Source organism: Stigmatopora nigra, chromosome 5, assembly GCF_051989575.1.
Source record: "Stigmatopora nigra isolate UIUO_SnigA chromosome 5, RoL_Snig_1.1, whole genome shotgun sequence".
Lineage (NCBI taxonomy): Eukaryota > Metazoa > Chordata > Actinopteri > Syngnathiformes > Syngnathidae > Stigmatopora > Stigmatopora nigra.
In genome coordinates, this window is record NC_135512.1 from 9,661,536 (window position 1) to 9,719,513 (window position 57,978).

The window sequence follows — 57,978 nt, forward strand, 5'->3', positions numbered from 1 at the left end:
TCAATGCATGCAATAATTGACATGATACCTCTCAGACCTTTTTATCGTTAGAGCAGTCATTGTTACTTGGGAGTGAAAAGATAACTCATTTACATGAGAAAAACATGAAGAAACTTAAGGAAAAATCAACACTTTTAGTTCATGTACATTCATTTTTTTATGGAAGCTCAATGCCATATGTTGTTATCATAAATATCCAAAGTATACCATTTAATTACATTAAAATATATTAATTGTTCACATACACATTTCAAGTAGATGAGAAATGGTATCTGTTGCTATTTCAGTTTGTGTTAGACCCTTAAATGCATAACCTGCTCAACATAAGAAAATGGCAATGATAAACAATACAATATTTGAAGTTGTCCTAATTGTTTATTACTTAATGGATTGCTAACTGGTGAATTCACACTTCACACTTACACTTGCCTGATTAATGCCATTGTCTCATTAGAACCTCTGATGGTGCCAAAGAGATTCAAGCAGCACTTTTCGATAGCGGCCATGTGTAAAGAAAGATCCAGATTAATGGATCATAGAATTGTTTATTAGTACTTCAGCTGTCTGAGTGGTACTTCGAAAATGCTAATTGCTTGTTGTTGTTCCCCCACACGACCATCACCTTTTGAGTGCTATTTGAAGAGCAGCGCTGCTCTTACAGGACTAACATTTGGATACGAGTAACTGCATTTGCGGTGGAGATGTAGCTCAGATCCACTTCTACAGAAAGGTCCTTGTTCCAATAAAAACAGACTCCCCACTCAGCCTCTGACCAGTCACTTTAACAGATGTTTAAACCAAAGGAATGTGTTTTGATGTCTTTCAGATGAAGCCAATAGAGTTACTATATGCCTGTCCTTGCCCAACATATCTGATTCAGTATTGGAGGCATGACTAAATAAGCTTTATATTCAGACAAATGTATTATTTATTGTTGCACTACATCCACACCCTCTCTTGTCCACATCCGCATTTGAAAGAAAAGGTTATGGGTCAAGGACGCACTTTTGAACCCATACTAAGTTATGAACAGGAAACTGCTCAACAACCACAATTAGAGAGCATAGTGAAAACATCGTTTTGTGAATGGGTTGTCACAGCTGCAACAACATTATATCATGTATTTAAAAGTCTGTCTTGAAGCACACATGTATTCTACATTGCAGGGCACAAGTAATCTATGACAAAAAAATATTAATTTAGTTTAGATGCGGGCTGATATATATATATATATATATATATATATATATATATATATATATATATATATATATATATATATATATATATATATATATATATATATATATATATATATATATATATATATATATATATATATATATATATATATATATATATATATATATATATATATGAAGAAGGTGGATATATTACTGCCAAATTATGTAAATATTGAGATTTCTTCATGAATTAAGTTTTGAGGGACAAATACAAAAAGATTAGACTTTGCCAGACAACATCAGGAACGATTCTTAAAGACACACTTTGAAGTGCAAAGTAAGCTCAACTTGTATTGGATTGCAGGCTGTAAATCAACCAGTCAAGTGCATCTGTGTGCAGCCTTCAATCTGTTACTCTGCTGGGGCACACGTGCTTATTTCCACTCCCTTGAATATTGGGGCTGTAATAATAATAATAATTATTATAATAGCAATAATAATTATTATTATTATAATAATAATAAAAGTCATCACAATAATTATAACAATAATACCCATAATAATAATTCCAATAATAATAATGATACCAATAATTATAATTATAATAATAAAAATAATAATAAACACCTATTTATGTATTTTTCCAAACTATTGAATTTCATGTATGTCTGAAAGTGAAGGTTCTTATTAATTCTATTCATTCTACTGCTGCTTCTTGGAATCAGTGCTAAACTACACGATCTTTTTCAGTTGCACTGCTGCTGAGAGGAAACTGCTCCAGAGGGTCATAAAATTGCCCAGACACTTACTGGCTGCCCTCCTCCATTTCTGGGGGACATCTAAAGAACCCGTAAACTCTTTGAATCTTTTTCAGCCATTGTTTCTCTCAAGCTTGGGCAGAAAAAAAATCTATATTACTCTTAAAGCCTGAAGCAGGATAATGTATTTTTTTTTACTTATTAACTCATTTATCTTCTCTCCCATAAACAGTTCCATCATTGACAGAGTAAAAGTGATAGTACATGGATGCATGTATGTCCCTTTTGACCAAAAAAGTTGGGTTGCTTCTCTTAAAACAATTACCAATTTTACAAATGAAGATTATTATGTTTCTTACCATCCCCATAAATGAGGCTAACCTCAATAGCGTTGAACTTTAAACAATGACTTTTGCGCAGGGGAACAAACAAGATGGAAGTTCTTTATGTACCAGGCCATTTAATCACTCCTGAGAGGCACACTCTGGGAGAGCTAACAGAGGTCAGTGCAATTGTAGTGCCCTTGGTCAATACTCATTTGCCTCAGTTGCAGACAGCCGCCACTGAACCACTAAGTCGTGCATCATTCATATGGAGTCTAAAGAGAATCTCAGCAATTCCGAAGCCGTCTAATCTCCAGGCCAAGGTTCCACCCTCTGAGCGCTGCTGGTTATGATTGATGTGCTGCGCTGTTTGCTTGCTTTCAAACTTGACAAAGTGTTTACTTGCCACTGACGTCATCATGGTTAGTATGAACTTACTGTCAACACACAAGTATGAAGTATGTCAGGTCGGACTGGAATTAAAATGAAATGTATTTTCATTTAGCCATATATCTAGTGGCCCATATGACATTTAGGCTTTCATACCAGCATTATGTTGACTTTGCATTTTACGGGATGAAAAGGCACAGACATATTTGCAACCCAAAATTTTGTATACTGCTGAGAACATAGAATGGCATGCAAAAGTATGGGCACCCGCCATATACCATTTGCATGTTGTTGTCAAGTCACTTTTTTAAGGTTTTATTGAAAATCTCCTTTGTCTGAGTAATAGCTTCTATAAATAAACCAATTTTGCATATTTATAACATCATCTAGGCGTGCTGCAATGTTGACCTAGAAGTGAAAACAGTGCTTATGAAATAATGAATGTTAATTACCCATTTGCTTCCTCATAGCCACCCATGTGCACTTAATGGGAGTTTCCCACTCTCATAATAATCAAATTTTAGTGCTATAGTATTCAGTATAACAAAACAAAAACATCAAAAATAAGAAACAGTAAATGAGGTGGCTGAACCAAATAGTTGTAAGTAAAACAAGTTAAGAGTAACAGAAATATTAACAGTTTTGTTTATTTTCATAATAATTGTGTTCACCAATCCATAAAAGTCACATCAACATGATATAAAAACATTGCAATAATAATATGAGTAATAGTCAGCTGGCATGTAATTTCAAGTAAGCATTTTATAATTCAAAGTGAAATGAAATGATCAGAAGGCCATTTAAAGTTAAAAACGACAGAAAGACAATCATTGGGATTTAAAAAGCCAGATAAATTGGCCGATAAAATCATTTTGTAAAAGTAAAGGTATACATTTTGAAATGTATACCTTTACAGTAAAACCAGACAGGAAAAATCAAAACTATGGAAACTATAATAGGTCTTTTTAAAGTTTTGGACTTTGAATTTTGCAGGTTGCATGAAAAGCACACCTGGATACTCTTATACTGTTCTAGTCAGGTGACTAATTTCAATGTGTACAAAAAAAGCAGAGAATGATCTGTCCTTGTGACAAATCCTTGAATAATAACAGTATGGTAATACAGGAGGCTGACAAGTGGAATAGGAAATCCCTGATCTTTGCATCCCAAGGCCACTGATGCCAAATGGACAGATTGTTATCTCATAAGCCATCACATGTAACACATGAAATCAAAACCCTGCCCCCCTTTTCTTTCTTTTATTCCTTCCTCCCCACTTTACCCAAAAGACTAGTATGTCAACATAGAGGCGGGCAGGGAGACGGGTAATCACTGAAGCATTATGCAAATCACTTCCTCTGCCGCGGTATGGGAATCGTGTGTATTTAAACCTTCCTGCTGTTCCCTTGTTTTGGCCTCTACGTGTGTTTGCTCATTAGTCGGGGGAAACTCTCTAAATTAGGTCGCACAGGAAGAAGCAACATTTGTTGATATGATGACATGTATTATATATATATATATATATATATATATATATATATATATATATATATATATATATATATATATATATATATATATATATATATATATATATATATATATATATATATATATATATATATATATATATATATATATATATATATATATATATATATATATATATATATATATATATATATATATATATATATATATATATATATATATATATATATATATATATATATATATATATATATATATATATTTTTGATAAATCACATGCGCTCTGGATTTCCTGTGTTGCATACATTTCCTGCTTAAATTGTGAAGATGACTTTCACGAGGGCAAACAGGGAATGTAGCCTAAACACAAACTTAAATAGAAGAAACCTTCATGTCTAGGTCAAATACAATTCCTTTAAAAAACATCATGCACTTGTGAACATAATTTTGTTCTTGATTTTTTTTCCTGACGAGTTTACAAGAAAAGATTAATTCCGTCTACTGGGATAAGAAACATAATAATCTTCATTTGTAAATATATATATATATATATATATATATATATATATATATATATATATATATATATATATATATATATATATATATATATATATATATATATATATATATATATATATATATATATATATATATATATATATATATATATATATATATATATATATATATATATATATATATATACATAAAGTTATCAATACATAGGGGGCACTTATTACAGTACAACTAGCAGAGGATAAACGCACATGAAAACAAACCTTTCCCATAGGTCTTACACCGGATCAAAATTAGTATGTACACACAGGTCTCATAGCTCACACACTTCCTCGTTTCTCCCTGTTCACCTTCACCATTGCCTCATCTTGCTTTTGATCACCACCCTTTCTATTCACACTCTAGTCACCTCTGTGAATTCAGCCCCCCCGAACATCCACACACAAAAACACCCGTACAGAAACACTGTCAGTGCATTTTCTACTCCTTTTGCTTTCCTTACTCTCTGGGTATCAGACTTTGATCTTCATCACAGACCAAGACATCTTCCCCTCCGGTTTTTGTTGCCTCTATGTACATTCTGTTTCATCCGTTTTTGATAAATCACATGCGCTCTGGATTTCCTGTGTTGCATACATTTCCTGCTTAAATTGTGAAGATGACTTTCACGAGGGCAAACAGGGAATGTAGCCTAAACGCAAACTTGAATAGAAGAAACCTTCATGACTAGGTCAAATACAATTCCTTTAAAAAACATCATGCACTTGTGAACATAATTTTGTTCTTGATTTTTTTTTTCCTGACGAGTTTACAAGAAAAGATTAATTCCGTCTACTGGGATATCAAGTATGCATATTGGAACATTTAGTATTTGATGAGAAGCTACTCAAGTCTTTTGAAAGCCAGAAAGAACACTGGCTTTGTATTAACATCATATCCTAGCTAGTCATCTCAGTGGAGATTTAAATAATTAGATTGTGAATTGTTGCAGCCTGTGTGGACATGCACAGCTCCTTGCTTAATTGGAAGGCATTTTTAATTTGGGTAGCTGAGCGATGGATATAGGTATCTTACACACACTGTTGTGTAACAAGTTGAGAAGAAATCTGGATCAGAGGCAAGGTGGCAAAAGCCCTTTGAGATGTGATAAAGAAATTTGAAGTGATAATTTATTTTGACTCGAATTACCCCCAAATGTTGTAGTGGTTCACTTCGGTGTGGGCAGGTACGGTCTTGATTCCCGTTTGTGGCGGTATGATTTTGTCTCTGTGTGCTCTATGGCTGACTAGCGACCACTCTAGGGTGTAGAGTGCCTTTCGCTCAAAGTCAGCTGGGATAGGCTTCGCCAACCCTTATTAGGATGCACGGTACGGAAGATGAATGAATAAATGAATGTATTATCCATTATTTGTATGTGTATCAGATAAACAATTGGCTTGCAAACATCGTAGGAGCTGTGTACTAAAATTTGTGTCTTCCTTTCAATGTTCTAACATTTAGTCGATGCAAATTTAGATGTTATACTCTTAACATTGGCCAAGAAAATGTATGCGGTTGGCCTTTTAGAATACAGTTGCTAAAAAAAATACAAACAAGTAAAGGAAAAGGGACTGAAGACAACAAAATCACACCATGGCTTTGTTGAATTTTTCTCTTCTCAACTTGAAAGGAGCCTGTCTCTGAATTAACTCTGCCAAATGCCTGTGTTGATTGATAGGAAAACAATCAATGGACAAATGGAGTATTTCTCACACAGGCTCAGATTACTTGTTTTCTAGGGACTGTTAAATGAATTCTTAAAAGATAAAAAGAATTAAGAGGTGTGAACAAATTGAATATCTTCTAGATGTTTGGACAAAAAACATGATGACAATAACAAGACAGATGTGAGCAAGAGAGGAAAAATAAGATGATGGCAAATACAGACAAAGGCCAAGTCAGTCAAAACATTTTGAGTGGAATGAGCACAAGAAAGCCTGTCAAAAATAGGCAGGCGTGAACAAGCAAAGGTATGACACAGACAAGGAATCTGCTCAAAGGCCTGACCCAGAGCTAACACCAGGTTTTTCCTGCTGCGGGGAAATATGAGACCTATGAGGACAATAGAATGTGTCAATTCAGACAGAAAGCCGTTTCAGAAAGAACCCTGAGCAGCTGCCAGGTCCTCCTTTTAACAAATTTGACCCACTTGTATCAGGAACGTTTGAGGCCATTTGTGAATTTTTTTCTTTTTTTTCCCACCAAAACAGATCGGAAACTTACCCCCTTAAGGGCCGATAGCCTCAATTCAGTTTATTTTTTGCAAACAAGTTCTTTAGATGTATATTTTGCTCTGATAAATGAAAGGGCCAGCTTTAATATATCAGTCCATTTTGGAGCAATCTATAAATAAGCAATTGCCTCTGAAACACCAATTCAAATCGCTCTCTACTTCAAGGGTGTGTACTTTTCAGAATCTAGGGAGCCTTGATGAGATAATGAATATTATTTCACCCTTCACGTTAATAAATTCTACAATTGTTTTTGTGAAAACATTATTAATGATTGTATTATTGGGTGAAGCATTTGTGTAGCTGAATTCACAGTAAAATGGGGGACAAAATCAGCAAAGTATCTCAATATTGACTTAGCTTAAATAACATGTCTTTAAATAGTCAGATTGTTCAGCAAACTGAGGAATGGGGAAACATATTTTGGATGATTTGACTCTACTTACCTAGGGCAGATGGCTACACCTTAACTTGGAAGTTGACTTGTGATAACATAATGTAGTCTTACCTGCAGCCCCTCAAGCAGAATGTGAAAATATCTGAAGGATTTGAGTTGGAGGTTGGGATTTGTTAAAAAACATATCCAAAATATTAAGCAAACATTTGCAATTTCTGATTACAGGATTTTACCATTGCCAAAGCTATTGCTTTAAAGCATATAGTAATCCTCCTAAATGTATTGTGCAACAGCACCAGGATATGATAAATCTCACTTGCTAAAACGGCACTCAAAAATGGTATAGGATTGAATTGCAAATTGCTGTTACTGACACTTATGATGAACAACATAGATAACTGTAGGCATTAGTGTACCCGTGTGTGCGTGCATACATTTGTGTGGTTTGTAGAGGGTGATAAAAAAAAAGAAAAAAGCAGGCCACCAAATTTGTGTATAAGTCAGTTTTTGATTTTTCTTTTGGTCAAATCCAAATAAACTGTAGCTACAACTACTGTATTTTTTTTTCTGAGAACATCATATTCATCAACTCTTTTTACATGCAGTCCTTTATTATTCAGAAAGAAAAATATCAAGAAGTGTAGCCTATCCAAATTGGGATTATTCTTTTTTGAGGGGCTCAAGCCAAATGAAAATAAACATTTACTGTATACATATGCCACATATTTAGATAATTTTAAAAACATCTATTAATTAATGCTTTCAATGCCGAACAGGCATTTTTTTTGACAAGAGGCAGTGTATGGGTGACATTTAGCTGCCACTTTCCTTGAAGCTGGATAAATGAATGCAATGGAGAAAACTGAAGCAGATTAGCAGAAGTGTATTTTATGGAGTGCACCTCAAGCATTCTCTCTCTCTCTCTCTCTCTCTCTCTCTCTCTCTCTCTCTCTCTCTCTCTCTCTCTCTCTCTCTCTCTCTCTCTCTCTCTCTCTCTCTCTCTCTCTCTCTCTCTCTCTCTCTCTCTCTCTCTCTCTCTCTCTCTCTCTCCTCTCTCTCTCTCTCTCTCTCTCTCTCTCTCTCTCTCTCTCACTCTGTCACTGCCCCTCTCCCTCAAACAATCCCTCTTTCTTTCTCTCTCTCTTGGAATTTGTGAATGCTCAGAGGGCTGTCAAATACTTACTTGCCAGTTTGTTGCTAACTTCCCTCTCCACAGCTCTTAATCCTCTCCAATCCTCCTCATTCTCCTCATCTGGCAGGATTTTGGGATCCCGCAGTAATGTGTCTGCAAAGTATGTGCTTGCACATAAACGGTTGTGTTAGTTAGTACATCAATTCATTAATTTAGTCAGATTTTGGGTCAACATATATGTCTTCATACTTTTTTTGTTAAAATGCTGGACCATTTTTTTTACTTTGGTGATTGGAAAATGGAAGCACATTCTCCTTTCACCATTTGGATGATGTGTTTGGATTACAACACAGTTGTCTATTAGGTTCCCAACTCATTGAATATAAGAGATATCTCATTGGTAGAGCTGATCATCCTTAAGCACTTGGCTTGTTGGAAAATATAACCATGTTTGAATAAGGTTATATAACATTTTTTAATTAATCTTGTTTATATATTTGAATTCTATTACAAATCACTAATATGAATTTACTAATCCTATAATTATGTGTTCAACGGATTGCCATATATATAAGTACATAAGAATGGGAACTCCAGTATTGTTCATTCGACTACTGTGACAGGTCTTTGAACTACATAACCATTCAACAACCTGATTGACAGGAACAGTCTGTCAGTTAGTCTAGGACTCTGGGTGCTTTTGTCACATCATTCACTCAGAATCACAGGATCATACCCTTTACTCACCCTTTGGAAAAATCACTCAGCCAGTCATAGTCCATTTTCATGAGAAGAAAGACTAAACAGAAAAAGCCAGGCTGAGGACTAGTGAGGTTCGATACCACAGCCCAAGATGGAACATTGAAAACACTCAAACACGTCAAGAAAATGGCCACAAAAGATAACATGCTAGTGAATTTCCCAGGCAACAGAGCTCCCATGAGAGTCCAGAAAAGGAAAAGGAGAGCAGACAGCATATAGGGACAAGCCATGACACGAGTGAAGGCATGGAATTTACCACTGGCAAGTTGAAGAACTGGCTGACATCAAGAAATCCCACCAGTGGCTGGACCACACTGGTTTTACAGGCAATACAGAGCCAGTAATCATGGCATCATGACCAGACCCTAAATACAAGCACTGTAGAATCCTCGTGGCTAGATAGAAGCTGTGCAAATATGCTACGGACAAAGCCTGGCACATTATAGTAGCAGATTGTAAAATTCTAGCTGGATCAGTGTCAAGGGGAGAGGCACAACCAAGGGGGCTAAAAAAGCATAGCAGACATTGGCACACCGTAAGGGACCAACTAGCCCCAATATATTTCTCAGGCTTAATCTTTATCACTGGCTCATTTCAAAAGATCTGGAAGTCTTTTTGCACGTTTCTTTGTTTACTCTGTCAAAGAAAAAAAACACAAAAATTGAAACAGAAACAACAGTTTGGTGCATGGTTTGATTGGTATATTATTAATTCAAGTGCTTCTCAAGATTTAATGATGTGTTAATGGTGACTGTGCTTTTGATATCACAAAATGGCAGGGCAAAACGATTATTATCAGAATGCTTAAATAAAGTTGGATTATCCTACAAGGGGCGCTCTGTATGCAGCTGATGTTAGTCATTTCATTTCAAGTGAAGGCGACTGCGTGAGTGACATGGGAGAAGTCTATGCTCATCTCCATACCTCTCGTGCCTGTAGCAGGTGATTACCTTTCTCACTCTCCCTCCATGTTCAGCCTCTTTCGATGTCAAGTTGTCAGTGGGAACCTCTCAAGAGAGATGTATCGCTCAAGGCAGTACAAGGAAAGACGTATAATACTCACTGTCTCATTCTGACTCCTCTCATTTTTACCTGTTCGGTTGTTGTCACTTTTCCTCTTGATGGGAACAATGAGCACTAGACTGATACCAGTGCCTCTCGTGAACTGGGGGAATCCTAGTAAAAGTGTCATGAACTAAATGACATTTGCAGGGCTTCTCAATTCAGGATCAAGTGCACTTTAGTAAATCGTCAGATCAAGAATATAGATCAGTAAGCAAAATGCCACAAAAGATAAAGGGAATCAGTAGATGCATCAGATGCACATTCACTCCAAGTAATCCATTGTGTCACCAAAGTGACAAATGTTTATGCTGCCTAGTTTTCGAAATTTGGATGGGTCTCCAGTTTGTAGGGACGGTTAAGGTTAAATTATACATTTATGAATCATCATATCCAAAGAAACATTTTCAGAAACTTTACAATACATGGTTGCTTGACTACACATTTGATTGGTTGCAAGGAACTCAATCAAGCAAACTATTTGTATACAAGTTGTTTTTTTTAAGATTGACAACTAGAAGTTTTCGTGAGTCTTTTGAGATTGAGTACCTCATTAGAAATATTATTTAGAATTATTTTTTTGGTACTCAGTAATTTTTACAAGATTTTTTTGTACCGCCAGGGGTACTTAAGGCTCCAGCACCTCCCGCTACCCTTGTGACCATAAGCGGTTTCCTCAGTTTCCCTGTATCAACCTTGTCGACCCCTAATCACCTGAGTGCCTGCACTTGTAACTTATTAGCTCTAGTCCTCTGTTTTACTGTCCTGTGCCAGTGTGTCACTTATGTTGAAGGAAACTGTCAGAAGCAATGTCACCACAAAGAGCTTTGCCTTATGTTTGTGTTTGCTTAGCTGCTCACACAGTGGAAATAAATGGAGAAATAGTGTATACTATTGCCCAAACCTTGTCTTGTACATTTTCCCATCCTCAATTCATTCAATCTTCAGACAAGCCCTAATTTTTTTATTCTAAATCCCTACGTGTTCTTTTTTACTGGCACTGTAATAAACAAGAAAAAAAATGCACATACCTTAGAAAATTGGATTCGGGGAAATAGTGATAAATGCTGGAAAGAAAAAAGAGTCAGTCATTGTTTGATAATGATCTGAGAACGGGGGAGATGGAATGTATGAGCTGTAACATTTATGCTGTGATAAGCCCAGCTTTGAAGATGCAAAACATTTTTAGGCATACAAGAGATAGTGTTGCAAACAAGGGAACATTTGTGACTAACCTGAGCTCTCCGAACTTGAAATTTTTATCTCAAATCTATTTACCAAAATATGAATTATATATACACATTTCTTTTGATGTATTTAATGAAGAAAATAGGAAAAAATTATATAATTGTATCCTTATGCATGAGTAATAGTTTACTGAACAGGCTATTTATCAGAAATTGACTCAAATGATGATTCTCCAGTATGACCTTCCTGTGTATAGTTTGTACGTTTTTTTCCGTGCCTGCATTGATTTTCGAAAGATAATACCCCCCTCCCCATTTCTTTTCAGATTATTTCCTAATGAACTAATCTGTTTTACTTATTTGAATATTTATTTAAAGATATGATAATAATATCCTTTGATTTAATGTCTTGTGTGTTTAATTCTCAACAAAGCTGGATCATATAATGAGAAAGGCGTACTATATCAGTTTCTTTTTTTTAAATAAGTGGCATGCACAGAGGCTGCTTTTAGAGTTAGAAAACGGTTTAATATGCATAATTGATCTTGAAAGTGAAAGCAATTAGTAGTTTTTCGCCTTGAATACACGAGTCCACAAACAGTGAATACATAGGGAAAAAAATCTGTATTAACTTTGCTTGTTCGTTCCAAAGTTAATGCCAGATAAAACAAGAAAATGACATGTCAAAGCATTTGAATGTATTTCCTTAGACAGCCTTGGGATTTAGCAACTAATTACGTACTTGACCCTATTATTTTATGGGTCTTAGGTATAACGAATATACTTTGTGTATCAAAGTAAGTGTCTCAATGGTAATATGTCAGAATGACTATAATCAAACAAAACAAGCACAACGCTCAAGGGGAATCCCAAAGATTTGCTCTGTTCTTAACAATGGCTTTATGGGAAGTGATGTACAAATTTAAACATTAATATTCTCTAAGGGTCATCATATCAGATTTTCTGCAAAGCTTGTGAATGTCACTACTAATAACGTAAAGCCCACATTAGTATTGTACTTTAAAGTGAAAAGAGAGCGCCAACAGATGGCGATCGGAGTAAGAGCAGTTTACATACCGCAGGGATTTTCACTGTTGACTAAAAGGCTTGAGTTCTCTGCTAGGTCAATTTCCCAGCACAAAATGCATTTGAATCGTTGCAATATGTGCTGAACAAATCGTTCATTTTATAAGGGGGGACATGGGAATATATATTTGGAGAGACATGAAGTTAACATTGGGGGGGAAAAAAGAAGGAGCCCCTCACCAGCTGGCAGTAAAAACTACTCTTAAGGCGTCATGCTGCCTGTGCTGATAGGCAATTTAACATCTTGAAAAAAGAGGCCATTCAAATTTTCACAGAAATTTTACAGTCACATAAGGGGCTAATTTACAAAATTGGATAGATCGGACTTAGCTGAGTCACAAACTTTTCTAAAATAAACCAAAAAAATGCAAAAGAAATTCCAGGTTAGGGTTATCATTGAATTTGTGCGGCAAAATTCATGATCGTGGGACTTTGAGGTGAAATAGACAACCGTTCCCATCTGCTACCTGAATTCTTCTTTGATTTAGTTTGGCGCTGCTCCTCAAACACACTTTGGTTCATTTACAACATGCAGCTGAAGATTTGACAAGGATAATCAGCTCGGAATCAAAAGTTATTCATCGTACTTAAAATGGTCTTAATTAGACCGATATGCTATGTCCTGGGAAGGGTTTGCAAATTAAATGAGACTCACAAGTCGCAACTAAGAAACAAGTTAATGAGTCACAAATCGTTCTCAGGGGAAGCTTCTTAAATTTAAAAAAAAGTCAAAGATCCTTGCACATCACACCCACTGCCTTACAGTATAGTATTAATTTAATTCCATTGGAAATTTTGCTGCAAAACAACATATTTTCCAACTCATCATTTGACACTTTGATATAAAAAGCATGAATGATAGTGACAATGCTCTGCTGTATATCATGTTGCAAAGGTCTTGAAAATAGTGATGTTCTCCTCAGCAGGCCAAGTCAAACATTGAGGTTGAGGGCCTGGACTGGACAGATAGCTCCAGTTCTGCTCCAGACTTTAACCTCCCATCATTATTCCTCCCTTCCCTCCCTGCCTCCTTGATGTATCACCCTCATAGTCACAATCAGAAGGCCTGGGGAGTGTCCCTCAGTGAGCGATAAGACCGGACAATGTTGAAATCATAGCCTCCCTATATGGTAGTGAGTCAAAGCCATATCAAGCTTATTCTGTTCTAGAGTTTTGATTAACGTTTCAAATGAAATACATAGTTTAGGGTTGAGTTAGGGTTAGAATTTAGGCTTAGGGTAAGGATGTAGGGTTAGGGTTAGAATGTAGGGTTATGGTTAGGATTTATGATTAGGGTTATAATTAAGGGTTAGGGTTAGAATGTAGGGTTATAGTTAGAATTTAGGCTTAGGGTTAGAACAGGTAAATGAGATAAGAGGGAATGAACTTGTGTAACGTGTCTGGACAAAAACAAACAAGTATCATTCAATCAAGATGAAAGGTGAAACTGCTGTGATACAGATTGGTCTGTTAGACTTAAAGCAGAAAAACAAACTGGCTACCACCCGAGAGAAATATGCCTATGCATTATTCATCGTTTTGGAAAAGTCTGTATTTTCTTTCTGTATAATGAAGTAGATCGGCAGAAAAACAGGAAGCTATACTGCAATATTTCAAATCATTTTTAATCTTATTTAAATTACAACCACATGTCAATCTTTTGCTTATATATACATTACCAAAAAAATTAACATGATACCTTGATATTTTATTTTTCATCTTTGAACGCTGCAAGTTCTGTGTTCAATCGTCATCCAATAAATATACGCTTTCTGTTTCATGAAATGCATTCAAACTAAATAATTCTTGCTTTAAGTTATTTTTAGCAATTTGAACATGTGCACTATTATATAAGATGCCATACACAAGGTGGCACAGGTATATTCGGCGACTGCCTGTCTGACTTTTCTAAAGATAGTTATCACTGCATCTCAAGAAGAATCTAGCACGAAACCCATGCACTCAATGTTTGTTCTCAGGATAGCTGTCTCACTATTGTACTTGGAAAGCACAACAATATGATAGCATAGCTTTCAAGGCTGAGCTGGCTTTCTTTAGAAGCCTCTTCCAAACATGGATCCAATTCTCATTCATTGTTTCCTTTTGGTTACACCTTCATGGAAAAGGTGTCAACCTATAGTGTGAGAGTGTAAATTTCATTTTTCTCTACCAGAATCAAAGCTCTTATATTTTTTTACTAATACTCAAAATATTGAGATTCTCAAGAGCATGATGCAAACCTCGAATCTTTTCTACCTAAATTATTGCTGCTACATGTGTTGAAATGTTCATTTTAATCCTTTTATAGAAAGAGTAGACGACTCCTAGTTTTGTGAAGGATTTTTCATTTACCAATGATTCACCTGCAGACAGTAGAAAGAGGAACTAAAAAGGTATCGATCACATTCTTGAGCAGGAAGGGAGAAACACTGTCAAGGCTGTCAAATGAGTGGGCGAGGAGACGGATAGGCCTTTTTGACATGTTGCAGACCATTCAGGCATGCTGATAATGTGAGAAAAGGTTCTCCGGATATGGTCAGAGTCACAGGGGACAATATTAAGCGACACTGTAGAAGTGAGAAGATCTGAGAAGTTTGGTTTGCTAAGTTACAGCTTCACAGTCTCAAAAGAACAAAAAGAAAAAAAAAACAAAGTGGGACATCAAATGATTTGTTTGAAGGCTTTTGGGGAGCCAGATGGTTGTTTCTTCGGAAAACACTGTCAGTTCAAGCAGAATGCAGGATGAAAAGTAGATTTTTGTGAGCTTATTCTGCAGCTTTGTAAACTTTTTTAATCAATAAAAAAAGATCTTATTTATTGTTAAGATAATGCAAGCAATAATAACTCTAATCGTAAGGATTAGATGGGATGTAGAATAGAAGTTGGAGTACCTTTTGACATAAATAGACTCATCATCATAGTCCTTAGCTGCCACCCGAAGGCTTGTGCACCCATCATCAAAACACAGATTTTTTGAACCACCTAATTTTTAGGGAAAACAAAAACAATCAAACTCCCAACTGCATAAATTCAATGTAATGCATAATTCATAGTAGATGTTCACTTGAAAAGTGGTGACAAAAGAATACATTTTTGTCCTTTTGACACTATTGTTTTATTTTTGAACATTCTTCACATATTTTTTGCACTTGGGCAGTCAAAGCATGCATCAGTTTACACTGTAGGCCTTTTCAAATATAGGAATACGGTAATATGTGAGGTTTGTCAGGTTCTTTTTATCGAGTGGTGTAGAAAACACTTGCAGAATTGATTGGTTGTCAACATGCAGAGTAATCACTCTGATCCATTTGTGGGGAAAATTCATATTTTCAGCTCTTTGCTTAAGAAGACTGATGCACAGATGAAGGTGAGTACAGTGATCGATGGGTTTCAGCGTTTGTAAGGACGAATATAGAGTGCAAAGATTTAACATTGATTGTCACATTAACTCCGGTTGGGGGTATTTGTTATACACTCAGTAAAGCATCCAACAAGCCAAAGTCCAATCCTTCAGTGAGTTTCAGACCTTGAACATTAATGAATATATGATTAAATATGCAGCTAAAATGAGGTAGGAAAACAGCTATCGCAATACTTCTCAGATGATTTCAGCAAACACTGCACTTTATCATCTCCATTTATCAGTCAATTAAACACAGTGGTTCTACAAGTGTAAGAGTTAATTTTCTTGCTCTAGTCCTGTAGTCAAACAATGCTATTTTCTCTCTGCAAAAATATTCATTTGCAAGAGAATGATACATTAAAGAATTGCCTATTTTATCACATACAGGGAGCACTGAGGCAAACTAAACATAAGAGGAGCATAAGTACATGAGTGGCTGAAAGGAAGCTTAGACAGAGACACTTACTTTTAGCTAATAATGTCCAGACAAAAAAATGCAAAGGAAAAAAAATCTTACATAAGGCTCGTTTAAATATTCTTATCACTCTTTCATTTTCCAAACCGCTAAGCAACATAAGGGGTGCTGGAGCCTATCCTAGCCAACAATGGGCACCAGGCGGAGGACAACCAGAATTGGTGGAAGGACCAATCACAGAGCATGATGAGATGAACAACCATTCATGCTTAGACTGATAACTACAGGCAATTTTGAGTATTCAACCAGTCTACATGCATGTTTTCGGGATGTAGGAGGAAACTGGAATACCTAGAGAAAACCCATGCAAGCAAAGGGAGAACATGCAAACTCAACACAGGAGGACCGACCTGGGATTGAACCCAGGACCTCAGAAATGTGATGCATGCCATAATTTTTTGAAACGTGATTATTTTAAGGACACATGATTTTATTCTGCAGTGTGGAAAAATGGTGAAAATGGGAGAAGCTGAGTCACTCACATTTGGCCTGTTTTCCATCCCTATAAAAGGTCTTGTGGGCACCATACTTTATCAACTGTAATCAAAATAAGAACAACTTTGAGGTATTGCATTCACATATAATTCATAAAAACGTCAATGATTCCTTATTTATCTAACATGAAAAATAAAGGGCTTTATTACTGCATCAAATTTTGCGAATTATTAATGAAAGTTATTTGTTGTTGGTTAGAGGAGTTGGTGGAGAAAATCAATGACAAAAAAGACAATCTGGAGAGTAAATTAAAGCAAGGAGAGTCAACTCTCTTGTGGATAAATGTTAACATTGGACTAAGAATGTCTGCACAATGTTTTTAAATTGTTCCAAGGGGCTGACAGAAGCTATGTGCTCTTTTCTCTCTGTGCAGTGGGATTGTGGAATACATGTTACATTTTATGATCTAATTTCACTAATGTACATTCCGACTGCAATACTGAGCCCATATGCAGACATGGGCTACTTGGTAGTAAAACATGATATTGTACTACCCTTGTTTTTTTTTTATATTTCTTGTTAAATTTAGATATTGGTGAGTTATATATTACTATATGATGTAATTTGGAAGTTTGCTAATATTTTGAGAGCTTTCACAACATCGTGTCAAGGCCTAACGACAATAGGCTCTGGTCTTTTGCTTATTTTGGATTATACTTCATCTCACAAATGCTATATAATGATTTAAATGCATTAACCTCCAATTCTTCTGGTTTACATTTGCCCTTCATTATTGCATGGCTCGCATTTGTATTTTTTTTCTACTGACCTCCAAACACTAATAATCAAGTAAGCAAATAAACAACAGCCACAATGAGTCTTTGAGGAATAGCCAAAAGAAAAAAAATCAGATTTTTGTCATAATTTCATTATCTCACCATTCAAATGAAATAGTAATAGTTTAAGGTAAAAAAAGAAAGGAGAAAAAAACTCAATAGCTGAATTTTACGTCTCTCTCTCTCTCTCGCTCTCTCTATCTCTTTCTCTCTCTCTATCTCTCTATTTGCCTCTTCTTAAATATTTATTTTACCCTCTATATAGTCTCTTGTAAATTGGTTAACCTCCTAATTTTGTTCAGCTCATTCATTTTGACGAATGAGAGGTCACATTTGCTTCCAGGAAGTTAACCATCTAAATTGCACTTCCACACTATCAAAACCAACACTTGATAAGTTATATGACAGGAACACTTAACTGAGGCAACAGACAACATTATCATTCATCAGTGCCTCAGGGTGGTGACATCCAAACAGCTTCCAGGTAATGTATGAGCTGCATTAGAGCCTGACCACCCTCATTCTGGTAGGTGGTTACTTTGAGGGGTTAACGATGAGCCTAGGTATACACATGTCATGAATGATCGCAGTTGTAATTAACCTTTCCGTCCATTAGTTGCCTGTTTATGCTGTTAGATAGACTGAAGACTGTGGTTTAGTCTGTCAGTGCCATTAGAAATTTCATTTAGCCTAAATGAATTGATGGGTGGGAGGAAATTGTGGATATGTGGAGTTAAAATGCACAAGGGGGTTATTTGGAGTTTAGTTAGGGGGTGAATCTCGTCCGTCTTTCCTTCTGACATAGGGTATTGAAGGAGAAGGGGACAGGATGCAAACAAACGCCACTAAACGTCCTGTGTGTGTGTGTGTGTGTGTTATCCTCCACCAACGCCTTGATGATCCGTCTCCCTAGTGTCAAACTGAGCTGAGATGACTCCCAGGCCATGTTGACCCACAGGGATGCTTCCCCTCTAGCATGTGCACAAACTCACACGAGGGCACACACACCAACCCACACACACGTATCCACACGCACGTATGCACAAACACCCTCACAACAGCCTCAAACTTCAAGATAAACACAATTAAATGGCTCCACCCTCTGTTGTCAGTGTTATCTTATCTTGCCTTCTAACCTTAAGTCCTCCTTCCTTCTACATACACACTAGGAGAGGCCCTGAGGTGGCCCCTGAATCCTCACCTTCCTCCGGACAAAAACAGACAGCCAAAGTGAAATTATTTCCTTATAGTCACTGCAACAACTTCTTATCTCCTTCTCATTCCATTTCCTCCAATCACATACACCAATGATAAAATAATAAATAAATAAATACAGCGCAGCAACTTGTTTTGCAAATTGGTATAGATTTGATTTGTTGTTTGGGAACTTTTCTGTTCTTACTGTTCCATGGTTGGAATTTAGTTGAGAGCTTCTTTCTTGGAATTTTCATCTATTGACTCAATAGAACATTTTTGAAGTCACATGTTACTGATAAATTAGGATTAGGGAGAATAACTGCCTGATAAGATAGTTGTAGTTGGTTTGATCCTAGGTTTTTGATGCAGTTGAGGTCAGTGTGATGGGTGGGCCTGTGAAGTTTTTCTTCAGGCACGCACAAGTTCTTTGCTCTGGCATTGTATGCTTTTTTTATATGATGTCAAATGCAAATAGAATTACTTTGTACCATTTGGAGTTATTGAGAGGGTCAAGTTTTAAATTACCTTTAATCTCATTGTTTCCTATTAACATAACAGTTGCCTTCAACACTGATAAATACCCAATCAATTTTTACTGTGAGAGTTCAATCATTTTTATTACTGTTGCCACTGTCAATTTGTCTGCTACTGTCAATTTAACTGCGGATAAGGAATTAACTCTAAACTGACTTTGGAAAAATAATGAAAGTTACTGAGGTTCATGTATTTATTTTTAAGAAATTGAAGACCAAAAAAGACTAAAAGGAGTGGTGTTTTGGAATGACAAGATAATGGTAATAAAATTTTGAATGTGTTTTTGTGAGTATATATAGTAAATAGGACAAACATTTCAGTTGATTTCAGTGGATTAATCACCCACTCAAGGATTATTGTGTGTTCCAGGTGTGTCATAATTGTAAACCTAAACATTTATATCCTTTGGTTTGTGTAGAATGTAGCCAAAGGCTATAATAGCAGTTGAATTTGATGTTCACTTTCTTCCATTTCTGATAGGTCAACTTTGACAGGAGTGTAGGCTATGAATAGTGGAATGTAACGATCTCTACGTCTCTGTAGAACAAAGACTTGTTTTCGGTTTCTGCCTTTCCATATGCTTTGCCTTCTGGCTCTGCAGACAATAAGATGAGGAGTGTAAATCACAGTCTTTTTTTTATAACATCCCTTCTTTTTATTTCTTTTTTTTCTCCTATGTAGCAACTCACTTCGTCTCTGGAGTTGTGGGTAGATCTGTCTTGTACAATAGCCACAAATGTCAAGCTTTTCATTTGCTCTTTTGTATCTCCTACATGCCAAAACAATGCATCATTTCCGAGTTATTGCGAGTCCATCCTTTGCTTTCTTGATGCACCAATGCTCCCTTTTCCTTGTTTTTCTTCAGCTTCTGCTTCCTGTCTCCTGCTTCCTTACTGTAATGGTTTAATTGGAGCTCATGACACTGGTTGGGTTAGATATAGGTAATTGGGGGGTACTTGGCTGCAGCTGCTGGGATATCCATTGGAGCATGTTGTGGCCAGAGAGAGATAAAGCAACACTGCCTTTATCTGAGAGACCAGCAATTAGTAGCCATTGCAACACAGAGAATAAATGCGAACGTCACTTAATGTTTCACCACATTGGTTTAAAAGTAATAGCAGGGTGCACACTCCAAGAAGAGAATTACAGTAAATAGTGGGCGGAAAGTGTACACAACGGAAAGTATAAGGTTAGGTACTGAGTCATTTTGAATCATTATGGAACATTTTATTAAGGTTTTATCTAACTATGTACTCCCTTCTTCTTTTATCTGAGATATTGCTCATTGGGTCATCAATGCCAGCTTGTGACCAATTATGCTTCTTCTTCACCATGATGGATACATTTTCTATATCACTGCAGATATACAGACTAGACTCTTTCCAATCCTTTATTCTTCCCTTACCAGCCAACAAGTCCCTGGGATACCTGAACTCCTCACTTAGGGCAGGATCTCACCCCTGACCTTAAGACACCTCCCTTTTTGAGATTGAAGAGCATGCTTTCAGATTTGGAGGTACTTATTTTCGTTCTACACTCAGTTGTGAAATGCTCCACTAAGGAATTTAGTTTACGTCTTGATGAAGCCAACAGAACCACATCATCTTCAAAAATCCGCAAAGTAATGAGAGAAATAATGAGACAAAAATGGGTCCCAGGTCTAAACCAGAAGCTAGACACAGAGGGAGAAAACTATAGTTTAGTATAGTACATTTCACTTGTGATGTGACCAGTGTTTTCCAAAATGTTAGTTCACTTAAACTGCATACGATCTCCTATTTACAGTCACCTGACTAATTTGTAACTCACAGATTTAATTACAAGCCCTGGACTGTTTTTCCAAGAACCTTTGCAGATTTGGTCAAGTACGGTACCTAGAGTACTGTGACTTAATAGATCCTATTAAAACCTTTCCGCATTGAATTACTTAATTTACCCCCAATTTTCCTGTTCCCCATAGAAGGGGTTCATCATGCCTGTGCTAGTTTTTTCATTGTCCTGCCTCTTAATTCATATAGAGATTATCCAAAAGCTTTAATTTTAAAAAATGCCCATCGTTTATCTAGATTTCTATTTAATTCATAATTTTAAATCAACCCATGAAAGCAGCACCCTTTTTTATGAGTTGTCTAATAAAATATTTAGATTTTGGTGTGATTGAAGAATAATCATGAGGACTAAAAGACACATAAACCTGAGGAATACACGGAGTCGAAATATAATGATGCATAAGATAGTATGTACTCATTTTCAATGTATTGTAGACTGCTGGTAATATGTATAAATATATAGACACTTGTGCAGCAGTAAACAGTAAAATACATTAATTATTAAAAAAGAGATGTTCATACATTATCAAAAGATTGGCTGGGAAAACCTATGGAAATGCCTCATACCTTTAGAAATATATCACAAATAATATTACTCTGTATGTGGTGGTAGAAGTGTGTTCAGCCCAAATGAGTGAGGGAACAAGACTAGACAATGTCCTAGCTCTTTGGGGGATACTGAGCCTTCTATAGAAAGCCGCTGGCAACCTCGCTGGACTCTTCTGGATGATTTGTCTTAGGAAGGGGGAGAATCTGTTCGCATACTTCCGTATAGATACAGACAGTTCCTCTCAGTATATAGCTGGTTTTCTTCCATTCCAGCTCTTTAGTGGATTAGTTTCAATAAATATTGGTTTTGCTGGTTCATTGTTTATAATTTTCTTTGATCTTTTTGCAAGATTAAAATTGAATGCATATTAGTTTGGTGTATGCAGTAAATATAGCAAAGCTTCTAATCCTACTTTAGGCTTTTTAACTGAGAGAAAACTTGATTAAACTCCTCCTCTTGCTTTTTCCGTGTCCTTTGCTCTCCCATTTGTTCGTCACCTTCGCTGTTGGCGGAAAGAGGGAGAGGTGGGCCGACAGAGACAGGATATGTTGTTTGTCAGCCAGCGGCGGACGTTGCTGACAGAGCTCTGCTTTCGGCTGAGGTGTCAAACAAAGAGTGAGCCGGGCCAGGAACTGTTGGACAAGCTGTGAGTCTATCCACCCTCCTGCCACCTTTCCTCATCTCTGTGATAGTTCATGGTTTCACTTTCTATGCCAGGAACTTTTCCCTCCAGTGTTGGCTTGAACCCATGAAATCCAACAATAGAAAGAAAAATAACGTATGGCCACGAAAATATATCAATATATATATAACACAGAAAAATACCAAGATTCCACTTTAACCTCGATAACAAGTGAGAACACGTATGTTTATACATACCTGACTGAACACAGTTGAGAATGTCGCTTTATGCGCCAGTACACATACTAAATTTGGATTGCCCGAAAGCCTCAGCCCATATTAGTCACACACAATTCTTGTATGTTGTAGCTTTGGCAGCAACACCAGCATTGACTTTAGAGCTGTCATATACGGAAGCATCATTTTGTCATCTTGGCCAAACAGCAATAACTCCAAAAGAGCATTATCAACACATCAACACTGTACCGGTCACCATGTCATAAGTGTTTACAGACACTCGCCTGCATAGCTCTCTCCTTTTCTCAGTTCAGTCATCACAAGCTTTAGTAGCTAGCGGTTGCTTTTTGCACCTGGCTTCCTTTTAACCTTGTCCATTTTCTAGTCAGTGGTGAATCATTAAGAACTCCAAATGAAGCCACATTCTCACAAAGGCTACTCTGTGAAACCTCCTTCATGTGTTGTGTGTTATTCACAAAATTCCTTTCTTATTAGACTAGTGATTTTTCCCCTAAATGTGTAAAGATTTATTGTTTTCATTGAAATGCAATTAATATGACCCTTCTCATAAAAACTAGCCAGGTATAAATAAACTGCGGAATTTGGAGCCCCTCTCAGAGGAGCCTCTTACAGAGTTAAAAGAAGTCTGTGAGAGACTGAAATCTTGTTTTTTCTAGATAACCAAATACTTATATCCCCCCCTAATTTAAAAATATATTATTTTCAAATGAGTTGTGTTTCTTGTTTTTGTTTGACAGACAGTAGTATATTGTGTGTCATTACTAAAGTATGGAACCTGGGTGTCCAGAAACTGACAAAAAAACTGTTGGGTTTTAGAAGTGGTGGACAACCAAATCCGTTTCAAGCAATGGTTTTGGGGATTAATAAAGTCTATGCACTTGGAGGGCCAACACGATTAACATTCCTTGTGGAATTTTAACACTGGGGGGACCATTTTTAAACGTCTGCTCCTTCTGTGTGTTAAGGCCACGACCTATGTTCGAAATAGGTCATCTGGAAAGAGCAAAATCCTATCTTCCCTGGGAGCCATTGGACTTCCCTGCGTGATTGAAGTGTGGATGTTAAGTGCAGTGGGAAGGAAATTATCACCATTGGGAGGATGAGAGGGTTTTCTAACTTTTTCCACTCACTGAAACTGGGTCCAAAAGGTACGTAACACACCAATCCACCCTATGCATGCATCAATTTATACCTCAATATATTTTTAAGTAATTCTTTCAAGATACAAACAATCTCAATCAACACACTTGGTGTAGGTACCAATCAGAACATTTATTTGATTTCAAGGTCCCTTCATAAAGTCTTGGTCCAATCACATGTGCACTGTTTCTGCTAAATATGTCAAAATGAGGGTACAACATGAATGAAAGTGTGTTTTTTTTTTGTAGCTTGTGATTCAATTGCAATCAATTTTGTTGGTCAAAAGGCTCAGCAAATGAATAGAGTTTAAATCAGTACGTGTAATGTCACAGCAAGCCTTACTATTATCCAATTACCTGCCCTTTTAATATTTCCTCCACGCCCACCCATTTTAGGATCTTTGGCTTACCAAGAGAGCTGTCTGGAATTTCCTGATCCATTTATTGAACTACACCAACCATTAATTATTATAAATTTTTATTTCATTAGAATTGCAGTACACGGTGTACACTGCTTCATGCCCATAGCTTGGATAGGGTACAACACTCCTTGTAAACCCTGGGAGGGAGGATAAGCAAAATAAATGATTAATTATTGATGTCCCATTAAGCATATTCTCCACCCCAAACAATTCACTCTTTATATTGTATTTTAACCTGATTAATTCTGGGTCAGTGCAGTTAACCATGACACAGTCTCCTATTGTGTAATTACTTTATCTGACCTTTTCCGTAAAAACGACCTTGATAGTTTTAGTCTCAACTACGAAACAGCCGTGTTCACAGTTAAACATGTCAGGCTGGTCTTCCAAACTGCCTATGAACTCTGCATGTCTCCCACAGCTTATCTGTTAGCGGCTCCGATGTGAGTCTGGGCAGGGTAAGCGTGGGAGGTGAAACCTGGTAGTGTCATTCAATCTACACCGGAAAACACAGGTACCTAAATAAAGCATGAAGAGTAACGCCGGCATGTGGACAGATAAGCACCCACACTTCAGTGTCCATTCCACATAGGAACGTCACACCTGCACAGGAAGAAAAAACACACAGCACATGACTTCTTTGTGCGAAATAACCCAATATTTCAGATGCAATAATGGATTTATGTTTATTGTTTCAACTCATATTAGGGAGAAAAATAGAAAATGATTAAATATTTTATTGGGAACGCATTTATTTGCCACCAAGTCATATTTATTGGATTGACTGATTTTCTAGTGTCTTCTGCAAACACTCACACGCAAAAAGATTATTTACTATTTTATATTAGACTATACATAAGCAGTGAGCCAATTTCCCTACACTCCACTTTGGGTCTGGTTGGGCCCCTTCACTAAGCTTTGAGGACCACCCTGGGGTCCAAAGTTTGTTCCCTATCAATAGGTTGCAATAGGGTCAAATCAACAACTGAACTTCCCTCACATTATTAGTCATAAGCCCATTTGTTATTTTGGAATGTTTGACAGATATTTAAATGTAACCCATAACCACAACTGTTTGTACACAATCTTTGTAAAGGAGATATACAGATCGAATTAATGTTAGTTGCTAGTTTAAGTCAAGTAACCCGTTTCTTTCTTAGAATAGAATCTAAGGCAGGTTAAAGAAACTAATAAAAAAAGAAATCTGAACTTTGGCTGTATTTTTTCATTTCTGTATCATACGAAATGGCAGATATAGACGAATTATATGTGTCTATTTCATGCATCATGAAAATGGAAGCATGCTAATACAAAGTAGAAATGTTTTCCATGGTAAGTGTTATACTTGGCAAAGGACAAAATCCCAGTAATTGATGAAACAGATACTGTCTGGGGGCTGCCCATCTTTGATTGAGTCATCAATACCACTTTAGCTCCCACCACCATTATCATGCCACTAACATTGTTATTAATTCATCTGCTGTAGCCCTGTCCATTCATCAACTGAGCCAAGGGAAGATAAATAAATGTATCTGGAGACACGGGTGGAGGGCAGCATTACATAGGTCCATCTATGATTGATTGGTATTGGTCTGACATCAGGATGTGCAAACTTTGAGAGATCTTGAATGGCATTTACTTTCATTATATTCATTTACTTTTATTCTAGTTTAATTATCATTATAATTTCTATCAGTTTCTCTTAAATCTATGACAGATTTTTTTCTTTAATCATTTTACTTTTTCTTGCAGATTATAAACTAATTAACTTTAGATTTTTGTACTCTCTAATATTTCGACAATACGTACCATGTGAATGGAATTCAGTAACAGTCTCAATTTTCAATCAAAATGCTCCCTAAGAGCTACTTAAAACTTAACAACCACCAAAATGTCAACCACTCCCTTAACTTGCAATTTTGCAGATCCGCTTTTACCGCCAAAGCATATTTGTAACAGAATACCAGGCCATAAAATAAAGGTTAACTCTGGAGACAATGGTGAGACATGGTCCAGAGCCAGTGTCTTTATATACAAGAGTAAGGCAAAATGAGAGCCTTTGAACATAAACCCCCCTGTTGTGTAGTGATTGGTTCTGAACATGGAAAAGAGATTTGTATCTGGACTTGGCTACAATTTGTTGACTTTTGAAGAACTATAAAAAAGGATTCTATTACTACTACTAGACAACTACAATGTGAATTGGGATACACTGTGGAGGGTGCATACAATATATACGTACAATAAATATAAAATATATATTTTCCCTTTTAACGATTTTAAGACGACCAAAACCATGTATTCACAGGCCACAGATCACACAACTACGTTTATAGAAGATTAAAAAAGGCAAGCCAAGTCAGCAATATACTTTGTACTCATGTGGTGGCTGTGTTATTTCCGTAAACAGAGATTTAGCTCGGTACTGTTTAACCTGTGTTCCAATAAACACATCAACCTGATGCATAAGTCACTAAATTACTCCAGATCCCCTTTCCATTAACATGCACTTAGTCATACAATTTTACAACCATTCCATTTAAAAGCTCATACGGAACAGCCTCTCTCTGACAAATAAAGTAAGTCCAGACATGTTACAAGCCCTTAAGAGTTTTATGTTGTAATAAAACATGTTTACATGCTTTTTTGCCTGTTTGCAACACAGGGCAGAGGGCGAAAGGGGTTATCTTAAAGTCAGCTTCTTTCCAAAACTTCAAAGGATCCCTTTTCTTTTACACAGTAGCTTGGGGCAGTTTGAGCGTCTGCTGTTTTTGTATCCTAAAATGTTACCCATCTTGGTCATAGTGATTACTGTATGTAGAGACTGTCAAGTGTTATGGTGTTTGTTAAGGAGAGTAGAAGGTTATGGGGTTTCCTTTTAGCTTCAAATCAATTTTACAAGGGTTAATGCTGATTGCAAATTCAAGACTGTCAACCTTTCAAGCAGAAAATGCATTTTGAACAGAAAAAAGACATGGAATCTTTACCAATGAGACCAACTCAATGTTCCTGCTTGCATCCAGTTTTATATCTTTAATCCATGTTGGTGGACTAGCGGCTTATCCTCTCAGGGGTTGCCACGGCAAAACCGTAGAATTGCCTGTTAGATTTAGAACGCGTGTCTGAGTAAATTGCTAACGTGCTCTTATTTGCACACTCGCCCTTCATGTCATGCACACTTTTCTAAAATGGAAAGATATCTGTTCAGCTGCAGTTTCCCAAATACTGTAAAGCCTGTCATAATTTGAGGGCTATTCAATAAATAAAGCAACGTTTTCAGTATAAGGATTTCTAATACTTTTAATTTAGGTATGAAAAACATTGCAATGTAATGAGTAAATCGGTTGTCATAAATGCTTGTTTTCCCACCTCCCATCTATCATGGTTTTTTATCTTTTCCAATTTCCTCATTCTTTCATTGCTAATCCCTACTGAGGTTTTTCAGGCCATATCTTTTGGATAATGTATAAATATGAACAAACATGGAGAATAAAGATGCAGTGTTTAAACAGCCGTCATGTATGATTCCCCACTGAATCAATTAACACACTTTGAAAAGGCATACCTATATACCCAGAACCATTTCTCTCTCATTTTTACGCATATATGAAAATGAGCAGAATGCAATAATGGGCAATAACTATAGAATCCTTTCATGTTTGATTAAATAATGCTGAAAATCACTCTGTCAGACCAGATGAAGAACCAAACATACTGCATATTTCAATTATGTTATTTCTTTGAATAATGATTATATATACACTATATACAAACATTATTTAAAGAAATATAATGGAAAATATAATCGTTTTTTATTTTTAAATGAATAAAAAACATCACTTGCCCTATAAAAGTTTGAAAGTCTTATATGTCAAGGTTTTATGGGCAGTCCATTGTAGTCTCCACTCTTCCTAAAAGGATTCAAGTTGACAGTCTAGTCATTTTCCTTATTGCTGCACGTTAGAATTCTGTGTACAACATATTGAGAATTTCTGCATGATTGCTTTCTCAAACAAAAATATGGGAATGACAGTTTTAATCGATTCTGTTGTTTGAAAACACACCTTCACCACAGGCCCATTTCTGCAATCTACCTGACATTTCAATTATAGACAGGTGCCCATGACTTGACAGGCAAGACGGTTTCTTACCTTTTGTTGGAAAAAACATTGCTAAGTGAAATGGTATTAATTGACGCCTTCCTCTATCCTTTTCACTCACGTCAAATTTTGACAGTTGGCGTGTTCAACCACATTCACATTGCCTAGCCCCAATGATAAATTCAAGAGTAATGCTTCCATGTGTTTAGTTATCTGTCAAATTGCTTAACCAAGCATATGTCTTAAATACATATTACAAGTTATAGTTATGTCAAGAACAATTCTGCCACCTAATTTCACCTTAATATAACTGCCAAGTTTTATATAAGGACTGAAGCCTCGTAAAGAATGCTCTCTTTTAACTATGTCTCAGCAAACAAACTCCCTGAGCAGTACTTTGGACCCCTATCAGCAACATAAAAATAATAACTTATTTTCATTTTAAATCTCAAAGTGGAAAATTGCAACCCAATGACACAAAATGACCACAAAACTGATTGTGGACTTTAACTTTACCTTATTTATGTGAATTGCTTCTTTTTGGGGTCAAATCAGGACTGCACTAAAAGAGTTGAAACATTTTAGGTTTACAATTGTGTTCAAATTAAAATGTTCACATGCCGCACAGTGAAGTTTGCTATAGCTTAAATTTGATGCTGTTGAAATTGCATTCCATTAACTCAATCATTCAAGTAATTGCTATAGTTAGTGTGTAAGCAGCTGCATTTTTTAAACTTATTAGAAAAAAAAATAACACATGATTTTCTTCTGGACTGCTTGATTGATTGAATACACAGGCTCAAAGACTTAGTTTTTCCTTTGCTAATTCATTTATCACCTCAAAATTTGATTACAGTATGCAGAAAAGGTAAGGCGTGAAATGAATTAATGAATGGAATGACAAATGAAGATACATTTATCAGTGTTAAGTGCTGGAAGGCAATCAATCCTTCTGTTATCTTGACCCAAGGTTCAGACAGCTCTCCTTCTCCTGTTGTGCATCTCCAGGGATGCCATTCTTACTTCCTTGTGAACATTGGTCTCTCTTTAGGTGATTAATGCCTCTTTCCTCACTTGCTGCCAGAGCTCTAATACCTTTAAAACTAGCTTACGTCGGGGAAAATAAGAGGAAGTACATTTGGACTTTTTCAAATCTCTCTTTCTGTGACCCTGCTTTAACCCCTTTTGTCACTCTTCCGACATGCATTGACTCCCACCTCCGCCTCCTCACTTCATGTACACCAAAGGAATTGAGGTTATTGAAGATAATTCTGCAGACCCCTCTTATGACCACACATACACCCTCCCAACATATCCTCTCACGTACGTCATCCGTCTTTCTCTGTCTCGTGAGTAATGCTGTCCCCAAGCCGGAATGAGGTCAGGGAAGTATTAACAGGACATATTGTGCATTTTGGCTGTCAGCTAATGGACTATCAACAATGGAAGGCTATGCAGTAAAAGATGTAATTGTTTACCTGTTTAGTTTTTCCGCCAAAATTTTATTGCATTTAGAATATTGGCTAAAAGTGATATGCAGTGCACATCTGTGCATTGTTACACCAGATAAGTGGAGTTTTACCGTATGGTATTTGACAAATTGATTGTTATTCCTGCGGTTAAAGTGATGAAGAGACACATCTCTGCTCTGGGACTGTTTGACCTCCCAATGTTGTCATATCAACAACACAACTTGTCATCAATGTTCGTTTCAGCCCAAAGAGTTGCAGTTAACCTCTAACCTCTCACCTCAGCTGCCCTATTGTAAAGTGGGAGCCCTTAACTTTGGAACATTACAGCTTTAGAAAGAAAAAAAAAGACCTATTTGGGGTTGGTGGTTCTGGGTCATCGATATTTGTTAATGTGTGGGAGTGAGTATAGTGAGTGGTGGGTGTGCTTCATGGTGACTTGATTGAAGTCCTAACTAACTATACACACCAGTGAACTGGTGAATATCTCTTAATTTCCAAACTGTTGGTTTAAAAACGCAATGAGCCTTTATTTTAGTCCATTTTATTGATAGTGCTGTGCTTAATTTTGACTTAAAATGTCACTTTGAGCCAAACCTTCCTCTCCTCCTTTGCCAATGTTTATATTTCACATTCCTCATTTTATCACCTTTGTGACTATCTTCCCTTCTGGAATTTGACCCATCTGGAGAGAGACAAACTTGAAAATTTAACGTTTAACTTCAGCGTTATTTATAACATTTTGAAACTTTAGAGATCTACAGACTTGTAGCCCTTACCATAAGTCCACAGCCTGATTAAAAATGCAAAAATGCCACGTTTACAGCGTGAGAAGAAATGAAAGCTGGCATTTGACACATCAATGGATATGGCAGGCCTTGAGCAGGAGTACACTCTGGGGTTGTTAAACAGCAAGATGACTCTCCTTCAAGCAGCAAGTGATCTGGTTCTGCTTCCCCGAGCATGCACAGCCAATCAATACTATTCATTTTGAGGCATTTTTTTTACTCCAGCATACATCAACAAGTACTGATGGGGGTTTTCAGCCAAGATTTTTTTTCCAACTGCACTCTTAAACATGTAATACAAAGAATAGAAGCAAAAAAATGTAATATATGCCTATTGTCGGTGTGGGACTTCTGTTCATCGCATGACTAACGTGTATTGTAACATCACATCTACAGATTACAAATAGTCAGAAACACTAAGCACAGATCAGTGTATAGCTAGTTGGGCTGGGCCTGAAAATGTCATTGGGGATGTCAACATACAAACTCGATAGAGGAAGGCCGGTACCACCGGGGATTGGACCCTCCATCTCATAACTGTGAGACGTGCCAACCACTTGACGACCATTATAGCTGCAGAATCTGGAGCAGCTGTAACTTTCCTCTCTTTTAATCAGCTTTCTTTATTCTTGGCTATGCAATTATACAGCCCAGTTATTTTCAAGCCTCTGTGCTCTAATATTTAGGAAAAAATTAATGTGCCCTGATCATTGGAAGTGATGCAAGCAGAAGTCTTAATTGTGTTAATATGTCTTTTCAGCAAGTTCCAAGTGCACAGTAATGACTGTGTCCAATATCGAATTGGAACTGACCTATTTCATGCACAAATAAGCAACAGGGATTGTTTTCAGAATCCTGCTGTTAGCCAAGTATGATTTAATCAAGATAACCACGAAGGATCATTTTAACTAATGGTGCTCCACTTCAGTTTTCCATTTTCCAAATTGGAAGCTGAAAATGCATCATGCATTACAGTAGGTGTCCTGCTGAGCTCAGGCGGCTGAGGGAATTTCATCAACTCAGTGAGAAATTCTTGTTTTACTTTAAAAAGAGCTGCGGATGATGCTCAAGAGAGAATTGCTCACCAGACTTGCAGTTGCAGTGTTAGTAGTAGTATTTTCCATATTTTTTGTATGTACTGCACATAGTCATTGAATAAATACGTCTTGTATTTTTGGTTAATTGAATGCTGTTTTAATTATAAAAGACAAACAATCTATTTTGGTGTCAGTGTTTCTTTGATTGGCGGGTGTCATCCAATTCTTGTATTTGGCCAAACAGAATTGCTCAAAACTGATGGCTTCGCTTGAATCTTGTCACAAAAACACACTAAATGCATGTGCTAGATGAGCTGTTCTTCAAAAATTCTCAACACATAGATGGTTTGGTAATGAGGCATCTGTCCAAACTCATGACAGTCAATTTGAAAGCAAGCGTTGGGGTTGATAATGGATTTGTGTTCATGAATTTTGGTTTATGTGACAACCTGTCAGTTTTGATTTGGAGTGTATGTTAAGCAGGCCTGAGTATGGGAATCCTGCTGTCTCAGAAATGTAGGAATGAGGAAGTAGGATAGTTAACAGTATGAGGTCAATCTCAGGTGAGTGCAGAAACTTTTTTTATTTTATATATTTAAATTTTATTGCATTGATTTTGACATTATTTGAATTTCGAATATATGTTCAGATTTTCACCGATAGCTATTAATTTACTTTGCTGTTGTGTTTGCTGCTGATCTTACATGATGACCATTAATTTGCTCCCACAACTGGGATATTAAAGGGATAGTATCTCAAGGGCAGACATTACCAATGTCTCTGTGACCATACATACTACAGTTCGTATTGACCAATGATCCATAGACTATTATTATTATTATATTGACGTGTTAGGATCTAGCCCAATCCTCTGTATGGGCGACAAAATAGTAGCTTCGATTTTCAGAAAATAAAGTAATTAAAAAAAAATTTAAACACTAGTTCAGTGTGTGAATTGTCATGCTATATAATACCCGAACTGTAAGGTTTGTGCGGTCTTGTTTCAGCACTGCCAAAGAGAGACTATTTTCTCAAGTTTCAATGGAGCATAAACTCAAGAGGGCTGAATGAATAGAAAGACATTTTCATGCCAAGTCTGCCAAGTTTTGAAAGCAGCACCCCTCTTGTGTTGTTCCAAAACTCGACAAGCTATTCTCTTTGGTCCAGCTTGGATTCACCTCATTTCATGTCAACAAGGCTCTTAAAGCATAGAACGGAGGTGTAAGGAGAGAAAAAAATAGACTTGTCCTGACTGGCAGTTGATGTACTTCTTCCCGAAGACAGGAAAGAGAAAGAAAATTAGGTTTCTATTGAAAAATAAATATAGTTAGACTTTGAACAATCAAAATCTCATGCTACAGTAAGCATTGATTTATTGCTGCAATAATATATATATATATATATATATATATATATATATATATATATATATATATATATATATATATATATATATATATATATATATATATATATATATATATATATATATATATATATATATATATATATATATATATATATATATATATATATATATATATATATATATATATAAATATAAATATATATATATATATATATATATATATATATATATATATATATATATATATATATATATATATATATATATATATATATATATATATATATATATATATATATATATATATATATATATATATATATATATATATATATATATATATATATATATATATATATATATATATATATATATATATATATATATATATTTATATATATATATATATATATATATATATATATATATATATATATATATATATATATATATATATATATATATAAATATATATATATATATATATATATATATATATATATATATATATATATATATATATATATATATATATATATATATATATATATATATATATATATATATATATATATATATATATATATATATATATATATATATATATATATATATATATATATATATATATATATATATATATATATATATATATATATATATATATATATATATATATATATATATATATATATAAATAAAATGAAAGCTGTGTGGGGGGTTGTGTTCCATTTGTCTATGTATGAACAGAAGATGCTGGGTCATTATTCCTTCAACATTCATTGTTCTTTGGCTGTCAGCGTTAAATGCACAAGGTTGGCCTTGTGGTATAATCAATCACACACAAATGGTGGTCTATTGGGTGCGGATGTATACATGGGAAGATTTATGTCAGGGATAGGTGGCCAGCGTGAGTTTCTTTCACCTTAGCATCTTGCCGGCAAGTACTTTTGACCACTCCAAAGACATCTCCCCACTTAGACAAGGCTCCAGGTACCATGTCTGAAAGCTCTACCAAAGCACAAAGAAATGTATTCTCCCACATCATTGCTGATTTTCTAAACAGAACATTTCTTATAGAAAAATAGTTATCCAATTGTCTGCTTCTCGTACTAACTTGATATTAATAAATTACAGCCATCTTGGGTTCCAGGAAACTGTTGAGTTTCATTGTCATTCAGATGAATAGGATGCCATGATTGCCTTCATTATAGACCATTTGAACATTATATATAAATTACACTTAATTCAGATCATTTAACTACCATATTCAAAATGTCCTTACTTTGGGCTGCCGGTATCCCCAATTTGACGCTTTCATTGACCTATAACAGCGAGTGTAGAAAAAGCACTGTAGTATAGACAAGTAAAATACCTATTTATTTCAGTACACTTCCACATGAAGTAAATATTTCAGAGTTTTCTTAATTCACAAATTTGAGTACACTAGTTTTTCCATATTGATTGTATTAAAATTGCCATATGTTTAGGTCTGATTATGCATATGTGTAGCTGCATAAATTATCACTGTGCAAAGATTTGTTTCTATGATGAATCAAGGAAGATTAAGGTTAAAGCGCACAACCCTCCACCTATAGCACAAAATCACACCAGCACAACAGCATGGAGAGCTTCAGGATACAAGAGTCCCCTCAGGGAACTCTCAAAACTATGCTAATGTATGCCAGTCCAACAATTTCGACCAATACCGTATTCACTTGCTTGACTGCCTCTGCCTGCTTATTTCCCAAGGTTAAAAAGTAATTAGGAGTAAGATATCTACTTCTTTGTGAATAATTCTCCATAGGATGAAAGAAAAATCAATATCTGGACCAAATAATGTGGCAGATGCAGCAAAATCCATCAGATGCAACAATTTCTGGAGTTGTGTTGTATATTTTGAATGCTATCAGCATCTATGTCAAAGGCATTTGAATGTGTAGTAGTAATTGTATTTGTAGATGCTTGAAAGTTTTCTCAGGCTGTTTTACTTTTTGACATGCACTCAATGTACAGTAGAGGATTTCCAAAATGAATAAAATAATGTCATATGGCATACAGAGGGACAAACAACCATGGCACTCACAATCATACCACCACCAGCGGGAATCAAGCCCGTGCCTGCCGGATCAAAGTCAGGCAGGTGAACCACTAAACCATGAGGTGGTATGGGAAATTGTATTATTAATAAAATCAGATTCATGTTTAATTCTTAAACCTATGTTTAAATGCCTAATTATACCCTGAAGAACTCTCAATGATGTCGGGCAAATCATTTTACTTCCACCCCACCAGAATTTCAGTTGACCTGTGTCAGGTTCATTAATAATTACCTTCGTCCGTAATTATCAATAACTGCAGGAAGACATCTTATTCAATTATTGACATTTAATTAAATAGAAATGGATACAACAGATAGCCTCCGGAGGGAGAGTTACAGCAAGCGTCACCGTACGACTTCCGAACGTCTCTCCGAATAGACATTTTCGTCCTATTCTTATGGTCACAAGTTACAGAGTTGTTGATCATTCCATCACGTATGAGTAAAAACAACATCTGGGACTACAATAACAATCAAGGTATTTTACTAATAACAAAAACAGGGACTAGACCTAACAACATTTAGATTAGAGTAATTATACAACCTCCTTGACCTAAGAATCATATAATATAATCATAATCATATAATCGTTACATACAGAAAAACCCGAAGTGTACGGTTACATAACGATAACAATATTCTTGTTATTGTCCGAATAGCCCTGTCCTCGTCACCAAGGGCCCACCAAATCTCAAGGACCCAGATTGGGTGGATTGTTTGTATAACCATCCTGGAACAGGCTGTCTAGGTTAAAGATGACTTGGTGTGACCTCAAGACTTTTGAAAAACAGAAAGAGAATGATTTAACAAAGTAATGAATTAATACAAAGAAAAGAAAGAGATTGATTTAATAAAGAAATGAATTAATATAACTATTATAATAATAAAACAGAATAAACCCAACATTCCCCCGTTTTTATAATATGTATGTTATTAGTCATTTCTTAGTAATCACTAAATGGAAATGTCGGTGACTGCGATTTTATCCGCCTACTCCTTACTCCCATGGCTGGTCTGAAAGAGAAAAAACATAATTATATTCGTCCAATTGGTCCTCGGATTTACCGTACTCCTGGACCTCACTGCTTTCCCCAAACCGTCCCATAAGATACAACTCATGTACTTTAGAATTTGTAGGGGCAATTTCAGTAGTTATAAGTCGGCTTAGCAAGGAGCGCAAACAGGGGATACTACATCACCCACACAATGTTAGGATAGCGGTAATTGTGCCTATAGTCCAAATCTTTAGATTTTCCAAAGGTCTTATCCCACCAATCTGACAATGCGGACGTATCTACTCCAGAGTGCTCTTGCATATTGCGGTTCAGTGTTTGCAGGCCAGTAATGGCCCTGGTGAGAGATCCACTGGGTGACGCGTTGTTCGGTATGAAGGTGCAACATTGTTTTCCAAACATTGCACACACGCCCCCTGTTTCAAGGATCATATCCACCGCTATGCGATTCTGGAACGCCATCAGACTGGTAGCTGCCAGTTGTTCCTTCATGGCCACAAATCCCTGTTCAGTATAATTTCCAAGTTTTGAACATTGTAATGTAAGTAATTTATTCTATCCACATTTTTGTTTGGGGTGATTAGAAGGAAGATAGACTCCCAACCTGCTGCGATCTGATTAGCCAGCTTATACTCATCTGGTACGCCCCGGGGGATGCCAATCGCATCAATGTATGTTGGATCTCCTTCCCTCCATGCCTCTCGACGATGTCGGGAGGGTCGACCCTTCACCTCCGAATTATGAGCCGCCAATTGTATCTCCTCCACTGTGGATGGAAAAACAGACACCGGTAAGAGCAGTGAGACCAAAGTACCTAGTCCTGCCGCGTTTCGGCAGGAGTCGTATAATTTATCTACCACCCCGCCACCATAGGCCAGAACGTGGTATCAGGGGTGTAGTTTGTTTTAGAACTCCGGTACACCACGTCTCATTTATCGCCCCCAGCTTCAGACCATGCCCTGTAAGGTTTAAGCAGGTAAAATGATTAAACAGTGGAAAAATTGACTTCCTATTTACCGCGTAACAGGATAAACACTGCTTCAATATTTTTTCTTGCCAAGTAGGACACGTTTTTTCATTTGTAAAAACACTTTTCCCCAAATGAATGGTGATTGAGGGAGTTGTTAGATCCCATCGTATTTTCCCTTGTCTGGTAGGTTATCCTAATCCTTTGTAAGATGGTTTAGTCTCAATTGAAACCATATGGAGACGTCAAACCCAATATAAAAGAGTTCCCTATAGTTTTATGGTATTGCTTGCTGAGCAATAATCTTTTCAATTAATATTGGTGTTTCCCGTATCTTATTAAGTCAGAAAGTTTATCTTACCCGTCCCCTCAATGTTTCAATTGAGACCACCCTTTTACCAAAGTAGCTCCACATAGTGCTTGCCTTCTTTACACTCCATTAACAGCGCCCAATTATCCCCCGTTTGGGAAATCCCTGTTTCAGAAATAAATTTCACAGGTTAATATGTCAGTCCAAGCTTTCCAATCTTGACCAATTTCTGCAACAAGGCTTTTCCCAATCTTTAATTTTTTGCTGTTAATGTACCACACATATTTCCCACCATCTCTTTTTGTATGGCAACCGGGACGTCGCCGAGTCCAAATATATATTTTCAATGTGGAAATTTGATTTAGTAGGTAATGTTAATTAAATGTAAATGTGTATGTTTCTCGGTTTACCCTCCCGTAAGAAGGTGTATCCTCAATTGAAACGCCTCCGCCTTTTTCTCCAACTGGAGAAAACAACCCTACTGTGGAAAGGAATAGAATCACAATCATCATTAATCTCATTGCCCCAAAAGCAATAATTGTTTTCAACATGACTTTTTGTCTTTGTTTAGGGAGTTTTCCTCTTGAAACGTTTCAATTTAGACAACCTTCTTACTGTGGGAAAGGTGCATCCGTGTCCCCTTTCAGTAACAAGGACCCTCCCACTTTGCGTTGCTCCGATGTTTCTTCTTTTATGCTGCTTATCAGCATCCAGTCTTCAAGAATCACCGTCGCTTCGTCCGTTTCCTGTTGAGAAGCAAAATCTCCCTCTGATAGTCTAAATTTGGTGTGTGCGTTTTTTTTTTTTTTTCTCTGATAGATTCGCCTCATCATCCAATTGTCATTGTGTGGTGAATAATAACAATTTGTAAGGTCTACCAAACAGGACTTCATATAAGGTCCGCCAATTGTGGATGGTAGACAACTATTATATTAACAAAATGGGAGCCATTATCACTATAAATAGTTTCTGGAATTCCATATCGTGGAATGATATCCATATGATCTAATAAAAATAAAATAAAATCTATATGTATTTTTTGAAATGGATATGTGGGTATGCATATAGATTTAAACCCTAAGCCTTGTAGTGCCGTTGTAGCAAGGCCACCTCCCCCTTGTCGAGACATAGGTCTTCCCTTGACTCAAGCCCAAATTATTTTCTTTTATTGATAGATTATGTCTCGGTGGTCTGCCAATCAAAAAACACAAAAAGACAAACTATCATTCACGCTCACACTCATAAAAAGAAGAATTTAGTGTGTTCAACCAGTCTAGCATCCATAATTTCATTTTGTGGGAGTAAACTGGAGTACCCGGAGAAAATCCACAAATTCTCGAGGACGCCATGAATACCCCACATTCCGGAAGGTCTGGATCCACCCCGCATTCATTAGTAGATCCTTTAATATACACACCCCCACTCTAGTATTTTAACCGTTTGTAAAAAATTACCTTCAAGTTTCACACAAAGTTATATCCTTTTTAATGCTATCAGTTTACCTGTTTGTTCCCCGAATTGAGGTGGGAATAGTTTCACATCTAAAGTTTTTATTTTTTACAGCCGCCATGACCTAATGGCCCCCTATCATGTTTTTGGAAAATCCCAATTCCCTCTAATAGCATGCCAATCACCTTTTAATGCGGCCATCCAATTTTGTTTCTACTTGTTTCAGGTGATAAGATAATCTCCCCCATTTGTAAAACAAATTCATTCACGCCTAATTTATACAACATGACGCCTATGGCCTTTATTACGTCGCCTTGACTCCAAATTCTATGAACCAAGATAACACGCCGAATTTGTAAGCGAATTTCCCCCATCCCATTTTGTTCATAGACAACCCATCTACCTAAAGCGTCACTTGTTTCAAAACATGAAAGGCCCCACTAGAATTCGTGCATCCAGCGCCAAATAGAGCCTATTTACACATTTGTCTCAAACTTGTTTTAGATATGGGGTCCCCAATTTCCCAAAATTTCCCAGAATTAATGTACTACCACATCCTGTCAAAAACCCAAAACGACTAACATAACCTGTTTCTAAGCCAGATTCTGGAATTTGGAGAATTTCTCCTTTCCCTCCCTTATCTAAGCTTGTTATTGTCACTCGTTATCACTGTAACATTCAGGCGTATTAACCCCATCGTTGCTAAAGTTCTAACCAATTTGCATGCCCTTAAAGCCGTAAAAGCAACGTTATTTGGTTGTATCAATTGACCAATGCTTATCCAATCCGTAATATCCTTAAAGTCATCAATATGACCTGTGACAAAGCATATTTCCTCCTGCCAGGACAACAGACAATGTTCTTTCAAGTGCACTTTGAAAAACATTCCATGTTACTCCATTCTTAGGGAAAATATGCTCATCCTAAACCAATTATTTTATTTACAATTCACCTAATTATTTGGATGAATGCCATGAATTTTATCATGCCACTATTGCATTGTAAATTTCCCATCTGATGTCGTTAATCAGCCAAATAATTCAATACCTACTATACTTTGTAAATCACCTCATATGATGTTTACTTAAGACACGAGTCATTTCCCATAGCCTGTTACCAAAACAAAAATCTACAACAATTTAATGAGACAAATCAACCTTTTGTTAGACAATTCCTAATTACAAACTTTAATGTTTTAAAAACCTTATCGTCACCAATATACCATAATATTGTAAATTTTGTCATCCTGGCCTTTTTTTCTTTTAAACAGCCAACCTCCCTCCTGGATTAAAGTATTTTGAATAATCAAAAAATTCTGAAATAGTATTAATATTATTTTATCCTCCAAAAGCTAGTTTCCTTTAACTAAGAGCCCTTTGAAATCCACAATTGCTCAAAAATGACTATTTTGGTCTATTTCCCAAATCCAAAGCTTTTTACCAAATCAACCTTTTACTGAACAGATTTTCTATCTTCTTAATACATTTCATTTTAAAACCCAAAATATCAATTCGAAAGCATTCGCATAACCTTGCATTTCTTGCAGCCCATGTATTGTTCTTATTCTGAAAAGTCCAAACAGAAAACGCAATTAGCCGTTAACTATGACCTCCACTCTTGCTGCGAAAACAGCATTGTTATCTTATGTTTACAAACCAGCTTTTTCCCTGTGCCCAAATACAACGCTTTTTAGAGAAGACAACCATTAAAACGTCAAATTAACCCCTCTTCCGATATTCAACTACATAACAATATTTTTCCAAGACCCCATATATCCAGAATATGTATGCTGCAAGCACAACAATATGGCAAAAACCCATTTTCTGCCCTCAAGTTTGCTTCAGCACCCCCAAGGCCAATTATTATTATTATAATGTCTTCACGGAAGGGATCACAAAATTTTAGTCGTTTACACGGTCCGAACGCTCCCGAAAGCCCAACACAGTTAAATCGTCTGCCCCGCGGCCCACATGTTTCACTCCCATCTAATCAGCAGCCGCTGCACCAGAAACGCTTCCCCCGCAGTTGACACATTTTTTGGCAAGTCTAGAGCATAATAAAAACACAGGTGACATTCCCTGCTAAAATTTAAATGATCATTTTGTATATATTCTTTTGTCTTTTTAAACACCATCTTCCCGTTAGCGGACGGGATCAAAAACCAAGCTGCAATAAGCCATCACATTGCTGTAAATTGACAGTACATATAGGTTATATTAACAAAGCACCACCAGCACTTGGAAATAACCATTCTAATTGTTGTTATACAAGCCCAAGCATCACAAAAAACCCAATTTAATTGTAATCACAAAACGTCATACCTGGATTAACCAAATCAAATACCAGTGTCCCCATTAATTTTCTAGCTCCCTTTATTTTTGTTAAACTTCCTCCGCGCCCGTCACCTATCTCGGTAAATATTTTCCCCGTCAGCCGAGGAGGCCCCGCTATTTTTTCCTTACCAAACAGTACTTTCCCGCCGCCACGGTCTTAAATATATCCCCGTTATCCGAGGGAGCCCCCACTATTTTCCCAAAATAGTATTTTTTAACTTCTCCCCGGCCTTATTTCGCCATTAGTGTCTGTGGAACAAGCTGTTACACTTTTATCCACTCACATATTATTTATATATGTATATTACCTCTATGCATTAGTGCATATATTATCCTGTATTTTATGCATTTTAAGCTGGCCAGCAAACCCATATTTATTTATCCATAAATATAGCTGTGTAATATTTTTAAAGCGCTTTGTCTTACCAATTTTTTTTTCAAATCCCTACAAGTTAGACGTATTTTTTGGAACGTCATCCAAACCCGCCTTACAACACGTGTTTCCCATATTTTACTTTTTTGTAGTGAGTTCGTGTGCCTCACAGAGTTAACTTTATTATATCTATTTTTATTATTATCACTCCTTCGACTGTATTTCCTAGGCTTATCTTAATTTTACTGCAGAAACCACACAAACAACATACAACGTATATTCGTGCCTACCCTTCAGACACAGGACACTCCCCGGCCCCAATATTGTACCTCTAGTACAATACATTCGTGCCTACCCCTGAGACACAGGACACTTTCCAGCAAAGTGCCCCACCGTACCTGCCATTGACTAGTATAAACACAGGGTTTTATCGCCGTCACCCAGGACGCGAAACCAGCCCAACAATGGGCCTCACATACAATGTCCCTTTAACGCATTTGTAAACACCTTCACAACATGCAGACATTAATGTGGACTTACCCGAGATCCATCAGATGTCTCCCTCCAGCAGGAAAAGTCTTCAACCGCCGAGAATCCAGGCGCCCCCGTCGAAAAACTCCGGCCCACCAAGGGTTTTGAAGACGCCGTGCGCACGGTCACTTACCAGATGTCGAACAGCAGCGCCTGGGTTCTCGCTCCGGTATATTGACCTCCATGGCTCGAAGGACCAAAATGTCAGGTTCATTAATAATTACCTTCGTCCGTAATTATCAATAACTGCAGGAAGACATCTTATTCAATTATTGACATTTAATTAAATAGAAATGGATACAACAGATAGCCTCCGGAGGGAGAGTTACAGCAAGCGTCACCGTACGACTTCCGAACGTCTCTCCGAATAGACATTTTCGTCCTATTCTTATGGTCACAAGTTACAGAGTTGTTGATCATTCCATCACGTATGAGTAAAAACAACATCTGGGACTACAATAACAATCAAGGTATTTTACTAATAACAAAAACAGGGACTAGACCTAACAACATTTAGATTAGAGTAATTATACAACCTCCTTGACCTAAGAATCATATAATATAATCATAATCATATAATCGTTACATACAGAAAAACCCGAAGTGTACGGTTACATAACGATAACAATATTCTTGTTATTGTCCGAATAGCCCTGTCCTCGTCACCAAGGGCCCACCAAATCTCAAGGACCCAGATTGGGTGGATTGTTTGTATAACCATCCTGGAACAGGCTGTCTAGGTTAAAGATGACTTGGTGTGACCTCAAGACTTTTGAAAAACAGAAAGAGAATGATTTAACAAAGTAATGAATTAATACAAAGAAAAGAAAGAGATTGATTTAATAAAGAAATGAATTAATATAACTATTATAATAATAAAACAGAATAAACCCAACAACCTGCCAAGTTTTTTAAGTTTTAATTTCTTTTTTTTTACTTAAATTTCAAGGTGTGTGGATTGGCATATGCTCCCTAACTGATGATTTACATCAATGCAAACTGCCATTTCAAACACGGAATTAGTTTTGACTGATGTCTTAGCGTATGTGGCTTTGAATAATACTGAATAATTTTAGTTTACTGTGGCAATCCTATTTCAATATTCCTCTGATGTGCACATTTCATGACATGTGAACATTTTCTTTTATCATGACTCCCTTGATCAGAGAATTTGTGTGTTAAATCCTGTCATTTCAATCTCTAACTTAAGACTCAAGCCCTCTAATATTGGATTATTAATGATGCCGTAATGATGCTTATAAACATGGTGGATGTATACAAACCAGAGAAAAGTTAGGTAGAAATGATTTTTAAAATAAAGAAAGAAGTATATGCATAATTTATCCATTAAAAAAGTACAATATTGATGACAAAATAACTTTTTTTTTGCCCAAATACCTAATTCTCGGCAGTCTTTCTGTGGAAACAAGAAGCACCTGACTGCAATTCACTGTTCTCTGTGGAATACCAGTTATACTATTGATTGTATCAAAAAAGGTTGGATGACTCTAGTAACTACAGAAAAGATTTGTGGTTTATTGCACACTTTAACTACTGATTACAATGACCTATTTAATCCTTCAGGTATTTGAAACACCTATTAAGTTCACTGTCACTCGTCTCCATGATGTGATACAAAATCTATCCTTTGACAAATGCCCTATTAATCACAGCACTTACTATACATAACATTATCCCAGTGAACATTCTGCATATTTTATGTGAAAAATCTATGCTTAAAATTGTGATTTTTTTCTTCTTCCTCATCCATTTACAACATTTTTAAAACGATTGGTCATGAGGTAAATCACATCTTTTTTCTCGTCACCTGACAATCCAGCTATCCTGACATAATATGGAAAGTTCCAACTTATTCTTTCTAAATAATTATCACATTTAGGGAATATCAATTACTAATTGAAATTAATCATTCACTCAATTTGTGGGGTTTGTATTGCAACCATAAAACAACTCAACATCCCTAAATTATGTGCAGAGCAATTAATTCAGCCTCAGCCAAATGTAAATTACAAAGCACAGCAGTAATTCCTCTCACACCTGGTGGACATTCTGTTGAGTAATTATTTGTTTCGATTGGCTCTTTGCCCAAGATTTGGAAGTGGGTCACTGTTTTCTTTATAACAAGAAAGGCAGTGTACAATGTTGTGTTTTTTTTCTTCTTCCATGCAATGATCCAAACGTGCTGTTAGTCACCAAAGATTTCTTGGTACAAACGTTGAGCTTGGATTGCATTATTTGTTTAAAATTTAAGTGCAAGTAACAATTTCAAAGCTGAACAATCCCACACAATTTTGTCTTACATAACATTTAACTGAAGTACAGTGGCATGTAAGGCCATACAATGTTTTCACGATAAGCAAAAAAAAAATAAGTTTGAATAATATTAATAATAATGAATTGGATATACGTCTTGAGCTTTTCAAGACATTCAAATATATTTTACGTAGCATTATTCTTACACTCCACAAATGCTGGCAAGCACTATCATAGCAGTCCGTCCCTCAGGAACAGACTGACAGAAGCAAGGCAGCCAATTTGCACCATTGGCTCGTAAACCGTAATCAACCACTCGATCTCAAAGTACTTTCTCGTACACAAGTAGGGTTTAGTATCTTCCCCATGAATACAACAACACTGGGCACAAGGGAGAGCTGAATTCGGAATGTCGATCCTTTAATCAATGGACCATCAGCTCAGACACCTCAACCACCATTACCTATAGTTCTAAATGTAAAACTTTAATAATAATTAATATAAATCTGTTTTCAGGTTACTAACTATTCTAACCTATTAGTGGTAATAAACAAGAACACTAAAACAATTAAAGAAACAAATAGAGGATTACTCTGTTTCATACAACTAGTAGGTATAATTCAATATACTGGAAAAGTGCTTTTTGAAAGGACTTACCTTCAAGTAAACCTCTACCGGAGTCGAGTTTGTAGGTATTTTGTGTTTTTTACTGGGGGAATGCCTTTAAAGTAATTGTTGTTGTCATCGTCGTCCTTCAGCACACGTCATGCAGCACACTCGTGTCTGTTTCTCTATTGTGATGGCTTCATAAAGGGTATGCAATTGTCACAACTAAAATGAAGGGGGAAAATAAACAAAAGTGCCTTGTAAAGATACGCATCCTCCAGTGGAGCCTTCCACATCATCCAATGAGCTATAGCCAGCCACTAATCTATGAGGACAACTTATCGCTGCTAAGGTCAAAATGATTTAAGGGACTTTTCGGGATGATTTCTGAAGAAACTCTATACTGTAATGATAGTTTTGGAGAAAAGCTTTTCTCAGCGGTATTCAGTATGGATTTAATAGTCCAGGTCTGCACCACTAATAATGGGGAGTGGGTCAAATGAGGTCTGCCATACTTGACCAATCATAGATGTGAAATGGTCACCCTCAATAGCTCATTTTGAGCTGCTATAGTGTGTAAAGCAAAGAAAGCAGAAACTGTTTAAGGTCAAGAAAAGATGGAAAAAACGATTGGCCTAACGACAGTATAAAGCCTGGGGTTGTCATAGAAATTTAGTGTAAATAACAATTAAAAAAATATCTTGTCACTGTGGCATTGTGTGAGAATTATATTATTATACTAAAGAGTAATATTATATATAACTTGCAGGCCCGGCCAAACTATGAAATGTGTGATTTATAGTTTGAAAAATACTGTAAAAACGATGTTTTTCAGGTTCTAAGGCTTGCCCCTGAATCTGAACTTTTGTCGCTAAACTTTGCTAAGGCTTCAGGCAGTTGAAATTGTTTCCCACTAGTTAGATATTTAGATGATATCTGTCTATAAATTTCACTTAGTCTTGGAATGCAGTGCAGCCCATCTTCCTTGGGCATTCTGTATCATGCCATGCCATTGCTAACTAAAATAGATAACACCAATATAGATTTTTATATTACAAAATCGAAGACTTCATGAAAGACTTCATATTTTTCTGAATTTTCCGGAAATACAACAACTGAACTATTTCTTGAGTTTTATTAATGATGAAGGAGTTTTAGGGTCTTTTGCAGGCTGTATCTATGTCACATTTTTGTCCCGTCCAATCAAATGAAAATTGGCAATCATCTCGTCATCCAAGAGATGTTTTTAGAACATCATCTTTATCTAGCTCTTTTTATATCATATTTACATAGGTCATGAAAATAATCTCGTCAAAATGTTTTCTTCATCGTTTACAAAGCGCTGTGTTTCAGCTTTGTGTTTTTATGTAGCCAACATTAACCGAGCTATTTCATTCCAGTTAAATTGTGTTCAAGCTCCTAGGTAATGTTACCAATAAACAGTAACATGTGACATCTGTTTATCTACTCCCCTGCTGATGTTAGTTAATGTCTTTACCATTTGACGTCATTGGACTTTGTATTTATTTAATAATAAATAGTTATCAGTTCTACTAAACCTTCAGATACAAATGATAGTGGTATTCATGTATATTTAGCCACTCACTTTGAAAAGGATGGTAACCACACTTGCAAAACACAGAAGCTGTTTCGTAACGTGGGAGAGTGCATTGGCTGATGTTCTCTTTGAACTGCTCTGCTCAAGTCATTCCCTAGCATTAGATGGCACCAGCTCCCAGCTCACATTGTTTAAACCTGCCACTGAAAGTTGGGATGCCAGCTTTAGGCATGTCAGGCCTCTGGGCATTGGGCTTGGGTTTCCCCAAACCTCTTGTTTAAGGATTAGCTTTCACTCTGGTCATTGGGTACGTAGAGCCTTTGTCTCCCCTCTAATGTATTGCACTATTCTTTTGTTTATTCCTGTTTGGTGAAATTTAGCCAAAATGTCTGGTATTTACTTTATACAGGCCTTCACTGTGTTGCTTTAACCTCCCTTTTACGCTTCCCTCTTTACTGTCTTCTTTCTCCTTCACTTCCTCTCTACCCCAGTCATGTGTTGATTAGCCTCAGCAATGTTTTTTTCTTTTTTTCCGAATGAAGGAAGAGGGATTACGCTAAGCTCTAACTCGGGCAAACCAGCCTTATCTTGCCTGTAGCAGCTCCATGCACCAGAGAAAAAGAGCCTGAAAGAGAGTGCAGCTACAGGCTAGGATAGAACAGTGGAGGTGAAAACAGGCAGAGAATAACCAGTGAAAAGTAACCCCTCCTTTAGTATTTGGTATGTTTCCTCACATTCATTGTTTTTTGTTTTTTTTTGTTATTTTCAAATACATCTGAACAGACAAAATAAAATAACTAAAATGTGATTTTTTTTTCTTAAGAAGCAATGGAAACTGCATAGCCTCCCAAAAGAATTCTTTTCAGATGTATTGTGTCATGTTGCCCACGTGAGGCCATTCTTAATTCAAACCTACATTTTGATGGTCATGTCAGATCTGAGATTTGAGAAAAACTTGGTCTGCAGTCCCAAATAGTTTTACCAGCTCAGTGATTTCTGGTTTGCGGCAAGTATTGGTTGCGGTCTTGAGGAAAACTCAAATGTCACATTTGAAAAATCAGGTGTTTTGCGTTATGACTGTTCTTGTTTTTTTTTAATTTTTAGCTATGTTTCACATGTGTATTCTTTTTGTCTTTTCTTTGTTTGTGATTGGGGTAATATGTTGTCCGTGTTGGCTGAGTATATAAATGCAGAATGTATTTCTTTCTTTTCTTCCATAACTCATAAAACACTGCAAATAACTAAAATACTCTGTCAGATGCGGTGGCACAGCACCCTGTTTTGCAGGTTTAAAAAATAAATAAAAAAATAAAAACATTGAAAATGTTCCCCTTGCATTTGATATGAATTGCCCTTTCCAATTGTTCAATTGCAGTTGCATTGTAGACATTTATGGTTGTACTAATAAATTCCCAGTCAGTGATTCATTTCCTGACAGAAAGCTTCCTAGTATATTCCGTTTTTTCAACAATGGGGTCTGCCGCAGAAGGGAACAAGGGTCCACTGTAAACAGGCTGCTGGCCTATTCACCTGCCCTAATTACCCTTACCCTGTGGGAGTCCAAGCTCCTGGGAAAGACTTGCGCTCTGGGGGATAGGACACTGAACTTGGATATCAACGCTATGGTATTGCAGACAGGTATTTGCTGGAAAACCAACGGGTTTACATTGAAAAAAAGTGAAACAATACAATAAAGTTGTATTCTAAAGGGCTTTCACATGCAACACATAAACTGATGGTGCCTGTGTTAACTGAAGGTTCCAAGTTATCATTGATAAAGCACAGTTAACCTGGAATATGTTGCTAGGGCACCAGTTTAGGACTTCATAGCAAAAGGGGGAAAAAAGCAAAGATTTGTAGCAGCGACATAGATGAAAGTGCGTGCCGGCCTGCCTCATGATCACTGTCTTCTGAGTAAGCGTGGAAAAACCACAGTGAGTTTGTCTTGGCATTAACAAGGTGTCTTGTATTGCCTTAAGCTTATCACCATAAAGGAAAAATCATTTAAAAAAATATATACTCTTCTCTAATAATCTTTTTTTTTATTTTTACTTGAGCCAATATCTAGTAAAAAAGCAATTTTTGCAATTGTCTTATTTCATTGTTTTTTAAAAGCCTAAGTAAAGACAGATTTTAAAACGAACCTTGCTCGTTATTAGATTTTGTCTGTGTCTGTTGTTGGAAAGGCAAAGTAATAGGCAACAGAGCTTCTTTCTTCACTGTTCCTCCTGATCCTATCATTCCATTTCTTGGACGTGCAGATGAAAGACTTGTCTGTAACTGGAGAGGACACAGCAAGTGGACGTAATGAGATTGTAAAAAGGGAATGCAAGAGAATGTTTTAGCAGTAGGTATGGGTGAGTGAAAGAAAGAAAATATCTTTTGATTTCCTCAAATTAAGAGAAGAAAAACAGTCCTGGCCCACTCCTTCTATAACTGGCCTATTTGATTGACACTGACGCAATGTGAGGCTTTTGGCTGTAATAACTTGCTTTTGTGAGGAGAACTCAGCGCTTTGTCTTGCTTGTTGGTGAGGCCCGGGGTCCTCGGATCAGCCTTGACTTATTATGACTGGCTTTTGTCCTTCAGGATCAGTGGGAAACTTGACTTGCCCTTTGGTCTACCGTCAAAATAGGGCCCCCATACTGGGGCTGTTCCCAAGCATTGGAATGATGGAATGACAGAATAGGACAAGGCCAAATTTTGCACTGGCCTATTATGTTGCAAGATGCTTATCAAATATGAGGGTTATCTGTACTTTCACTATTTATTTAAAAATAAAATGGTGCTGCAATCTTAAATGGCTCATTACCAGTTGTTCAACATGACTCACCATTGAGCGCCCAATATGAACCCATGCTTGAGCCGCAGGGATTGAGCTGATATTTGCCATTTATGATTGAGAACATTAAACAACTTACATTCTGTGAGTTTATATTTAATTTTATTATAAGCATGGATTTGTCCCAATGCATGCTAGGCCATGGTCTGAAACAGGCAGTGCCAAAATTCTTAAATATAGAAAATGATTGATGATTACTAACAAAAAAAGTGGTTTAGGTAATATTTATGTCAGCTTTCCCTGATCCAGAGTACGGTCCTCAGCCCAATTACACTGTGAAACCTGCCCAAAATACGGCCACGTGTTTAAGATAAGATATTTATTTTATATAAGTCTATGTATATGTTGTACATGCATGTACATTGTTATCTTAAGCTTGTTGGAACATTTTCAACACCTATATGATGAAATGTACATGTACACAGGCTCAAAACATGGTTGACTTTGAAAGAGACATGAGATGAAAAGCAAAGAGCTTCTTCTAACTTTGCGCTCTTCTACCAAACCACCTTCATCTAATTTCCTTTCAGCTGTTTTCACATCCCATCAAACTAAACGTTAAGCTGTAATTACCTTTGAAGTGAGTCAAGTATCAAGTGGGAAATGGCAAAGTTACAGGGACAAACAAAGAAGCTCGAACGAAGACAGGTGTTCCCTCCTGGGCCAGACTGAAATGAACATGGAAATGAATGTCTAAAACGCTTTCAGCAGGTAGTGGGGCGAAAAAGAGGGAGCGGGTGGAGGAGGCAATGTAGAGGTAATTATTCCACAACTCCTTCACCTGTGACAAGAGGTGGCCAGTGGGGAATGGCGTAGGGGGAGTTGATTGTCACGTCCTAGAAAGCAACTGGGCGAAACCTCTTCTACTAACCTCCACAATGATTGGATAAGCCCTTCAGCTGTCGATTTCTTACTTTCTTACATATGCATTTACATTTACTTTTGCCACTACATTCGTTTCATTTGACTCATGCATACTCGTGCACCAATAAACAGCCTTGCAGCAATCCAATGGTAAAATTAATTAAAAGGAAGGAAAATTAAGTGTTTAACTTGGTGGTTATAATTATTTCAACATCTCGCCCCCCTTTTTAATAGCCTCGGAAATGTTTCTCAACTCACAACTGAAGTCGCTCTGAGGTAGATAAGACACAAAGCACAGTTGCACGTTAACGTTATCTTGAATAAATACTCTTCAGTGTAATGTAAGGGTTTTGAAGGAATGTGAAAAGGAGTAGAGGAGAAAAACGTTTTTTTAAAGAGAGATACATTCCAGTTCAAGCATTGATGTCAGTCATTAAATTAGATACATACCTGGCTTAAGTTGCACTCAATTAAAAAAAGAAAATGAAAAAAATATGGAGTCAAATTAATACAGAAATCTGAACAACCACTATTGATTGGATAACCTACTCACCAACTGATAGATAGATGCACTTATGACAATGGTCATGAGTAACCAATATTCCCAGCACACCTGAAAATGAATACACACTGGTCAGTCACAATGCTAAAAACATTATGATATTAATATTATTACACTTGTTCAAGCATAACATCTAATGTTAACATCAACAAATTCACAGTTAACTTGTAATTTATATAATGGATTCACTCACTATTATTTATTACTATAGCCAATTGTATTATTGAAGATAATACATCGGAATTTTGTTACTTAAAAATAAGTAGTAACAACAAATACACTTTTCCAAATTACCATACTTTTTTCCACTATTCAAGTTGGAAGTCTAGGCAGAATTATCAAGTCAGGTTTAACAGTTTACAGTGCCTAAAGAGAGGACATTCATCCAATGATGAATTTAATCAACAAATGGAATATGGGAATGCGTTTTGATGCCAGAGACTCAAGTATTGGGGGTGTTTTTCATCTACCAGTACAAAACCTTCAGTTTTTTTAATAACTTGAGTGGATTTGTACTTAAATTGTCACAAGAAGAAATTAAATTCATTTTCTCAGTCGCTGCTCAGCAGGCCTACTCAACAATATACTAAGTCATTTCTTATGCCATAAGTTGCTGAATGTTGAGTAGTGTTGATCAGCAGTTACATTTCAAGACAAATGATTTCACAGTATAACCGAAAGAGAAACATTTGTAGCTCAGGGTTACCTATATGCTCAACAAATGTGATGGCTAGTGAGTGACCAGCAAACATAATCTCAGCCCTTCACAGTAGAAATGAAGTTGTCTTTTGAGTAAGTGCTGCTGTAAATTCAAACAGTAATTTGGGCAGTAAATCAAATTGTGTGCAAGTTGCCACAGCACCTAGGTCAAAGTGTATTATCTGTCTAAATTATACTGTCACCTTATAGTCATAAGAGCTTGTGTTACCACTGTTGTTGCCATATGGAACGTATATATGAATGGAGACAGATGGGTCTGGAGTGGTGAGTTTGAATGTAACCAGAGAGAGAGAAAGAGAGTGAGGTTCTTTGTTAAATTCCTTGTATGTAAGGGATCTCATAGTTTGCTAGAAGAGAATACAGAGAGAAATTGCACTAGATTGAAATGTATGCCTGTGATTGCAAAAGAATGTTGTAGATGAATTGGGGGCGGCAGCTTTTTCATTGTATGTTTCATTTGCAACCAATTGTAAATTGTAAAAAAACACTGACATATCAAAACAATTCCTTAAAAGAAAATATCTAATGTTGTGTGATTGACATCAATTCAGGGTTTCCCCCCACCTGGTGCCTGTAGGTCGGCTCCAACACCCCCTGCCTTTTTAGGATAAGCGGTGTGCAAAATGAATACAAAATTGTTATTTTTGTTGCAATTAACAACTTTTTCCAGGTTTTAGCATAAATTGGTACTGTAGACTATCACAAAACAAATCAGCATTAAAATGATCATACGTAAATTAACCTTGAGATTTTCTTTATGCAGTCGCATATGTGAGAACAGCAATGGGATATTTGGAGGAAAGTATTTCAAACCAAGGAGATGCGCACACATGCACGCGCGTAACAGACAGATGTGTGAATTAAATCCCATCCAATTGCATTAGGCTGATCAGTCTGATGGCGGTGATTACCTCTGATTGGATATCACAACATTGGCGTTGCTGTGAAACAACTGTTTCCCCTGGATACTCTGTGCTGCCGACCTTTCAATCGCAATTATATCCACCATATTAGCAGATTCATACCTGTCAACTGGTACGTTCTCGCCGTAATTGGTACAACTGAAAGCCCATTTTTATATTGGTACGCTGTACACATGAAAATGGTACGCTAAACGGTGATTTTGAGAAAAAAAAATAAATTAAGGCACTTTCTAGCCATTTTTCACCATCCGCCATTGTTTCTTCCCGGAAACGCATGTCTGCCAAGTGATATATGTACCGGCGCCTCTGATTGGCTAAAAAAAAAAGATCATGATAAACATTTCGTTTTGTAACACTTTCACCATGTGATTTCCGTTTCCTGTTCCCTTGTTTATGTTTACTTTCATTTTCACTTGTTGTTCGTGATTTTTTACAAAAAAGTAAAGTGGTAAGATTTTCCATGTATTTATACATATATGTAAGGGCGAAAACAAAATTTGGTAAGATCACAAATGGTTCGAGGTTGACAGGTATGCAGATTAACAGACAAACTGACCCCAATATGGATCTGAGCCAAAGCAGAGCCAGGACAGGTATTAGATTGAAAAATGAAAATTCAACTTTAATTCCAATTCATTTTAAATCTGAAAATCAGGATGAACATTACTTTTTTTTATAATGCCGGTTTATATAAGATTATTTATTCCATGCTTGTTATCATCAACAATTAAGAATTGAAAAGTGACCATCCAAGTTACTTTTTGTCATCACTCTCCACCTGACAACAGTCTTAATCCGTCCTATTCAAAAATTAGCAGGCTCTTTCTAATTCTCAAACCGAACAAAAGAGTATGTAGTCAGATTTAGTTTATTGTCTACTGTAAATTCTATAGTTAATAAGTTCTTTGTTTACTGCTTGTCAAATGTTGTGATCTCTAACGGCCAAGAAAATGAGGCAATTTAGTGTTGTGAAGCGGTATAGTGTTGTCATTAACCTCTGTGCCCTGAAAGTGGACTTTACTGGCTACATCCACACATAATTTTATGTCTATCTTTGAATGGACTGTTATTCATTTCCCATTGTTTGGCATTTCTATTGAATTTTAGTCAGTTATTCCGTCCAATTCTATTTGATAAAATATAAGAACTCCACTAAATCAGACTTTATTCCTCTACAGAAGAGTCCATCTGTGACTGTTGCACCCTGTGATTCCTTAGCCTGCACCCATCCCTGACAGTTTCACGGATCACAGCCTCTTGACAGACTGTAAAGTTAAAAAAAACACTCTGTGTTCACCTCCTCTTTTGCAACAGTATGAAACAGCAAGGTATAGCACAATGCACCATAGTGCTTATATATTAAAATCATTTTGCGGAATGATGCAAGGTTGAATAAACTCTACAAATCCATCTCAGATATCAATAAACTCATGTTTTATTTATTTTTGCCTAAAGCATTCCAACAAAGGATAAAAACTGATTGTTAGGGTTCTTTTTTTTGACGCATCAATGTCTTAACTGACGTAAATTGTTATCTAACCAGTAGCACCATCATAACATCAAAAAGACAGTATGTGCAGTGAAGCATTGTAGGAGCATTTTTACTGAGCAGCTTGGCTTTTCCAAGCCTGCTGGCCATTACATGATTTTGGCTGCCTTTAAAGATGCCCATGCTGAGTTGATGGAGTCTGACATATCTTGCCTGATGACCACCACCTAACTCACTCAAAATATCAAGAGGGAAGTCTGGTGAAGGGGCCCCACAGTTAACATGGATGACATGTGAAAAGAGCCAGATGCTTGAGAGAAAATAGCCATGGCATGACTGAGATGGACCTTCTTCATTTATAGTATAGTGATTGAACAGCAGGGGGGTATTACTGAGGGCAGCCATGATCCCAGGTGATGGGCGGCCGGAACAATGTCCCAGTGGTGAGTTCATAGAAAGATGGCAGGTTGTTTTCTTGCTACAGTCTACCCCTGGACATTAGTAATTAGAACAGTGTTCAAAGGTCAACACTTTACACTAAAGGACTACTGAACTCTCCTATGGACTTATGTACTATGGAGACTTCATCACAAAACCAGTCTATGTAATTTGCAATTGTTTTATAAGCATGTCACAGAATTGATTAGGGTTTTGTTTTCTTGTATTAAATGTGTGTGTTGATTACCCGATCCCTCTGCATTCACATATTTTTTTCTATTGGAAGTCTTCTACGGCTCTTTGGTGCTGTCAAAAAACATTTGTTAGGTTTACTGTGCAAGTGTTTGAATGTTTAAATCAATTTCAATGGTTATTTGTCTGAATCCCATCAATATAATGCAGATACTGTACATTTCCGTTTCTTCAATGGAAATCCAATGTCCCCTTGTGACTATAGAATTTTTCCTGGTTTGATAATACATTTAAATTGAACCTTTGATAATTAAATGAATAAAATTTATCATCAGGTCAAAAAAAAGGGTATGCCAAATTATACTAATTGACGATGCTGTCCTAATTGATTTCTTAATATATATTGATATAAAATCACTAAGACATTGTACATGAATTTACCATGGATTTTGTCTCACCCTAAGAGTGAATTAAAATGGTCTTTCTAACACATTGTTTTCATAATACACTGCAGAATTTCTGCTTTATTGTCAGACATTTTTTTATATCTGCAGTTTCATCATAGATTCCAAAAGTGGTATCTCACTAACTTCAAAAGACCAATAAAACCTTAATGATGTGGTTTGTTTGCCAAAATCTCATTTTAGCAGCTCTTGGCACTTGGTAGGTGATTATCCTGGACCTGAATGGCCGGAAGTGGCTAATAGCCAAATGATTTGTGTGTAAGAGAAAGGACTCACTGAGTTATAATGAAAATCCACTTCATGTTGTTTGGTTGGTACGTTTGGTTTTACTTTATGGTCTGCATGAAAGAACCAAGGGTGGTTCTGAAAAAGGACTGTGAACCATTCATCTTGATTATTACGATTTTGGTGCCACCATCACAGCAGGGACTAGAGACATCTTCCTATCCATCTTCAAGTATTCAGAGAGTTAAGCCCATCATCACATCATTGCTGTCCAGATGGCTTCTAGCCCTCATGTCAAAACTCTTACTACCCATTCCAGGGTTCTGGCTTGTCCTTAGAAATACGCGGGAGCACCGACTGACAATGCCAACAACAGTCAGGGAGCAAAATAATAGACAGAGCGCTCTTCCAAATTCCCTCCCGGGTCTTCACTAACATCATCCATCAACAAAATGAATTCACTTCTCGGGGTGTCTGAGCTGAATTCATGGCTAGAAAGACTTACAGTCTTGATTTTTAATTTGCTGGTTAAGCTGAAAGAAGGGTGCACCAGCGGATGACTGGTCACCACGTCGGAATCGCAGTTATGGGGTCTTGGGTTCCAATCCAGGTCGGTACTCCTGTGTGGAGTTTGGATCTTCTCCCCGGACCTGCATTGGGTTTTGTACCACATTCCAAAATGATTGATTGATTGATGCAGGGTAGCTGGGTTGGACACTCTCAATTGTCCCAGGGTATGATTGTGGTAGTGAATGGTTTTCCGTCTCCTCACGTTATTTTCTCAGGCATTCATGGGAGGCATGCGAAATAGAGGTGCTCGGGAAACATGGTACAAAATGACAATGACAAAATGGAAATAAATCTGTAATTAAAATAGGACTCAAGTTTTAATCTCAGTAGTTAAATGATCCTTGATTAGAAGGGAGAAGGACATCTCATTTAGAGAAAGCGGTAACAGACTTCCCAGGAAAAAAAGGTCATTTCCTTAATGAGATATCTAGCTACCTAGTAGAGTGCTGCATAAATTCTGCATTAGTCATTCCATATTCAAATGCTCAACTAACTCTACTAAAGCTAAAAATGAATGAACAATATTGAAATCATGCTTTATATTTGAGTAGAAATGGATCAAGGTGAAAAAATAGAGGATATTAAAACTGCAAACTATCACTCGTCAAAACCTCTTTGGAAATAAATGGTCATTTTTACGCAACTTTTAAACTGGCACAGCTCTGGTATAACTCTGAAAGAGGCTTACGGTTAGTATTTGTGAATAAATGTATGCAGACGCATTTCATCAGGACAAGTGATGACAACGAATGGCAAATTGGGGTGAAGGCTTCCTGCTGCTTGCTCCCCATGTCACTAACAGATCAGAGAAAAGGAAGCAGCCAAAACATTACACATTCACACCAACTGACTTGCTCGTGTATAACATCTGTTATCTCTCAATGCTTGCCACACAGAAGATACATCAAAAGAACTCTTTAAATGTGTATTCGTATTTATCATGTACATTCTTTATCGATAATAAAATGACATCCAGCTTATTCCTACATTCCAAAGACATCCGTAATAGACTGATTGACCACTCCAAATTGTCTGTAGTTATGAGCATGTGCAAGTGTGTGGTTCTTCATTTTCTTATGCCCTGTGATTGGCTAGCATCCAATTCAGGGTTTGCCCAATTATTGCCCGTAGTTGGCTGGGATAGGCACTGGCGCCACCTGTGACTTTTGTGGAGATAATGACCACGCACCCAGATTTGGAAGACTAAACAATGTTTATACAGAAAAATTACATCCTACACTTCTTTTTCCGAAGTTATTTTGACATAAGAAATACGTTAAATTAGGCTTGACAAAAAGGCGATCAAATAAGATAATTTACTACTATATATGCAATTGATTCAATCAATCCTACACTCGTTATACAGTTTTAGGCAATTTCTTTACATCGGGGGCCAGTCTTTTGACTGTTGATATGCCTGTGCTCTCACAGCCCGATTAGAGTTGATATTCCAAAAGAATTAATGGAGAATGTGGAAAGGCATTCTCAAATGTGGCAGAATTTCAGAAAGCCCATTCAATTCAGAATTTACAATTTAGGGTCCACTATACCTCGTCTCTTTGAGGTAGCAACAAATTGAGTCACTCTTTTGAAAAAAGCCTATAGCAGTCCAGATCTTAGCATTGATAAAAATAAGACTAAATGCCTTACAAAGGAAATTTGCCAGCCAATCTATCAAACTGAAAGTAATTGATTCATGGTGATAAAAGGATACTTCCCTTTGAAGGTACTACAATGGTTTTAAATGTGTTTCATGTGACCTTGAAGGAACAATTTAATCTTCGTGAAATGCTAGATTTGCAAGTATCCTCTGTAATATATTAGTTTATTATACATTGCTTTTAGTATATAACCAACAGGACAGAGATGAATACCCTAGTATATATTCTACCAAACACAGTACTCTGCCATGCATTTGTTTCCAAAAAAAAATAGCATCAAATTATACTTAACTATTCATTCTTTCATTTTCAAGAGCACTTATCTTTGTCAGTCTAGTGGTGCTGGAGCCTGTCCAAGCAATTATACTTTTACTTATATTTTCTTCACTTCCACATTTGCTATCTTTTCTGATCCATTACTGTCATCCCTCAATTAAAAGACAGATCTACACCTGCAATTTTCTGTAAACAAAATTTAGTTGTGAATCTA

The 57,978-nt window shown here is 36.5% G+C and overlaps 2 long non-coding RNA genes across 3 annotated transcripts; one reads left to right on the forward strand and one right to left on the reverse strand.

Annotated features, from left to right (window-relative positions):
• Window positions 1-1,425: 1,425 nt before the first annotated feature.
• Window positions 1,426-50,983, reverse strand: LOC144197282 (uncharacterized). 2 transcript variants are annotated; one of them, XR_013326509.1, is made up of 6 exons: window positions 50,798-50,983; window positions 48,683-48,818; window positions 45,032-45,205; window positions 11,320-11,355; window positions 8,516-10,402; window positions 1,426-2,702 (listed from the first exon to the last, which is right to left on the reverse strand). It is a non-coding gene; the product is annotated as an uncharacterized LOC144197282 (long non-coding RNA). The 2 variants fall into 2 exon arrangements; XR_013326508.1 differs by having other exon boundaries at window positions 8,516-11,355.
• Window positions 22,324-25,352, forward strand: LOC144197283 (uncharacterized). Its single transcript, XR_013326510.1, has 3 exons — window positions 22,324-22,466; window positions 23,665-23,847; window positions 24,235-25,352. It is a non-coding gene; the product is annotated as an uncharacterized LOC144197283 (long non-coding RNA).
• Window positions 50,984-57,978: the final 6,995 nt, after the last annotated feature.